We start from the raw sequence: 72,089 nt of genomic DNA, 5'->3' as shown, positions 1-72,089 counted from the left end.
GCTATATAGCACTTAAAGTGGTTCCCCTATGATTACAAGCCAATGAATCACTTTTAACGCTATTTAGCACCATTTTTGCTTAGAACCTATGGCTTAGAGGACACATGAAATAAGTTTAACGTTATTATATAAGGGTTTTTATAATTAAAAAAATTAAATAAAATCCTTCAACACTAGAGTCCCCCCATTTCCACCACTGGTTATACCCAACTCTGGTCATGACACCCATAAACAGACAGGTTTTTATTAATAGATTACATTATTAGGTTACTTTGACCGTCACCCACCATAGATCAACAATCTATAAAGGTGAGAATCAAGATACTGTATTTCATGATATAGTTAACGCGTTTGGGAATGTTTCGAATAAAAAGGAAAAAATAAATAAAACATAAGTGCTGTTGTGGCTGCTGTGTCACATGACGACCGAATTCCCCCCCAAGCGATTATTATTATTGTGTGTAACGTTAGGAGACTGAGATGCTGTATCAGATGCAGGTAATCACAGTCGCTCAGTCCACCTGAGGGTGCTGGATTTATCGATCGGAAATTTCTGCACCAAGTGTGTTTGAAACATCATATTAGCATAGGTACAGTGTTTGATCCACTAAACAGATGTGTCCTTTGTGGAAAGAAACACATAAACATTGTGCTAGATCCTGGTCGCCACAACAAACTGCATAATTTCTGCGGTCCTCGATGTGCGTGAACTGACAGAGACGCTTGAAATCATCAGCGAAGCCCCATTGTTTCACACTGAGGTAATGCTTTTTAATAAACTTCCTTTAGTTAACTTTAGTTAATGCATTAACTAACATTAGCAATACATTTGTTACCGTGTTTATTCATCTTTGTTAACCAGCTCAGGCAAATGTTAACAGATACAAGTTTTAATTTTAATAATGTCCTATTAGTAAATTTTGAAATGAACATTAACATAACAAATTACTAATGTTAATGCATGCTTTAGAAGTACTGTGTAATGAACCTTGGTGCTGTATTTTTTGTTGGAAATTTAACATGCAGTTTTCATATGCTACACACCTGGCCCACCCAGTTTTATGTAGGCCCACCCACTTAAACATTTCTGGCTACGCTAGTGGAGCGAGCTTAGAGCGTGTGCGTCTATTACAGTGACCAGTCGCGATCAAGCACTAAACAACGCTGTGAAACCCAGTAAGAAGCACTCGAGTTCAGTTTTGGTTATGTATAAAAGATGAGGCTGTTACAGTTTTCACAATGGTACTGTCAAATGTACATCTGCATCCCAACTCAAGCTCCTGCTACTCTGAACTCAAGCTCCTGTTCTAATGTGCATTTCTAAGAGACAAAACTTGTTATATTACATGTTCAGTGTTACCAAGTCAGGTGCTGGTGCCACTGCTCTCGAATGTTAGTCTGGAGCAGAGTCCTGCACGCGGGCGGGTACCCGTGGGTACCCGACGGGTGAACCGCAAAAATTGACGTAACGGGTGGAATAATATTGACGTGTTGGGTGCGGTGCGGGTGCGGGTCGGACTGGTGACAGGCACGGGCGGGTTGCGGGTACAATTATAACCAAGACTATTTCGACTTAATCCAGTACACGCTGATAAGCAGCTCCTTTCAAATTGTCCCGTGCTTGTGTTCGCACGCTCTGTCTGAAGATCGGGCTTCTACAGCGGGATTTGCAAACACTGAGCACTGTAGCCAATCGACAGCTGTATTGACATTGATTGACAGCTAGCCTTTTAGACCTGTTTAAAATAGATTGGTCACATACGCAATAGTTTTATATTGTTTTTACACGTTGGATGTTGTGCGAGCTCTCTCTCGATCCTCGACACTGCTGCCAGTCCAACATATTTTTATGCAGCCTATAATGTTGCTTTCTCTCTCTCTGTTAACTTGTTGGGCTGCGTGTGTTAAATGTTATTATTAATTTTTAAACGCATTAACGCATTAACTCAGAATGACTTGTTAATTGCTTGTTACATTAAAAATAAAATAAAGGCGTTTTTTCCGCCTTATGTAGATCTAATTCGGGTGCGGTTCGGGTCGCGGTTTTTATGTCAAACGGGTCGGGTCGGGTCCGGAACTAAATTAGTGTTGCTGTCGGATAACGGGTCGGGTATTCGGTTTACTACTGCGGGTGCGGGACGGGTGCGGGTTTATCAAAAAGGACCCGTGCAGGACTCTGGTCTGGAGCCCTGATAAAATAAATTGTACTGTAAAATGTTACTGTAATTTGAAATTTCATCTGTTTAATTGTAAATTAAATATATAGCTTTAGTAAACCATTTTTTCTTTTAGTTTTAATATAACATTATTATACCATGCATAATTTTACCTTTTTTTGTTTAAAGAAGAAATCAAACCAATGTATAGTTGACATTTGAGGCTCAATGCTATAGAAAAGCAATAAAAGTGTTTTCAGGCTTTTTTTTAAATATATTTTATATAAAAATATGGCATGTAGCTTCAAACAATGGCATAAATCTGTTCAAAATAATTGTTATTAATAATCGCAATTACAATCTCAAGGGAATAATCGACAATTATGATTCTTGTCATAATCGTGCAGCCCTAGTCGACAGCTTATAAAACCTTGTCACATTGCAGCTTTTAGGCATTGCTCTGTTTTTTGTTATAAGTCAGAAATGACAAGGAGGCAGCTTCCCGCTATACAAAATCAATGGAGAGCATTGGATTGTTCCCCGGTGGGGTGGTTTTCAGGTTACGACATGTCCCACTGTCTCTATTTTCATTTTCTCTATCACCGCCTTCCAACTAAAATGCATTTGGATTGGAGGTGAGCACTAATTAAGAGGATGAGTACATGTGTATATAGGGCGAGGATCCAAAGGATAAGAATCTACCTCTCTCTTATCGTTCTCGCGGTACTTTGATGTCGTACTCTGATCATTCTGTGCAGCATCGCTTCAAGTCGAACACACCTAGTGACTTGGAGCTGTCAAAAAGATAGGAGCCAAGACAGGCTGACGCCGCCCATGTTCCCGAGTCACTCTTAGCCACCCGGGTCAGTGTTCGCTCTGATCACAGTCACACATACACTCATTTCTACATATTTAAAAAGTGCTGCTTTATTTGATTATTTTCTTATTTGTTTTAAAGTGGAATTGTGGTGCTTGTGTTACCCGTCTCAGCCTGGAGAGACCTGAAAGGGTAAGTAGAACACACAGTGTCTGTAGAAAAGTAAGAGAAACACATGAATACGCTGCAAGCTCTGGTGATGTTTAATGAACTATGCATTCTTTCTCATTTCTTTCATTGTAAAATATTAACATGAATTGCACATTCACTTTCAAGGAAAAGAACAGGTTTTTTTAACATAACAATATTGTAAACAAACTCAATGTAAACTCCATGTATTTGAATGCCCATGTATACAAATAAAGTCCTTGTGTCTCTGTGATCCAATGGCATGAATACAATACATTATATCAGGTATTCTGTAGACTGTATAAATGTAAACAATGGCATTACATTCACACATTTCCCTTTGTTTTTTCTCACATATTCAGTTCGCATAATTGTAAACAAAACATGAAATCCACTGTTACCTTCTCCTTAAACAGGTCTGCCATTTTGTCTCACGTTGTGCTTCACATGGACGACGCAATATTGACTCAACTCAAACTAATTTTAACTCCGATAGACTTCTTTAGAATTTTAACTTCCTTATGTAATTACAATCCATTTGTAAATCTCTTCAAACACTTACGAACTCATTTTGTGTACATGCTTGCTTATCTTTCGCTGTTTCTTTGCATATTGATTCACAGATTACATACTGACGAAATAGCACAAAATAACCAGTTCATCAAAACAAATTGCATTTATCTGCACCCACATACATAACGAAACCATCATGACTCATTTAATGTTATTTTAAGTAGTTAACAACCCATATTTTTCTCACCTGTAGAAAAGTAAGAGAAACACAATACGCTGCCAGCTGATGTTTAATTAACTCTTCTTCTTCTTTTGCGTTTAATGGCGGTTGGCAAACCAGCTTGAGGTGCATTTCCGCCACCTACTGGGATGGAGTGTGAGGCCTTGACGAATGAAACTATTATATTCTAAACAAAAATAATAATAATAAATAAATAAATAGGGGAAAAAACAAAAACAAACAAACAAACTAACTAAATTCTTCTAATCAAATCAGTATCTCTCAAATATTTAAGAAGAAAATCATACACCCTTAACTGTTTCTGTGCATTCTGAAGTATATTCTTAACTGAAATGTCACTGATTTACATATCTCTTAGTTTTTCAACAAACTGCTTTCTTTGACGGTTATATGCCTCACAATGTAAAAGCACATGTTCAACTGTTTCTGTTATTCCACAGTAATTACAGCAATCTGACTCACTTTTTCCTATTATATGCAATGAATAATTAAGGTTAGAGTGTCCTATACGGATCCTGGTTATAACAGTATCTTCTCTTCGGTTTCCATATAACTTTCTTTCCATCCCCACTTTATGTTGAATACTAAATAGGTGTCTCCCTTTTAACTCTTTATTCCATACATTTTGCCACATACTTCCAACTGCTGTTTTAATAATACCTTTTACTTCTGTTTTACTTAAAGGAATTTCTATGTCAATCTCTTCTTTTCTCAATGCTGACTTAGCCAGTTTATCTACCTCCTCATTCCCTTCTACACCTACACGGGCAGGTATCCATAGAAACTCTACTCTTACTCCTGTTTGATTTACTCTATATACATTTTGTAAAATTTCATAGAGTATATCCTGTCTAGCTGCTGATTTACCACTACTTAAACTGCTTAATACTGAGTATGAGTCTGAACAAACTACTACACTTATAGGATTAATTTCTTCCACCCAATGCATAGCCATTAGAATTGCCATCATTTCTGTTGTGAAAACAGATACATCATTAGATAACCTCTTAGCAGTGCTATATTTAAAATAAGGTATAAATATGGCTGCTGCTGTATACCCAGAATCTGGATTTTTTGACCCATTAGTATATATTTGAATACTATTTAAATAGTTTTGTTTCAAATATTGATCCACTACTATTTCTTTAGGCATACACCTTTCCTTTTGTTTATTTCAAAATGCAACTGGAAATCTACCATTGGCATTTGGAACAGCCAAGGGGTATTATTGGTATTGCTACCGTTGGGCTTATTTTATATCATTAATTCCTATCTTCTTAGCATCTGCATCGGCATTCCATCCAAAACTACTATAATTTACATACTCATATTCCCAACATTTTTGTAATACATCTTTGACTGGATGGGTTTCTATGCCCCTAACAGAACACCAGTATGCCATCTTTAACTTAAGTCTCCGGAGGTCTAAAGGCAACTCCGCCATTTCCACCTGCATCGCTGAGACTGGCGATGTTCTAAACGCCCCACTTCCTATTCTTAGTGCTTGAGATTGAATACCACTTACTTTCTTTAACATAGATATTGATGCCGAACTATATACTATGCTGCCATAATCAATCATAGGTCTAATCATTACACAATATACTCTTTTCAATGCCTGTCGGGTTGCACCCCAATCTACCCCTGCCAAACATCTTAAAATATTTATTGCCTTTTTACATTTGTTTATTACTTTCTTAATATGTGTTGCGAAAATTTGACCGTAAATTTTGAGTTTAATATTTGGTGATTTCTTCTTTTTTGAGAAACATATCACTTTAGTTTTTTCTACTGACAGTCTAAAATTCCACTTATTCACCCATTTTTCCACTTCATTAACTGCTTTCTGCATACTACTTTCCACATATACTACATTTCTTCCCCTTTTCCATAAGGCACCATCATCCGCATATAGAGATTTACCAAATCCTTGTCCAATCATTGAAAATATGTCATTTATCATTATATTAAATAACACTGGGCTACACACACTTCCTTGTGGGGTCCCATTATCTGTTGAATAAGTCTTAGAATAACTTGTTCCAACCCTTACTTGTATGGTCCTATTAATCAAAAAATCCATAATCCAATTGTACATTTTTCCTTTTATTCCCATCTTGTCCAATTTAACTAAAAGTCCCTCTTTCCACAGCATATCATATGCCTTTTCCACATCAAAAAACACACCTACTAACACCTCTTTATTCACCATTGCCTTTCTAATTTCAGATTCTAGACATACTATTGAATCCATTGTATTACACCCTTTTCTAAATCCACTCTGATATGAGCATATTAGATTTTTCTTTTTTTATTACATAATTTAATTGGCTAATTATCATTCTCTCCATTACTTTGCATAAATTAGATGTTAAAGAAATTGGTCTGTAATTTGATGCTTTTGAATGATCCTTTCCGGGCTTTCCAATTGGAATTATCACTCCGTGTTTCCAAGATATAGGGAGTTTTCCCAACTCCCATATCTTATTAAAAAACTCCAAAATAATGTTCAAAGATACATCTGAAAGATGTTTTATCATTTCATAACATATTTCGTCTTTTCCTGGCGATGTATGTTTCACCCCGTGTAACACTTGCTTTAATTCATACATTGTAAAATCTGTATCCAGTGTGCATCTAGATGGCACTTTTTGAACCAGCACATTAGGATTCTCCTTCAAAATTTGTTCCCTTCGTACTTTCATACTTTCCGATATATTATTATTACTATGAATCTTAACGAAAGCTTCTACTAACTCCTCTGCCTTTTCTTCATTAGTCATTATATTTCTACCCTCTTTTGTTAGAACTGGAATACTTTTATACATTTGTTTCCCGCCCATCTTCCTAATCATATTCCACATATCATTAATATCTATATTTACACCAATTTCATCACAGAATTGTCTCCAGTAATTTATTTTAGTTATCCTTATTACTTTTCTTACCACTGCCTGAGTTCTCTTATAATTTATAAAATCATCAAAAGAATGTGATTTTTTAACTTTTCTTAAAGCTCTGTTTCTGGTTTTAATCACTTCACTACATTTTTCAGTCCACCATGGTACAGCCTTTTTCATTCTTACCCCTTTACCTTTCCCTATTATCTCTTGTGCTGAACTACACAGCATCATATTTATTTTATTATTAGTATCCTCTACATCTTCAAAATTAAAATTTGTACTTGTCATTTTACCTTCACATACATCCTTAAACTTATCCCAATCTGCAGCTTTAAACCTCCATCTAAGAATTTTCTCCTCTTGGCATACTTCATTTTCTATTCCTATACTACATTTTATAGGATAATGATCGCTTCCCATACTAGTATGATCTAAAACTTCCCATTCACATTGCCTAGCTAAATTATTAGACACAATAGTTAAATCTAAAACTGAATTACTTCCTCTCACTAAATCTAATCTTGTTATACTCCCATTATTTAGACACACTAGGTCACTACAATCTAAAATGTCTTCTATCACATTCCCATTTTGGTCATTATTTGCACTTCCCCACAAAGTACTATGAGCATTAAAATCACCACACCATACTATGTTAATATTATCCTCTCCTCCAATATTTTTCAGCAAATCTTTATTTAATCTTTTACACGGATTATAAAAATTAATAAATCTTATATTCTGATTATCATTTCTTACATCAATCACTACTGATTCATATTCCTCATTCACTTTAACCTCCCTATATGCTACTCTAATTTAATGAATGTTATTACTCCTCCTCCATTTCCTTCTATCCTATCTTTGCGTACTGCTTCATATCCTTGAACCACAAAATTTAAATTAGGCTTTAACCACGATTCTTGTACACACATTATTTGAGGTTTAACCTTAAAATCATCTATCCATTTTTTAATTCTTGTCCATTTGATATTAAACTTCTTGCATTCCACTGCAAGATTAAAAATACCATTATGAACCTCCACATACTATCTGGGGTTAGTAGCATGCATTTTCAGTTTTTCATTTATCTGTTCTACTATTATTCCTTCTACATTTAGATACTTTTCTGCCGCTCTTAAGATTATTCTTGTTCTTTCAGTTCTACTCCCAGTCTGTGCCGAGCAGTTAACTACTTCTACGATGAACGTGACAAATGCCAATTTATCAGTCATGAACTTACTTTCATTTTCTTTTCCTGATTCGGACGCTCATTTCTCCTTCTCGAATCTGCAACTGTTTCTACTGCTGCTTCCTTTTTCCTCTCATCTGAACTATCTTGATTGCCTCCGCTTATGTTACTCCTTCTGTTATCTTAACATTTTGAACCTTCACCGCATTTTTCCTGATCTGACAACCTCCATACCCGCACTATGTTCTCCCCCACAATTGCAGCATTTAGGTTTCACACCTTCCTCACATTTTCCGTATTCATGATCCCCCCCCACATTTAGCACAGCGTTGTTTCCCTCTGCAAACTATAGCCACATGTCCATATTTTTGGCACTTAAAACACCTTAGAGGGGGTGGAATGTAAGGTCGAACTACATAGCTCATAAATCCCAAAAATACTCTTTCCGGCAATTTTTCCTCATCAAAATGTAACATTACAGAAAGACTGTCCATCCTCTCTTTGTCTCGAGTATATTTCAGCCTCCTCGCATCTATTACTTTTGCTCCTGAAATGCTTGTCTTAATCGTATCTACCTATACATTCGTTGGTATTCCAGTGATAACTCCTCTCATCCATTTCTTTTCTCCCAAAACTTGACTAGATACCTTTTGCCCTAATATAGTCTTAATCCCTAGAGCAGCCTTTTGTTGTTTACTGTCTTTGCAGAAAATTATAATTTTTCCATCTCACAACATCTTAGCACTTTCAATATTCCCTACCATTTCCTTCAGTGACTTAGTCAATTTCAAAGGATTCAAATTACTTGCTTCTTCCGACATAAACTTCACCAGTACCTTGAACTCATCCTTTCTTGTTCTTAGCTGATGACATTCTCTCTCACTTTCTGTTCCTGATGTTTGGCTCCACTCTTTTCTTCTCTTCCGCTTATCTACCAAAGTCCACTTACTACTTCTGTTCCTTTCATTTCCCCCGCCATCTATATCCTCCAAATCCAGATCACTTCCGGACTCTACTCCACTTCTGTCCATCTTGGCCTCAGTCACAACCCAGTGTTGACCCTCCGCCTTTTCCCTTTAATGAACTCTGACCCGAGCTGTGCAGTTTAACATCTCAAAAGCGCTAAGCGCCCTCTACAGGAGCCACAAATAATAACAATTTCAGGGTTAGACAAAACTGAACAATATCATATAATCTTGTTTCTCTTTAAAATTTAGATTTTTGGAGGGGGTGTCTATTTTTCTTTCTGTATGCACACATTACACATTTATGATTTCAACCCTCTACACTTGAAGATCTAAAAAAAGTTATCTATATTGACGTTACCTCATTAAAAACAAAGAAAGTTGCATACAACTTTTCCTGTAGTGTTGCCTTTGTTCTGTCTTTATCTTGTTTGTATGTAGCGGATGGTTTTGTTTGTCTGTTGTGCTATCCGGGAAGAATGAAATTAATATAAAAATGTGGCAGGATATTTTTCTGGTGCCCAAACAACAATAACTGATTGTGGGGTTTTTTTAGGCTTTCGGTCTGAGAGTAGAGTAAAGTCTGAGTGTAATCATCATTAAGATCAAGTCGTGGTCTTGCAAAACACTACAGACTGTCCATGCATGACATCATTATTAGCATGACAGTCGTGTTCTCCAGCTCCCATAGTGGTGACAATGTTCAAAAACACTTCCAAAATCTTCAGAACAGGATGGAGAGAATAGGCATGTATAAATGAAGTTACTGTGGTGAAAATGCCATTGTGTCTGTTTTGTGACACAACCTAATATTCTAGTTGCCTTTCAAGTCAGTTATTTTAATCCAGTGATGGCACACTGAAATTGCCAAAGGCATAATGCTATGTATGATGCTAGTAGATAAAAAAAATAATAATAATACAGACTAAAATTATTAATTTGCAGATGAAAGTGGGACCCACACCATTTTACACTCATTTTGAAGAAATAATGGCAAATGCACCTGTATGTGAAAAGAGGGAGCCAAATGAGATATTTCCTACCTCAGGCATGATTCTGGTCTGGTCTTATGCTGGGTAAGTGGACTTTAATTGTTTGGAGTGAGGTTGTGTGAGTTGAAGGATGTCAAATACTTGACATTGTTTAAGCCAAAAGTTAAAGCCACAATCTATAATTTGTATGTAGCTGTCTGCAAATCAAATACATTCCCCTGACGAGAGCCAATCATGATTTTGGCCGAGGTATGTTGATGTTTTGATGTATGTAGCGTTTTGTCATTTATTTCAAAGTCATATGAGCTCGTTTGTATGTATATGTTAAATGTCCCTGTAAACGTGTACTTTATTTATTATATTTTTCTGTATAAGAGTTGTATTTATTGGTTTGTTGTTTCTTTGTGTAGTTTCACAGTGCTGTGCAAACTGACTTAATGGCACTCTTTACGAGTGAAATAAAGAAAGAAGCACCCGTCAGAATCTCTCTGTGTCCCGTTTATGGATGCCAACTGTTACGCGTGAGCTCGCAAAAAGTTTCTTGTGCACATGATTTTAAAGGACATTAAATTTGCAAAGGAATCATGGGCCAAAAAAGATGAACATACTGGTTCAGTCCACATTTTACTCTGTCCCACCATCAATACCAGCTCCTGAAAAGAACCAGCAAAAGAATTCAAAAAGGCATGGCATGACTGCAGTGGATCAATTAAGTGAAAAGAAATTTGAAGTCTCAAGCATTGAAAAGCAAGATATCTCAACAATTCTTAAAAAAGCAAAACAGGAACCTAATCTTGGAGAGGCTATATCTGCTCCCAAAAAGAAGCAGCCAAGGAAGCCAAAAAAGCATGACCATACAGCAAATGATAGTGAAACACAATTCAAAACGTCCGGCTTTGAGAAGGTAGACTTGTCCTCCTTGACCACCATAAGAGCTACTGGACTTGACACTTATATTCATAAAGGCGAGGATGTTGCAGCTACTTTGGAGACAACACCACTAAATGTACAAGATGAAGTATGTAAAATTGACAATAGAATATAATTACATTAGTTTGAGAATAGAAAGCAAGGGCTGTGAAGTGGTTGTTGCTGTCCAAAAAACTGCAGACAATCTGACTTGGATGTCTCGGAGACAGAATGACTTTCTGTACTTGAGTGATGAATGATTTTAAAATTAACAGAATTTCACTACTGGACTTAGAAAAATCAAACTGTTTAATATTTTCCAGAAAATGGAGTACTATATTCATGCCTCTATGAATAAAAGCGCAAGAACAAACTGAGACTTTACATACTAAACCACTACATCATAGGAGTGATCCTGTTCAGAGGAATACAGCAAATGACACAACAAAGCCTGAGAAAAGTAGGTAAAATTCCACAGCCTTAAACATGACCCATACAATTTCAGTTTCAACAGATTATATTGAGTAGATTAACAGATTATATTTAGTAGACACTCACAGTTCCAATACCTTGTTGTGCCTAATATTGGTATGATTGGCCACTAGGTACTGTGTGTACTACAACCTTTAAAAAGTGTTTGGTGTCAAGCACCAAAAGCAGCCCACATTAAATCTATAAGCTGTCTTTAATTGAAAGACACCATTTTCATGCATTCTCTGTGTGTGTGTGTGTGTGTGTATACACGGTCTAAATATTCACAAATAGATTAATGTTTTTGTTACAAACTTTTTTTTGTGGATAGAGTGCATGTATTGAAACATTTTTAAAGATTGAAATTGGTTGGGTTTAGTTACTGAACAGAATTTGAAAAATATCAATTACTAAAACTGTTGAAAATCATTTGTTTGATGAGGCTAATAAGTAAAATGATCTAACTTTTGGAGTCTTTAACAAGATGAGCATTTATGTAGTTTATTACTATTTTATTTACAGACCAGATTTATTTCCCTATAAATGAGTTTTACATTGGGTCTAGCATTAATGACTACTAACTTTATCTGAATGTTTTAAGCATTACACATAATCGACTAATGGAAACAATGAGGCAAGTCGATCCTGTGGGGACAATGTTGCGTGGCCTGGACCTACAGCCGTATTCTGTGCCAGGTCCTTTGTCTTTGTGGCACATTGATGGAAACCACAAACATTGTCATCATACACTGATTGGGTACATAACATTGGCCATTAATTTATGTAGATTTCTTGTGTCTGTATGCCTTTTAGGTGGAGAATTGTTGTCCATGGAGGCATTGATGGCTTCTGCAGGAAGATCATGTACCTGAGGGCAAATAGCAACAATAGGGCAGCAGCTGTTCTAGACTGCTTTCTTGGAGCAGTCCATGAACTTGGTCTACCTCACAGAGTGAGAAGAGATGAAGGTGGTGAGAATGTGGAGGTGGCCAGTTTATGTTGGAGCATCCAGAACGAAGACCTGGTAAGGTGACTTAAGTTGAACTGATTGCAATATGATATATTAATTGTAAAACTAATATATATTGTTAAAGAACAGTTCTTTTGTGTTTGCTTGATGTTACTTTCCTGTGCAAGATCAGAGCTGTGCTAAATGCATGTTGTCTATGGAAATATTACTGTGTTTTCATGTTTTAATTTACACACCTAACTTTTGTTTTCATAGAACGTAACAGCTTCATCACAGGAAAAAGTGTCCATAGTCAAAGAATTGAACGGCTGTGGCGTAATGTGTGGTGCTGTGTCCTTTGTGATTATTATTCTGCTTTTCTACATCTTGGAAGAACTTTCACAGTTGGATCATGACCAGGACCTTCATTTGATCTGCCTTCATTAAAAGATGCTACCAAGGCTGAACCATCATCTTCATTTATTTACGAGGACATGGGACAACCATTCCCTTTCCAATGAAGGGAACACCTCCCAGAATCAGCTGTGGTTAGCTGGCCAAGTTATGGGTCCCCAGCAAATGAACAACAAAGCAAGCAAAGATCTCTTTTATTTAAAAAGCTTTTATAATATCACCGCTTTTCACATGAATCGGCGCAGACTAGTGACCAAGTCTTTTTGGTGTGGTTAAGTTTCATTTGTGTTTTAAATGTTTCTCTAGAAGGATTCAAACACATTTGGAATAGACTGGGATGCGCCTGTTGCAGTTCCAGATGCTACTTGTTCCTGCTCTACTGAAACTCACTTGAGCCAAACCATTGACCCATTTATGAGCAGTGATGTGTTTGGCATTGACATTTGCATTCAGTGCCTATTTGGCAGAAAACTTGTATAATTTATTTTTAGGCAAAGATTTCACAATGTGACTTTGAACATACAATAGCAGATTTATATTTTTCTCATTTGTGTAAGACAAAAATAAATGGTGTAATTGTGTTTGGTACACTCAATATTTGTTGTTTTGTCTATAGCCTAATGTGCCAGCCTAATATAAAAAATCTGAAACAAATTAAGACTTTAATGTTTATGTATATGCCACTTTGTGTTTATTTTTTACTATTTTATTTGAGATTTTATGCAGGTTGTGTTGATGCATCTCAAGAGATGCAGACTCACTTCACAAATCTCAAAATACTTTTGGATGGATCTCGCAGATTAAGAAACTTTAATGTTGTCAGGTATGACAAATCTGCTTCAAAATTAAATGAATTGCCAATGAATAGTCTGTACAGATTCTAGAAATGGTGAAAAATAATTTAGAATTGATATGGCCAGGAACTAAACTCTCATTCCGGCGTAATAATCAAGGAACTTTGCTGCCGTACCATGAGTGCAGCAGGCGCAATGATATTATGGCGCGCCTGAAAATAGTCCCCAGCTATATCGTAACTAGTTACCTAGCTGGGGACTATTTTCCGCCGGTCTTAGTACACGATGTAACTACAGAAGAGTAAAGTTTTAAATAGGAAAAATATCAAAACTCTTTGGTCATTTTTGAGCGAGATGCTAATGGTCTAATCAGATTCAATGATCTATGCTAAGCTACGCTAAAAGTGCTACCACCAGACCCGGAGATCAGCTGAATGGATTCGAAAACGGTAAAATGCAACTGTTTAACTCTTGGGGAGTTGGAAAATGCGCCTATTTTCAAAAATAGTGGAGTGTTCCTTTAGTTATTTTAAAAAGAGGTTAAAATATAAAACTTGCTTTTCTTGCTTTAATTTCAGCAGTAATGAGGGGCAATTATTTGCCTTTATAAGGCATTTTCTAACCTTTATAAATTCCTTATCTTTTGTCAAATTTGTGTAGATTAGTACAGCTGCTTGTCAAATAAAAAGAAATTAGTAAAGTTTTCAATCTTTGTATAATTAGTGTATTTTTAGCTTAATCTTTAAATATTTACATTTATGGATATGATTTCTCTGGTGTTCTAAGAAGTGTTGCTTTTACAGTTTTTACACTGTGGGCGATTTAAAAGAGCGCGCTCACAAGGTAAACCCTGTCCTAAACCTATATTAAGAGTTCCTTAGTAAAACTTGCTGTTTAGATTTTTGTGAATTGACAATATATGTTCACATATGGCAACATAAACAACATATGCCAAGACTTTCTGGGGCCCAGCGATACCAGGAAAATACATTTGGTACTTTTGTTTAGTGTCTATCCCATCATGTAAGTGCTTTAAGTTACAGCTAATTGGTACTTTTGTTCAGTGTTTGTTCTGTCTTGTAAGTTTGCTTGAAATTACAGCTACTACATAAAGAGCAGCGATTATAACCTAATTTGATTTGTCACAAAATCATTTTATTTCTTTTATATGGGGACACTTTTTCACAATTATTTTTCACAATATCATCACGTTTAAAGTTAAGGTCAAATTTCATTGTATTTTGGTGGCTTGATTGTAAACAACTACAAAAAACATTGCAAAAATGGTTTTGAAGAAGAATATTTTGGTCAAATTTGTCAATTAGTCTTGAGAAGAAGGATAATGGTCTCCATGCTACTTCAAAAAATTGCTCTTCAAAAAATTGCTCGTTAGATTAAATTTACACATGTACAGAATTATTGGAGCATTTTACATGTAAAAATAGTCAAATATATTATATATTTCTTTACATTTTAAACATAATGATTACAACTGTGAATCTTTGGGTAGTGTCACACCCCATTGGACTTTTGTTGTGTTTTCATCCCTCATGTGTTCATTGACCCTGTTTCTGTCTCTCTTTCATTACTTAGTACTTGTGCCCTTATTTGGTCATGTTTCTGTTCTCGCCATCATTAGTTAACCTCCCTTCACCTGTGTCTAGTTTATCACCCTCATTACCCAGTGTATATTAGTTGGCCTCTTGTTGTTCTCCTTTGTCCGGTATTATAGATGCTACCCTGTGTGTTAGACCCTCTTCATCGTGTGGATTACAATTAAAGTGCCCCTATTATGGATCATTGAAAATTACATTTCATGCAGTGTGTAACACAGCTCTAAGTGAATGAAAACATCCTGCAAAGTTTTAAGTCTGAAAGTGCATCGTGTATAAAGTTATTGTCTCTCAAAAGAAAGAGTCGACTCTGAATCATTGAAATGAGTCGTTTTTAAAACAAATCCCAAGCCATTTCATGAAACGTTAGCATATTACCCACCCACTTCTTGGTCTTTTCGCGTTGGTGCAAATTCTCGGTGCAAAAATACAAATTCATTCTTTGCCACTAGGTGTTGCTTTTGGAGCAGTAAAATAGCAGTTTCCCCGGTAATGGCTGTACACAAAGCAGCACTGTGCTCACAAACACTGATTTATCAGGCATTACAGGCATGATGAAATGGAAATTAGTGATGCAAAGTCCGATTAATTTCCACGAACCAGTTCTTTTCGGACAGTTTGGCTCATTGAACCGGTTTAAAAAGCCGATTCATCGGCTTCTGATGTTATCAAACAATTATGTCACTACACATTTATTTTTTTAAACAACTCTGTGCCATGTTGGTTGAACCGGCTCATTCGGTTCTTTTTGAGTTGGACATGCTACTTCGGCTGTGCGTCTTGGGTCATCCACCCGGAACTAAAGTTCGATTCAGTTCGATTTGTGAACCGGCTCGACCGGTTACTACCTACGAACCGGCTCAAAAGAACGATTTATTCAAGAACCTAACATCACTAATGGAAATGAGACCAATCGTACCTATCACCGCAGATTAGCGTCACGCAAAGGAGGGGTTTGTAAAAATGAATCGTTAAACGAATTGTTTGGGAGTTGTTGCATGTATGTAAACCTGTTGTTGGGGACTCCCAAAACCAAAATATGAACCTTTCATTCAGAACGATTCAATTTGAGACGATTTACAATTAAATTCAATTAACGATTCGATTCTGTATTTTTAAAGTGCATTCACAGGATTATTTAAATGCTTCCCCTAAATTCTTTAAATGCTTTGTCAGGGGGCAAATTACACAGCAGCCTTTATGGAGTCAAAAATAAATAAATAAATAAATAAAACTAACTACATGTACTGTGCTGGACTAACTGAGACTTGTCATGGCACTTGTATACTGCTGCACTCTCGATGATCTGATTGCTTCTATTGTTCTCATTTGTACGTCGCTTTGGATAAAAGTGTCTGTTAAGTGATTAAATGTAAAATGTAATGTAAGAGGGGGAAAAAAACACTCTTGTCCATTGATAAATGTTAGTTTAATGATGCTATGGCATGACATGGCATATGTAGACATTTATGTAAGCCAAGATTTAAAAAAGAGCTTTAAAAGTATTATGTATAGGCATTTTGTCACACCAGGGCATAGCCATCATTTCAGAAGTGACCGAAATGTCAAATACAATAATTTTATGTATGTTGTTGTTTTTACAAGAAATTATTTTCTTGTCTCTTAATTTGATTTGGCTATGATAAATCAAATACACTGCTGGATAATAGTCAATCATTTGCAATCTATAATTTTTGCCTAATGGCAATTTTATGATTGGTTTAGAATAAGGTGGAAAAATATATACTTTTATAGTTTCTGTACTGTAATAAATGATGTCAATTAGCACTGCATCATTTATAAAATGTATTTATTTATTGTGTTTATTGTCTTAATGTTTCATCAGTTCACTCTGCTTTTTATTCAGCTTAGCTGCAGTGATAGATGCCTTTTGTCCATATTAGGCATTTCCTGGCACGTCTTAAGTTCTATGAGCGCCAGATCACTTCTCTTTCAGTGCGAAAACTTCTTTATTTTTCCTGTCCATCCCATCGACGAATGATGATTCTGAAAGAAAACGCGCCTTTTGTCCGTTTGCTATAGCAACGAACGCTAAGTATGCATCTGATTAACCTCATGCTCTTATTTCAAGATTGTTTTTAATGCTGTGGTTATTCTAACAGTTTCCTTCGTACATTCGGTTCAACGACATTGTTAAAACACATTTATCATTCAATGGAACTGTGCATATGCTTTAGACATTTACATTTTTGCTCCAGGTCGGCCAAGATGCCATTCCCCTATGGGATGCCAGACGTCCTATAAAATTTAAGCGTATTGAGACGTTGCCACAGTTTTTCTGGATTTAGTCTGTCTCAGTTATTTTCTATTTCTCCATGCCATTCCAGACAAACTGGATGATGATGATGATGATGATGATGATCAGATCTCTGTGTGGAGCACTAGCTGTTGTCAGACTCCTTGTGCAAATAAAATGTGTGTGTGTGTATACATACAGTCAAGCCAAAATTTTATTCAGACACCTTCAACATTTCTCAAATTATCACAGTTTATTTGATATAGTGTAGAACGGTAAAGATGGTAAAATATGACAAATCAGAGTTAAATTGTCAGAACAAATTCATCTTGATTACAGTCAAACCAAAATTTATTCAGACACCTTCAAACTTTCTCACATTATCACAGTTTATTTGCTATAGTTTAGAAATTGGTTATAAAATATGACAAGAACTCAGAGTTAAACTGTGTCAGAGCAAATTCATCTTGTAACAAAACATGGTCAGTTCAAAGTGTCAAATGAAATTACTGGTCCAAATTTTTTTTTATCAGTTTCACTGATAGTTCACTGTATGAAGAGTTTTTGGGTATATGTCACAGTTTACTTTATTTTTCTATCCTCACTTACATAAATGAACTACAGTGTCCTTGCACCCACTAGTAAAAAATGTTTTTTCAAAAATGACATCTGGTGTCTGAAATTGTTTTTGTTTGACTGTATATACAAACCTGTACTCACACATGCATGTTGTTTTTAAGAGACTAATTTCAATCATTGACTCACCATGTACTCCTCTTCTTCACCAAGGTAGAGGCAAAGAACTTAATGATGGCTTCTATTTTCAGGTGGATATCACTTGTCTGTAAATATTAATTATTTGAATATTACTTTAATTGGAAGCATACAATGTTGCCATGAATAAGAAATAAGTTCAATAAATATTTACTGCCTTAATTGCACACCATTTTGCTGACAAATGTTGGCTCAGACAGTACACACATCCTTACTTGTAAAATCTTGAAATATTTTGCCTTTTCTGGCCAGAAACACCTCTTTTCTTCTGGTGGACAGAAGCTGTGGAAGATATCCAGTGCCGTGAAGGTGGATTCCAGCAGGATGGTAGTTATGCACCTAAATTCAGCACCAATCTATTATACACAGATGTACAGATTGGTGCTGAAAGCCCATTTCTGAGAAGTACATAAAAAGTAGACTAAAAGTATACTTTCCTATTTTAAGTTTAAAAGAACTATACTAATAGCACACTTGAATAAACTTCTTTTTCGTAAGGGTACCGGGAATTTTATCGTCATGATTAAATTATATATTGGGTAATAATATTGCCATTATTGCATATATGTTGGGGTGTGATTTTTCAATGTAAACAGTCACAACAGTTTTATTTATATTACATTATTTACACATTTATCAGCACTTAACCCTGCCCATAAACCTACCATTTGTCAATAAAACAGGCAGATACAACTACCGTCATAATTTATTCAAAAAGTATTCATATTCCAAGTCTTCCGAGGCAAAATTATTGATTTGTGAGAGGAATAGATGCGATAGCCGTCTCTGTCCGCCGTAATGCTCATCCTGTGTGCTGCAGTCTCTGAGCGCAAATTCAAAAAATGCCACCAGAAGAAGTCTTCCGTCAGCCTTGGTTGTGAAATGCTATTGGCTCTTGTGTCTCGTGACCGATTGCGTCATGCTACGGGACAATTGTATGCTTTTGAATGAGATTAACATTAACAAGAGTATGCTTTTGAATGAGAGCGCGTTAACAGAGGGGGATCATTTTCAGCGATTAAAACCTTATGTTTTACTCTCTTCTTCTCATAAAGACTTCGTATGGCTTCAGAAGACTTGGAATGCAACACGACTGGTTTGTAATGCTTTTATACTGCTTGTTTATGGTCAGTTTTTGCAATAAATTCCTGTGACTGCACTTATATTTGCCTGTTACGTGTTTTATATTGTTCAGAAGTGGGTAGGTTTAGGGTAGGGGTGGGGTTAGGTGCTCCAATGAAAGTATAAATTTATATTAAATTATTTCTTTTTTTTTTTTTTTTTACAAATACATGCAAACCATTAAACTAAGACAAACAACCGAAAACAACGGAGGACCCTGCAAGTCGAAAAATGACGCTAAAGGGGTACCTTGAGAGTCAAAAAGCGAAGCCAAGTGGTCCTGACCAAGCTTCAATATGTGACGAGTTGGGAGTGAGAACATGTTGTTTACATTGGTTCTCTTGGTAGCTTGTAAAACAAAATGGTTGTTCAGGTTTTGAATAAACTGCATATGGAAAGCGAGAAAAGAGTGCTCCCTTTATATTCACTGGAGCTGTCAATCTGATTGAGTTGCACCAAATGTGTTCTGGAATCTCACATAAACTATAGCCAATGAAGAAATTTACTCTGCACATTTTAGTCTTTTATTTGCATCATATCTGCATTGGCTATTTCAATCATGCACTCAACAGATATGTCTGGGATTGGTTATAATGTTCAACGCTGCAAAAAACGCAAAAAAAGAAATCATAAATGCACAGGAAGAAGGTCTAAATATAATGCTGTAAATATAACACTTTTCATTCATTTTTACATTTAACTCTAATGGCAGCAGTCATTATAATTTTAGAGTAATTGTGCAAGGGCACGTATTAATTTCTTCCAGGGGGCTTCCAGGGGTCAGATGAAAATGATCGGTGGGCCGCCAGTTGACTACCTCTGCTCTAAATGTACAAAAACTATAAAGATGGATTCAAAAGATCACACGCACCTGCAGCGCTTGTGAACGGAGAAAACAGAGTAAACCTATAGGCTTATATAAAAAGGAATAGCCTATATTGGCCTACACACAATGTATTTGACTTAAAGGTGCCATAGAATGGAAAACTGTATTTACCTTGGCATAGTTGAATAATAACATTTCTGTACATGGAAATGACATACCGTGAGTCTCAAACACTATTGTTTCCTCCTTCTTATGTAAATCTCTTGCAAATGCAAAAGACCACTGAAAAATAGGCTGTGATGTAACAGTCGGGATTACTAATAGTTACGCCCCCAACATTTGCATATGCCCACCCATGTTCTAGGCCAGCAGGACCTGCCTAGGCGAATCATCAGAAGTTCTGCAGGTATTGTAAAGAAACAAGCGAGGACAACAGCGAAAATGGCAGATCATGGGAATAAATGTTATGTTCCAGGCTGTGCAGGGGATGTGAAGTGCAGGGATGGGTTGGAGTCTGTAATCAGAAAGGCGTTCTAATAAAATAACGTGAGCCACCAAACGGACATGGTTAGTTTCTTGCTAGCGGTAGCCTGTTACATTGCAGTACATAAGATTTCACTTACCACATAAACAGAGTAAGGAGAGATGACCGAGGATGATGGCGAATGATTTACAGATCCTGAGCACCACTGACAAGCATCTGATCTTGTAAAATGTGTGGTAAGTACTGCCGCTCCATAGTATAAACCGAGTAGGTGCGATCACGAATCTCGAAAGTGAAAGTAAAAAGCGATCGTGCATTCGAAAGCAGTTTCAATGCCCCGCATATTAATAGCAGCTCCCTGATGCCCGCATTATATTTACAGTCTAATTACCCAATGATATTGTGATGAAGGGTCAGAAACGTCTGGATCCATTTGCGATAAAACTTTAATGGTGCAAGATGGGCAAGGTCAATACAACAGCGTAGAATCACAAAACACAATCCAAAATCAGTAACAGATACCAGGCTATGGTTGGGGCAGGCAGCAGAGAATCAAAGACGGAGAAGCAAGCTCAAAGGTCCAAAGGCAACAGGCAGGCAATCAGAGAAAAGTAAACAGTCCTAGGTCAATATACGGGGAATCAAAGAGTCAGAAGAAACGCTCAGAAATTGTGGCCGGGGCTAACAATACTTTGCGATGGTTGATGAGAAGAGCACAGCTAAAATAGGGAATGGAAATGACAAACACCTAGGGTAGGTAATCAGGCCAAGGCACGGGGCATGTGGGTAATGTGGTCCTTAATGGTATTAGTACTCTGGTGAGGGTGCCCTCCGGTGGCGATCGGAGAGAGCCACAGAGGTGCGGTTTGTGACAGATATAACTGCACACGAAAGTATTGAAATATATATTTTCCCTGTGTTTCCTTCCTGCTGTTTGAGCTACTGAAATGAGCAGCACTGTGAAACAGCCAATCAGAGCAGAGCTCAACATTATTATTCATGACCCTTCCAAATAAGGTAATAACAGACCATTTCATTCTAGGGAGAAATCCTAGGGTTGTAAATGCACATGTAAAACCGTTTCTGGAGAATTTTTGCCCTTACCTAAGCCACATACCTTCTATGTAGATATCAGAGAAAAATTTTAAATATTGTATCAATGCATTCTACGGCACCTTTAACTAACAAAAATTAGTTAGCTGAACAAAAAAGAGACATGTGACTTTACTCAGTGACTTGGGTTGAGTGAACAACTTGGTCCAAAGTTGAGTAAACTCAAAAAAGCTGTGCAGCAAGTTGCCTTGAAATTTTAAGTTAAGTCAACTTTTCATTTTTTACAGTGTATAGTAGAGACCTTCCATTCCTTATTGTAAAGCATTGCTAGACCACCACCTCAACCCGAGACTCGGGGTTAACAAAAAGAAGCAAAACCTGGAGGACTGGACTGATTCAGCTGAGAAAAGTCATTGTGTTGCTGCCATGTCTCAGTCAAACAGAAAAAAAATCAAACTTACAGTCCTTCAGTAGATCCCAAACCAACAGCGCTTTGTTGTTGATTGAACGAATGTTAAGTAATCCAAACGTAAAAACATTCGTAGTAGATTCAGCGATTGTTGACTTGCCTAAATGGGCTTGCACAGAGTAATCCACAGTTTGTTCCAATTTCCAAAGATAACCAGAAGGACTTTATGGAGTTTGAGTCATAGTAATTATAAATCTGTCTTGATCCGTGATGAATATATTTGCAACGAGGCTTAAAAATGTCAGTGTGATGACTCCAAGACCCGGAGGAGACACGTAGCGATTGAAACGAAACTGATGAAGTTCTTAGGCACTGTATTGAAGTACCGACACAACAGGCTGAAATATTGTAAATAAGATCATCCAGTTCAAGATGCTCCATGGAACCATCACGTAGAGCCTCATTTTTCCGATCTTAAACAGCCGGAAATAACACAGAGAGCAACAACACACTCCGTGTAACTGCAGAGTTCACCAAATAGAGTCGGATTTTTCAGAATATAGTGCTTATAATTTTGAAAACATAAGCCCAGTCCGTTGCAGCATCGAAAACAACTCAATAAAGATTAAAACAATTAAAACAGTAAGCACCCAGGAACAGCGGCAGCTAAAACGCGCCAGCGTTCGCCCCCGGAGATGAAAATGATAATTTAAACACATTTTAAGATCTTCAGTAAACCATAGCCTATTATTCGAATACATTTGAATTGTTGTAGTCTTAACACAATTGCTTTCACAAAAACTTATGTAAGATGTAATGGTGTCAGTGATCTCATGTACATCTTCACATGCATCAAAGAACAGTTGCAACTCTGTGTCCTCAAAGCATGTCCTCAAAGCTTTAAATGGCTATACAATGATTAGAGCTGACAGAGACAATGCTGCATCTCGCAAGTCTTTGGGAGGAGGTTTGTGCCTTTTTGTGCACAACAAATGGGCAACACATTTTCAAATTAATGAACAAGTATGTACTACAGACTATGAACTCCTATCAGTGTCTTTTAGACCTTTTTATTTACCCAGGGAATTTGGACAGGTTACTGTCATTTTAACATATGTTACGGGCCCTAATAACGAGGAAGCTGCAAACAAAATAACACTTATAATGACGCTTTGACTGGCTCATCAGATCGATCAATTTTATTTCTTGGAGATATGAACTTATGTGAATTATCAAGCTATTTGCCTACCCTCCATCAGTATGTGGACTGCCCACTCGATCAACACGCATATTGGATAAATGTTTTGGCAACATAGTAGATGGCTATAAGGCTGTGTGTCGCCCTCCTTTGGGGAGGTCAGATCATAATATTATACATCTGCTACCCAAATATCGAGCTAAGTTTAAACAAGAGAAACCAGTGATTAAAGAGATACAACTGTGGACAGATCAGAGCAAAGAAGAATTTAGAGACTGCTTTGAGGACACAGTGGCAACTGTTCTTTGATGCATGTGAAGATGTACATGAGATCACGGTCACTGTATATATATTTAAAAATGTTAAAAATTGGCTTTTAACTTAGTCATACTGTAGGAAGGCCCAACAGTTGAAGGGGGAAAAGGAAATGACGTGCTATACAAGAATGCGCTATACCCAGCGCATTCCCTAGGTATTGTGTCTCAGTCCTAGCTAGGGTACATTTGTCTGGGCGTATTCTTGATTTTTATTTGCACGTCCTTCAGATGATCCAGATGGTCTTGCCAAGTTTGGCTCTAGATGATGATGTCATCTAAGTATGCAGCAGCAAACTTCTCAGTCCCACAGAGGATCCTGTCCATCGTCCTTTGGAAGGTAGCTGGAGCTCCATGAAGCCCAAAAGGAAGGACAGAGAACTGAAAAATATCCAGGTGGTGTTTTAAATGCAGTCAACTCCACCAGGCAGGTTTTGTTCATCCATTTCCTCCTCTCCCTCCAGAAATCTCATGGATAAGGCTGTTCCTTTACCCAGTACTCCCTCAGATGTAGGTTCTGGTTGCATGGAACGAGCATAGCACTTCTTCAACATGTTGACAAGTTTTGCAAGGGCTGTGTCCTGGATGGGATCTCTATCTCATATGCCACAGTACCCAGTTTCCGCTTTAACTGATAGGGGCCCTGCAATTTAGCCAACAGTTAATGCTCACTTGTGGGCAGTGTTGAGAAGCTTACTTTGGAAATGTAATAGGTTACAGATTACAAGTTACCCTGTTTAAAATGTAATAAATAGTGTAACTATTTCAAATATTTTGAGATTGTTCTGTCGATCCAAAGACAATAGCTACATTTACATGGACACTTTTTGTTTCGATTGGAATTAAGATTGGAATCAGATTGATGAATCCAAATATAGAGTTTACATGAACGCTGAATAAAGTAATCTGGTTTATTTGTGCGTTATTTGATACAAGCTTTGAATCGGATTTTACCTTTTGACATGCTCACAGTACACGAATAGTAATTTCCCGCCCTTCCAAGATGTATGGTGGCCGAGAGAGCTCAATGCGCTGCAACTTCAGAAAACACATGCAAATAGAAAAAGCACCAGCAAATCAAGAAAACATCTTCATCAGTTTGACAGCAGGTGCTGCAAATGCTCATAACGCAACCAAATTAAGAAACACGCTGCAAATCAACACAACACAACACAAAGAATTTTATTTGCAGCTCGTTTCTGCAGCTTCCTTTTGTTTGGTTGTGTTGTGAGTATTTGTAGCGCATGCATTGCCAATTCGATGAAGTTGTTTTCTTAATTTGCAGGTGGGTTTTTTTCTATTCGCAGTGCTTCCTTTTGTTTGGTTGTGTTGTGAGTATTTGTAGCGCATGCATTGTCAAATCAATGAAGTTGTTTTCTTAATTTGCAGGTGTTTTTTTCTATTTGCAGCACGTTGAGCTCTCTCGGCCACCGTAACGATGCACATATGGTTCAACGATCAGAGGGTACAACAAGGGAAACAAATGAAAAATTCTAATAGTATGCTTAAGTGTGTAAATATGAAGCAATTTGGTGAGGTATAAGGGTGCAAGATTGTGAAGAGCTTTAAAAGTGAGAAGCTGAACCTTGTACTCTACACTAGGTATGGCACTAGTAAAGCACTTACAATGGAAGTGAATGGAGTGATCTATAAATGTTAAAATACTCACTGTTTCAATAGTATAGCCACAAGACATAAACATAATCTAACTTTATACAAGATCAAAATACATATCAAAGTTAAACATTAAAAAAGAGAGAGAGATTTGTTTACCTGCTTACCCTGTGACCATTAACCAACATCAGAGAACTATGAACATGCAACAGTGATGTTAATGAAATATTAACTTCAAATCTTCAAGAAAATATTTTAAAGGAGTTCAACTGGAAAAACAGTTTGGCATTACATGAACAACTATTAATAAGCATGACAACAGGTTATATTTTCCCCAAAGATGCCGATGAAGGTATAGGCCCTCCATCAGGCACAGGCCAAAGTATGTTTGCGTTATGGGAAAGTTTCTATATTTATCATAAAACATACTGTATTCATACATACATACATACTATAATCTATTTCTTTAGTGCCAAACCTCACGCAATTGCTGCTGGCAAGCCATGAGTACAGTTATGCCATGCTGCTTAGACACGACTATTAGGTTAAGTGACTTGTAAGTGAAACAAAAGTGTATCTAAACTCACACAATGTATGCCTGGCCTACTGTGTGTTTAAAGTCCGCATGAAATGGAAGTTGCGATAGCCTTTTTTTCTATTGTGACATATCCAAATGAAACAGTTTTTGGAATGAGGAAAAGTATATGGGCCTGAATTTCGTCCTTGGGAATTGATTGTATCTCGGGAAGCTGGTCACTGATAAATAAATGAAGACCGATCAAAATCTACAGTCAGCTGTGGCTGACATTTAGTCATAAAGAGAGCACATGTTGTTATGTCTCTGTGTGTCTGTCAGTCATCTCTCTTTGGGACATGAGGATTAAAAACATGGTACAATGACTGACCACATCAACACAGCATTATTCTCCCTGTGGATTTCCTCTGGTTTCTGTCGGATCCTGCATTTTCTGCCCACCATCCCAGAATGTTTTGACCCTCTGGAGTCAGAGCAATTGTGCCTCACTTTTCTCTTTATCTGGAATTACATTTAATGTTGCTTCTCCATCCTGCAGTGTCTTCTGTGATTGGATTTTACCCTAGAAACAAAAGTGAAAGAACAAGAAAAAGAAGTGATTCTACTCTGAGGCTTTAAACCTGTTAACACTGGATATTTAAACACATATTCACATATTATCTGGTAAGTTCAGAACTTATTCTTCATGTATCAATGTAGTCATAAAAATGAGCCACTGTTTGATTTATTTTTTATTTTTTATTTTCATTACATGGGATTTTAAACCTGGATCATTTTATTTAGACAGTTAACAGCTCTGACCAAAATGACAAAAACATAATCAACAAGAGTTCATTGTTCCTCAGATCTTTGTTATAAATAACATTATAAAACAAATAATTATGAAAAATGTCATGTAATTGTTCCATATACAACTATTTCTAGATCCTGTGATGTCAAGATTAACTGTGTTGAGTTTTAACTTGTATTGGACTTATTTTTAGCTTAAAGGAACACTCCTTAAAGGAAATAGGCTCATTCTCCAACTCCCCCAGAGTTAATAATTAGAGTTTTACCGTTTTGGAATCTATTTAGCCGATCTCCGGGTCTGGCGATAGCACTTTAAGCATAGCTTAGCATAGATCATTTAATCCGATTAGACCAGTAAGGTTTCTTAAAGTTAAGAAAAATAGTCCTACTCTGGTACCTGATTACAGATCTTTGGCTTGTAATAATTGCAGAACTACTGGTGCTAAATGGAACCCTTTTTATAAGGTTACATACAGAACAATGTTTTGAAATGTCTGTACAGAACTTTTAATTATGCTATAAAAACATTTTTAATATGGGATTTTATTATTATTATTATTATTATTATTAAATACCTCTGTATACCTGGGGCCTGTACCATGAAGCCGGATTAGCTGGCTAGCCAGGTAAGTTTCAGTTTAGTTTGCACCAATCCTTGGTTTTAGGTACCATGTAAGTGGCTTGGTTTTTAGTGGCGTTCATTGCCATAGTAACTTACACACAATCTGCTACGGGGCAGGTTATGTTCTGGGTTAGAGATCTCAAACTGAAGTTGGACAAATCAGATGAGAGCAAAATGACACATGTCTGACACAAAAAGTAACTCCCCAGGTCACTAGTACTAAAAAAAAAAAAAAATGTCTGGCTTTAATGATAATTACTTACATAAAGAGTTATTTTATATGATTTATATAATTATTATACGATTCATATTATTATTAATCCATTACACACAAGCAATTTTAGTTTAATAGTTTTTATAAATCATTTACCGTATTGACCCGAATATAAGACAATGTTTTTCTCTTGGAAATAAATCTGAAAAAACGCAGTCGTCTTATATTCGGGGTCTAGACTTTGACATGTCAGTAATACACCCACAACAATAGGTGGCGCCAAAACGCATAAAATGAGTGTGCTATGAAATATGTAATGTAATGTGCGTTGTAAAGATCGCGAATGAAAACAAAAGAAAAGCTTACAGGGACATGAGTCGTCACTGTCATGTTAGCCTGATGGGACCAAACTTCCTCTGTAAGTGATTTTAAAACACAGTACCCAGATTTGAAGACTACAATAAGATTTCACTTCTACTGTTAATAAAATTTTGGTAGGCTACTAAGAGATGGATAGCCTAAATGTTATATAATACAGATGGGCTACCGGTTATTTCAATGGTATATCAAAAAGTGTATATTTTTCAATGTCATTGTTGGTACATTTTACCAGTATCTACCATACTTTCAAAACAAAAATTAAAATAGGAAAAATATGCAATTTGAAAATAATTTAAGAAAAAATGTGTTTTACAGAGAAAAACAAAAAAACAAAGATTTGGTTTTCAAAAAGCCTTTTTCCAAAAGGTACATCTGGAAAAAGGGGGGTCGTCTTATAATCAGGGTCATCTTATATTCGGGACAATACGGTATTTTAAATAAATATTAATATACAGATCATATGTAATATAAACAAGCTGTAGTATCAATAGATAACACTATTTTAAAAATGATTATGTAACCTTACATGTTCGAGTCTCTATCGCTATATATTTTCAAATGTATAAACTAACTTAAGTTTCACTTGTGACTGCACTGATAAGAGCAAGATAATTTATTTTATTTGTCCTCTGTCATGTTTCATATGACGTTTAAATTTGTCATATTCTTCAATCTCTTAACCTTTAGCAAAACCTTTAACATTTAGTTTTGAATCTTGCTGGGTCTCCCGCAAGAAGTAAATCAAACTTGCTTTGTGTTGCAAGGCTCGTGATTGGCTGTTCACCAGTGATGTCACACATTCATGTGCACGCGCTCCACAAACTCAGGATCAAAGCCTGAGTTGACAAAGAAAGTTGATGATCAGCATCATGGTGGTTTGGTTTTGTCAACTCGAAACTAATCCTGTAACTCTGAATTTGTTCAGCTACCATCAGGCCCCTGGTTTTATGTTAATAATATTTAGCCTCTATTAGGGTTTTACATAAAGAACTGACAGAAAACTGACATAATGATTATGAATATTGAAAATGAATAAAAATGCAAAACAGATGTAAAATCAGATAACGAAGTCCAAGTTCCAAAGAAGTATCAGCATAATCCTCTGTGATATTTTCATCATTATTGTGTTTTGCTGTTACTGAGTGTCAGTTCCTCTTTTCAGATTATGTGGTTTTGGCATGTGACTGTCTGAGCAGAAATGCACAACTGAGGTCAAAATTACAAAGGCCATAAAACAAGTAGGCAGGAATGAATAACCCTGATCCCCAAAAGAACCATTTCAGTATAATTGTGTTCTGCAGGAGGAAATGGTTCTAAATAAACTTTTAAACAAGCATCTTGTTTTATATTATACAACAATGAACTGTTTTTACTTTATCATGTTATATAAGGTCATTCGATTGAGATTCAAAATGAGTCTTTACGTCAAGAGAGAAGATGAGGATACTGCCTCTAAAATGGGTGTCTCTCCATCTTCTGGATCAAGCTGTGTGTCTATGAAGAGTAATCAATCCACAAGGAATAATATCTTTGGAATCAATGATGAAACAGTGATCTCTGACCCCAGGTAAGACACTATTTTTTCATTTAGCATACGCTTTTGTCCAAAAGTGACTTACCAGAAGCCTGCGGTCAGTGAGAGAGCGGCGCCTCATGTTATCATCACAGAGAAACACAAATTTCTTTCCTAAACTTTCAATGTCTCTGTTCCTCACTAGTAAAATTATCTCTCCAACCTTCCCAAAAAGAGTCCCTTGTAATTTCCAAGAAGTTATTTGATACTTATATTTTGACATTCTTTTTATTTTCTCAAAAAGGAAACGCACCACACTGCAGAGAAAAATGAAAGTTTACTTCATTCAGTTAATCATTATTTACTCACCATGGTGTTGTTTTAATGCCTTATGAATTTCTTTTTTGGAAGCAAAATATCCACACATTCAGTTTTGGAAGGCTGAACTGCAGGACTTTTTATGTTACTGCCTCATTAGGATGAATCTCTGTTGTATTACAAATGTGCAAGTGTCTATTTTGGATAAAAGTGTCAAAGATGTATAAATATAAATTTAAGGTGCATTCACAGTATAGCTAGTGCTCTAAAATGCAGTTTTGTTGGTCTTTTTTCAGTATCACCAGGAAACAACGATTAGAGTCTCCAGAACCCAGTGTTGGGTCGATGAAGACTCACAGATCCATTGATGATCCCTATAATTTCAGTGAAGGAGCAGTGATCGCTGACCCTTTGTTAGTATAAACAAGTAGTTGCTAATTTACTGTAGTGCATTCAGTACATGAAATAACATTAAATAAGTATGCAAAATCATATCCAGTAACTGATATATTTCTGAAGGTCTCCAACTGTCATTGTAATTTTTGTTGCTCTTCCTATTTAATTTTAGCAGGGGAAAGACACAGGAGCTGCTCAGATCTGTCTCGTCTTCTACACCCCACTATCAGATGCACATCAGGCAGGACAACACAGTCCTGCAGACACACATACTGGAGACTGGAGACCTACAAAGAGTCAAAGACCAGCTCAAAACCAGCATGAAGAACAAGTTTGAGAGATTATTTGAGGGAATCAAACTCCAGGAGAATGAAACCCTCCTGAACAGGATCTACACACAGCTCTACATCATAGAGGGAGAGAGTGAAGGAGTGAATGAAGAACATGAGGTTTTACAGATGGAGAAAACAGCCAGAACACAACACTCACAAGACACTCCAATCGACTGCAATGACATCTTTAAAGCCTCACCTGAACCAGGATGTGAGGAGAAAGACCAGATCAAGACTGTTCTTACTAAAGGCATCGCTGGAATCGGAAAAACCGTCTCTGTGCAGAAGTTCATTCTGGACTGGGCCGAGGGAAAAGCCAATCAGGATGTAGATTTCATGTTTGTGCTTCCATTTCGAGAGCTGAACTTGATCCGAGATCATCAGTACAGTCTTCACAGACTTCTGCTGGACTTTCATCCTGAACTTCAAGATCTGGACTCAAAGATTTATGAGGAGTGTAAAGTTGTGTTCATCTTTGATGGTCTGGATGAAAGCAGAATCACACTGATGTTTTCAGATGATCAGAAAGTTTGTAATGTGACTGAGAATTCATCAGTAGGTGTGTTGATGTCAAACCTCATGAAAGGAGAGCTGCTTCCCTCTGCTCTCATCTGGATCACCTCCAGACCAGCAGCAGCCAAACAGGTCCCCTCCAAATACATCAACCGTCTGACAGAAATTCAGGGGTTCAGTGAGCCTCAAAAGGAGGAATATTTCAGGAAGAGAATCAGTGACCAGCATCAAGCCAGCAGAATCATCTCACATATCAGAAGAGCAAGAAGCCTCCACATCATGTGCCACATCCCCGTCTTCTGCTGGATCTCATCCACTGTGCTTCAGAAGCTCCTGGAAGAAGATCTGAGTGCAAAAATCCCTCAAACTCTTACTGGAATGTACATCCACTTCTTGCTCACTCAGATCAACATGAGGAACCAGAAGTATGAAGAGAGAGATCCAGATAAACTCCTGCAGTCCAACAGAGAAGTGATTGTGAAACTTGCTGAAGTGGCTTTCAAACAGCTGATGAAGGGCAATGTGATGTTCTATGAGGAGGACCTGATTGAGAGCGGCATAGACATCAATGATGCCTCAGTGTATTCTGGGATTTGCACTGAAATCTTTAAGGAGGAGTCTGTGAATCATCAGACGAAAGTCTACAGCTTCATTCATCTCAGCATTCAAGAGTTTCTTGCTGCTTTCTATGTGTTTTACTACCATGTGAATACAACTATGGTGGGACTGAGGAAGTTTGCTAGAGTACAAAATTTGCTAAAAGGAGCAGTAGATAATGCCATTGACAGTGAGAATGGACAGCTGGATCTGTTCCTGCGGTTCCTGCTGGGCGTCTCACTGGAGTCCAATCAGAGACTCTTACAGGATCTACTGACACACACAGAGAACAGCTCAGAGAGCATCAGGAGAACCACACAGTACATTAAAGAGAAGATCAAATATGGACACAGACTCTCCACTGAAAGATCCATCAATCTGTTCCTCTGTCTGCTGGAAGCGAAAGATCAGACTCTGTCCAGAGAGATTCAGGAGTTTGTGAAATCAGACAAACACTCAGAAAAGAAATTCTCTCCTGCTCACTGCTCAACAATCGCCTACATGCTTCAGATGTCAGAGGAGCCGCTGGATGAACTGAACCCCGTGAAATACAACACATCAGATGAGGGAAGAAGAAGACTGATACCAGCCATTATCAACTGCAGAAAAGCCATGTGATAGTTTAATCATGTTTTTGGTTTCCTTTTAAATGGAATTACAATTTCTTTATTTGTGCCAAGAAATACATCTTGATTGTCTTGTGCACATTTTTATTATGTCTGATTTATTTTTACAGAATAAAGTTGATATTCTTGAAATACCTATTTTAGAATAAGGACAAATATTTGATTCGTGTTTTATTCTCTTTCAGACTTTCTGGCAATAACCTTACTGCTCAGTCCTGTAAAATTGTGTCATCAGCTCTACAATGCTCATACTCTGTTCTGAGAGAGCTGGATTTGAGTAACAATGACCTGCAGGATTCAGGAGTGAAGCTGCTCTCTGATGCACTGAAGAGTCCAAACTCTCAACTGACGATACTGAGGTGTTTAACAGCATATAAGGCATAATCAGTGCCAATCCTAGACTTCTGGGGGTCCTACGCAAAACTGTGTCAGCCGGGGGTGGGGGTTTGGGATGAACGAATGGATGAAACGCATTTGTCCATGTTTCACTCAGTCTCGAATCGCGCTTACAGAAAGGAAAGCGTTCAAGAAACATCTCTTCCGCAGCTCGGTACGGTTTCAACAATTTTTTTTAGTCTCGAGCAAGAGACATTTGCGGTACATGATTTGACTGATTTTTACGTAGAAAGGGTGACAGCGCACCGCATTAAGAAATTATCATTCATGTTTTCATAACTGCTGGCAAAATTAAAAACCAAAACTAAAATTAAATCATCTCTGAGAGCAAAGGGGCCCCCTGGTGTTTCGGGGGCCCTACGCAGCTTGCATATTCTGCGTATAGGGAGGATCAGCTCTGGGCATAATGTACAGTTATTCTGTCATAATGGTGATGTGTGTTTGTAGATGATCTGACTGTGTCTGTCTGTAGGTTGTCTGGCTGTATGGTGACAGAGGAAGGCTGTGGTTATTTGTCTTCAGCTCTGAGTTCAAACCCCTCACACCTGAGAGAGCTGGATCTGAGTTACAATCACCCAGGACAATCAGGAGTCCAGCTGCTCAAACAGAAACTGGAGGATCCAAACTGCTCACTGCAGATACTCAAGTATGTTGAGCAGTAGGAGTATTATTTGGTTTTACACTTGATTGCTAATGCTGTTAATCCCAGTTGATTAACTTGTTACCCTGAAAAAGGACGTCAAGGTCCTGAAGCGTCCATTTGTTTACTTTAATTCAAATTTACTCTTAGTTTTCTATAAAACGTTTTTACTATAAAAAATCTCTTAGTGACGGTAATTTCTTAATTTGTTCCAAGAGTTATGAAAATCAAAAACAGAGTCTGTACATTTAATATGAAATATAAGCCTCAGATGCATCCATTGTAAAAAAAAAACAAATAAAAAAAACTCCTGTACGGTCATCATGACAGTGTTTCTCTAAACAATGTCCCTCAGGCCTTTTAGACCAAAAGTGTGCACATTTTTAGAAATATTGATGGATGTTTACTTCAAATTTATATAGAAAGAAGTTAATGTATTGTTTCATTCATACTAGGCACCCTCGCACAGAAAGTCCATAAGTGAAACTTATAGGAGTCATTAATCTTATGACATTCCAGGAAATCCCATGTGTGGACAAAGGTCTCCAGCTATCTGTAGCTGGATAAAATGCACATAGAAATGTTTTTAATGATAAAACATGAAGGAAATAAGCTGACAGTATATACAGGTGCATCTCAATAAATTAGAATGTCGTGGAAAAGTTAGCTCAAATTGTGAAACTCGTGTATTAAATAAATTCAATGCACACAGACTGAAGTAGTTTAAGTCTTTGGTTCTTTTAATTGTGATGATTTTGGCTCACATTTATCAAAAACCCACCAATTCACTATCTCAACAAATTAGAATACTTCATAAGACCAATAAAAAAAAAAACATTTTTAGTGAATTTTTGGCCTTCTGGAAGGTATGTTCATTTACTGTATATGTACTCAATACTTGGTAGGGGCTCCTTTTGCTTTAATTACTTCCGCAATTCAACGTGGCATGGCGGTGATCAGTTTGTGGCACTGCTGAGGTGGTATGGAAGCCCAGGTTTCTTTGACAGTGGCCTTAAGCTCATCTGCATTTTTTATTCTCTTGTTTCCCATTTTCCTCTTGGCAATACCCCATAGATTCTCTATGGGGTTCAGGTCTGGTGAGTTTGCTGGCCAGTCAAGCACACCAACACCATTGTCATTTAACCAACTTTTGGTGCTTTTGGCAGTGTGGGCAGGTGCCAAATCCTGCTGGAAAATAAAATCAGCATCTTCAAAAAGCTGGTCAGCAGAAGGAAGCATGAAGTGCTCCCAAAATTTCTTGGTAAACGGGTGCAGTGACTTTGGTTTTCAAAAAACACAATGGACCAACACCAGCAGATGAAATTGCACCCCAAATCATCACAGACTGTGGAAACTTAACACTGGACTTCAAGCAACTTGGGCTATGAGCTTCTCCACCCTTCCTCCAGACTCTAGGACCTTGGTTTCCAAATGAAATACAAAACTTGCTCTCATCTGAAAAGAGGACTTTGGACCACTGGGCAACAGTCCAGTTCTTCTTCTCCTTAGCCCAGGTAAGACGCCTCTGACGTTGTCTGTGGTTCAGGAGTGGCTTAACAAGAGGAATACGACAACTGTAGCCAAATTCCTTGACACGTCTGTGTGTGATGGCTCTTGATGCCTTGACCCCAGCCTCAGTCCATTCCTTGTGAAGTTCACCCAAATTCTTGAATCGATTTTGCTTGACAATTCTCATAAGGCTGCGGTTCTCTCGGTTGGTTGTGCATCTTTTTCTTCCACACTTTTTCCTTCCACTCAACTTTCTATTAACAAGCTTGGATACAGCACTCTCTGAACAGCCAGCTTCTTTGGCAATGAATGTTTGTGGCTTACCCTCCTTGTGAAGGGTGTCAGTGATTGTCTTCTGGACAACTGTCAGATCAGCAGTCTTCCCCATGATTGTGTAGCGTAGTGAGCCAAATTGAGAGACCATTTTGAAGGCTCAGGAAACCTTTGCAGGTGTTTTGAGTTGATTAGCTTTATTGGCATATCACCATATTCTAATTTGTTGAGATTGAATTGGTGGGTTTTTGTTAAATGTAAAATCATCACAATTAAAAGAACCAAAGACTTAAACTACTTCAGTCTGTGTGCATTGAATTTATTTAATACACGAGTTTCACAATTTGAGTTGAATTACTGAAATAAATTAACTTTTCCATGACATTCTAATTTATTGAGATGCACCTGTATTTCATCTGTTTTCTTCTAGCCATCTCAGGTATTTTCATAAGAAAAAAAGTGTATTTATAATACAATGCTAATAAAAACAGTAAAATGCTAATAAATGCAGTAAAATGCTAATAATGGCAGTAAATACCAATACATTTTTTTATTGAACATTGAGAGAGCAACAGATTTTGTGTGAAAATTAATCATGAAGGTGGATTGTTTTGTTTAAAAATCTTATAAACACATGAGATGGCAAGGTGGGCCTTTTACTCCACACACGGAGTAAAAGATTCACCATAGAGCAAAAGGCACCAAGTATTTATAAATAAACTTTAGCTAAAGTTATGTTTTGAATAATTTGAATAATAATTTATAACTTCTTCAAAAATATTTAGCAAATTTTGTTATTTTCTGTTTATTTTGATAAACAAAATTTTTTGTTCAATAAATATACTGCCACTAAAATGTTAAATATTTATTAAATTAAATATTTATTTTATATTATATTATATGATTAATATCATTTTTTTTTAGATATGATGGTTTCATTATAGAATAGTATGGATGTGCCCGAAGCCGAATACCTTATTGGGAAAGGCACGGATAATGGCTTCAAAACGAATAACGAATTTATCCGAATAACAGAAAAAATATTCGGCAGACACAATCACTGTCACGGTGCACACAGCAGGGAGGAACGAGGAACACGCCGACGAGGAGATACTTCAAAATAAAATGCCGACATCAGGGCAAGACAAGGCAAGGTTGACACAGACAGGAACACCAGGGAGTAACGAGTAGACCAGACAAGCACTAACTGAACAGGCAGGAACTTATATACACAAGATAATTACTGATAGTGACACACAGCTGAACAGAATAACAGACAATCACACCAAACAAGGACAGGAAGCAAACCAAATAAGGAAACAAGAGGCGGGAACACATGACACACACGACAGAGAACTGACAATCACATGTTTGCTGGAACATTGGTGAGGTCTGCGGTTGTTAAGATTTGTGCAATAATAATGGCTAGTACTGCTTTGATAGCGTTTGACACAGTTTCGTATAGATAATACCATGGTGATCATTGTGCTTGTCGAACGAATGTGGTCTCCTCAGTCAGCAATAAACTATCTGCACGCTCCTTTTTTGATTGCTGCCTGTCAGTTCTGGCGAAGCAGTGTTGCCAGATATTGCAACAAAAACAAACACAACCAATCCCCTGAAAAATGCACCAAAATAAGTTTAAATCTTGTATTTTGCAAATAGGATACATAATCTCAACCTTCATCTTCCCACATTATTAATGCCATAATTACTTTATTAACGCTGTTACATTAAAGGTCCCATGACATGCTGCTTTTTGGATGCTTTTATATATAGGCCTAAGTGGTCCCTAGTACTGTATCTAAAGTCTCTTTCCCGAAATTCAGCATTGGTGCAGAATTTCAGCCACTACGAGCCAGTCCCACAATGAGCTTTCCTTAGAACGTGCCATTTCTGTGTCTGTAGCTTTAAATGCTAATGAGGAGGAAAGGGCAGGGCAAGGTGGAGGGTGGGTGTGTGGTCTTAACCAGCTTGCGCTACAATGCGCTAATGTTGACAGTGGATGTATCGCAATGGCTTCTAGACACACAGTCGTTCAAGCTTTTCAGTTTGACCCAGAATCTGATCCGGATGGAGAAGCACCGGATGAAGAAGTTGCAACTCAGCGGCTACAGCAGTACGTCTCCGAATGGTTAGTTTAAAATATTGTGTCTGGATACAGTACTTTAGTTGGTTTGTTTATGTATGCTGTTACAGTTATTATCATGTAGCTAATGCTAGCCATAGGCTCGGCTGAAGGAACTAAAAAAATACTTCGGTGTTCATTTGTACATCCAAACAATGAGCAACTGCCATCCTTTGCTCGTTTGCAAGCCATGATGTCTCTCGAGGAAAAAAAAATATTGTGCTCGCCTCGCATGGTAGTAGCTCATTTTCTCATGGGCGGGCAAAGCAGAGAAAGGGGAGGTAACCTTTCCCCGTATGACCACATAAAGGGAAGATTCCAGATTGAGAAAATGAAAGCTCAGATGGCCCAAAGGCGAAACAGGATACCCAGAGCTCGGTTTATACCTATCGCCATTTCTAGCCACTGGGGGACCATAGGCAGGATAGGGGAACTCATATTAATGTTAAAAACCTCATAAAGTGAAATTTTCATGCCATGGGACCTTTAAGTATTAAAACAAGTCCAGCAACGCTTATAATAACTAGATCTGGCAACATGGCGGAGCGGAGTGGAGGCTGCACTTGCGCCAAGCTTGTTCACTCAGCCTGCGTTTCGCAGCTGCTGCAAGTTCACCACATGAATTTATTCAGCGACATGATTTTAAATAATTTTTCATATGTTTTCAAATTTTATTTTTGAACATGAAACATTTACGGAGGTCTGGACCTCATAGCTGGCTATGGGCCTGTATGTGTAAAGTGAATGAGTGTGAACTATGAATGAAATGAGCGCAAATCAATAGATTGGGGTCAATGCCCTCTCAGAAATCAGAGCTTTGTCTGGAGTTATATCAACTAACTCGACAAAAATATCATGTAAAAGATTTTTCTTGAATGGCATTACATTTAATTATACAAGACGAAGAAATGCGATGTTTGATCAAGGCTTTTGGAGGGTCCAAATGATTTGTTGCTCTCTGTTGATAAAATACTCGTAAATGATCACAGACTCCCGCAATGATCTCTAAGTTACTTCAAGTTCAAGCGAGCTTTATTGTCATTCTGCTATGAGTACTTAACACTACTCTCCATTTCTATTTTTTTCAGCTTCATTTTTACTACTAGTGCTCTTTTTTAAGATTGTGGATACTTGTCTCTTGACAAATTTGTACACAAAGTTTCACTGGAAAACAAGAAGAATAAAGTTATTTTTCTTTTTTGATCAACATGTTCTGTAGTTTTAAATAGAAGATATTTACAAAGTTATAATTATAATAAATAAGAATACTTTCTTTAGTTATACAAGGCATATTTGTTAAATGAAAACTACGAATTGAACAGATTTGCATTTAAAATGGTATTTTCATGTAATTTGACGAACTTCCTGTTTAAGACACGCCCACTTCCGGATCCATCTGAATACAGATACAAATAATTTGGAGATTGTCACAGATACAGATACAAATAATGACATCCAACTTAATATATGATATTTACCACCTAAATCTAACCATGTCAACAAATGGAAAAGTCACTCAGTTTATTATCATGTTAATTGTTGTGCTGTTAGCACCAGCATCAGGGGTGTTTTCATCCCAGATTCCATACTTTAAATATTCTTCTCTTGCTGTCTCGAAAATTGTTGCTATAATTACCATGACTACAAAACTGAAAACCATTAACAAGACCTTTGTCCAATAGGCAATAATTGCTTCAATTGTCATGTGTTACATAAAGCTACAACGTTAAAAATATTATTAGTTCAAATTAGTGCAGAATCAGCTGTTATCTGTTGTATTTGAATTTTATATATATATATATATATATATATATATATATATATATATATATATATATACACACAAATTATATATACTTATATTATACTTATACAAAATAACTGGTGGAAATCTAAAACTGATTTTGACTATTGCACTGAGCAGTACTACATACAGTATACTCTGGAGTGTCAGTTAATGTGTGTGTGTGTGTGTGTGTGTGTGTGTGTGTGTGTGTGTGTGTGTGTGTGTGTGTGTGTGTGTGTGCGTGCATCCATTGTGTGTTTCTGTATGTGGAATGCAGGTGAACTAAGAGAGAGCTTTTGAAAAAATTGCTTTATAGATGCTTTTGTTTGTGCCGTCATTATTTTCACTGGCTTTATATGACTCACAGTAGAATCCACAAAACTCACTTATGAAAAAGATAACACTGAGCAACATTTCTCTGTGATATAAAATTATGATTCTTAATTTAATTTTCAAGCTTGTTCAAGAAAAAAAAACATTACAAAAAAAAACTACAGTTGCAAGTAAACATTAAGTGAACAATTTTTTAGGTCATGATGGGTCAAATGGTCATGAAATGTAATGTGATCTGATCTTGACCAAAGTCACAAATATCAACAAACACAATATTTCTAAACTGATAATACACAAACAGTCATGATCTTTCATGTCTTTATTGAACACACCCATTAAACAGACAAAGTGATGGAGGAAAAAGTAAGTGAAACAGTGCTTTAATAACTGGCTGATCCACCTTTGGCACCAATAACCTCAAGCAAGTGATTTTGTGGTGAAGTAAATACTACAAAAAAACAAATGTAATTTCTACATTAAATAATTTAGTTCAGGCAAAAATTTTAAAAATTAAAGTAAATTCTATATTAGTACTAAATTTAAGCTTGTAGAAATTAAAGTTTGAACTTATAAGTATATTTTACTTGGAATTGTTTATGTTTACAAGGATTCTTTAAGTAAATATCAGTTATGATCCCGTTTTTTCCATCATGCACTGGGGCATGAATAATTAAAAAGGTTAAAATTTTCACTGTTGTGTTTACACTGTTTTATGGTTGCTTTTGTTGTTAGGTTTAGTAACTTACTGTTTTGTGACATCTGGAGTTCATTTTCTACTCAAAATGACCCATTCATACTTGAACACTATTCATTGATTTTTACAGTCATTGTGTATGGTCGCAGGGGCGGCATTTCCATATGGCAGAGTATGGCAGTTGCCATACCCTAGCTCAGTCAGGTGTGCCGTGGAAAATTATCCAAATTTCATATCTCTATAATATTTTGTTACTATCATTTTAAATCAGTGCTATTGGTCTTCCTTATATCTGTTTGAGGGTATTACAAACATTTAACCAATAAAAAGCAATTAAAAGAGCTTGTGAGTAAAACTTCGTAACACCATTGGATCCTCAAACTATCAGCGAAACCTCGTAACTTCACCCCGCCTCCATTCAGAATGAAGCGCTGCGCACAGCCTGAGGAGACAGATCTCCGCTTGTTCGTAATGCAAGGGTAAATAAATAACTTATGTTTGAATAAGAACAGCATTTTCATGACTTAAACACTATGTCTGGCTAATTAAAGGCTAATTTTTGTTTGTTTGAAGAGTGGAGAAGAGTTACATTTGCCATCTAGTTGTAGCCAATATAGGCTACATTTGTACATTTTAAATATAGCACTTCATCATTTATGAGATTTTGGCCAAGTGTATTAAACAACAAGAAAAACTAAGAACCCATATGGTTATAACCTGTAAGTTGATGAAAGCGTAATGCAATGCACTTGCTGCCTCAGATACAGCCGTTCTAATGACAGACACAACACAGATCTCCGTCATTCGCTGGTCAAAAACCTTGTTAACTCCATTTGAGCTTGATTTTCATATAATGTTAAGTGCAAGTGTCTGATAAAACCACAATACCAACTCTGACGACGCAGTGTTTAATTAGCTCATACCCTATGGTTTTGGGAAACGCCGCCACTGGTATGGTGTACCAAGTATCGAGGTCTCTGTGTTCATTTGGGTAATAATTATATTGAGTGGACATATTCCCCGGTTTCACAGACAAGGCTTAAAGGGGTCATATAATGCCATTTTTGTACAAGCTAATATGATTCTTTAGGGTCTAAATTGAAAGTTTGTAATATACTTTAATTCAAAATTCTCATTAGTATTGTAAGAAAACACTCATTTTACCTGCTCAAAACAGCTCTGTTTTCAGCACACGGTTTTAGTGCGTGTGTTTTAAATGCTAGTGAGCTTTGCTCGCCCGCCTCTGTTCTGTGGGGCGTTTTGACACTAACACACGTGGAGTGTTGCCTTGACAACAGTTGAGGGTATATTTTGAAGAATGGCAGCGGAGTCTCTGAGGATACTGTGCAACCGTAACGTTTTGTTCATTATAAACGTGGGATTATTAATTATATTGAGAACGTCAGAATAGAAAACATGCATGTACCCTGAATGTAAACATTAGCCACATACATCGTGAAGCGTGCTAGCGATTTGCAAAGATTAATATAAAGATTAATATAAAGGTTAATTAAACGTTACACTCACTTCTTCTGGAGGTTCAGCAGGAACACGAATAGTTGGTACCGATTCTTTTTCAGGAGCAGCTTCTTAGCAAAACCAGCTTTATACTGACCTTCATTTATAAAGCAGTCTGGTGAAAAATGATTCGGCGCAAACATGAAAACATTGACGCGTTGCTCGTGGGGAATATTCCTTCAAAAGCAAAACTCAGCCACTGCGTCTTCAGCGGTTCGGATTTAGGAACATCAAAATGACTGCTGTGTTCATTATTGCACCGAGAACAGAACACCACAATCGCTTAGACGCCATTCTGCTCATAGACAGCTCCAGCGTATATCAACAATGACGCGGACTATGATTGACAGCTCGCTCACGAGCAAGGGCGGGTCTGTGTTGAAACACTGCTGTCAATCAACCATCGTGGGAGGCGTCCGACCGTGTGACGTCACACGGTCGAACGGCTTGATTTGAGACAGGGTAAAACAAATAAGGAGATTAAAAAAAAAACACTGGATGGATTTTTATCATTTTATGATGGTTGTGTACAGGCACTGCTAACACACATTTCAGTACAATCAACTTGTAAAAGTGCATGTACCATTATATGACCCCTTTAAGCCTAGTCCTAGACTAAAATGTAAGTCTTAGCTTTTTTCAACTGAAATGAACTTGCACTGACTAATCTTAAAATGTATCAGTGCCTTTGTTTTGTCTCAAGATGCACACCAGTAATGTTTTTTTCTAAGCATGTTTATTAAAATTACTTAAATGTCGTAATTGAACTATGGCCTAATCCTGGTTTAGCCTAAGCCCTGTCTGTGAAACCGGGCCATTATCTTAAAAGGATAACAAGCTGTCTACTTGCTTACTTACAGATTTTACTTAATTCAATACTTACATTTTATTTAAAATATATGTGTGAAAACTTGCAAAAGAAAAATTAGGGGGGGATCACGTGACCCTTCGACGGCGATGCAAGCTTAGTCTTTCGCTCTGCTCACTTTGCCACATATTGTAAGATCCTGTCAGTAAAATTTGAACCACTCTGCATTGGACCCATCATGAGTGCTAAGGCAGACAAAGGGGATCGGAAAAGAGAGATTGAGCAATCGCCAATGAAGAAAAAATTCAGAGATTCCGCCATCTCCAGAGAAGACCTCGACGATGCTATCGCTAGCCGTATTGAACTAGCATTTAAACAACAGCAAAACACTTTGAATTCGGTTGTGAATTCGGCAGTAAGAGATGCGATGGACTCTGTACTGATTCCAGCATTGCGCGAACTGCGTGAGGACATACAAGCGACCAACAAGTCTGTTAAAGAGCTAAGAGAGGAGTTTGAGGCCATAACTACCGCGGCGAAGCAGACACGTGACGCGTTGATTCTGTGCAAGCAGATGCACGTGAGGATAGGAGGGCAGTCACGGACGTAAGAAATCAGCTGGGCGACTCACCGAGAAGATGACGGATATGGAGGACAGGTGCAGGAGGAACAACGTACGACTGGTGGGGCTGCCAGAGGGGCTGAGGGATCCGACGCGGCTGGTTTCCTCAGAGTTCATCTTCCCAAGTGGATTCCTTTCTTGAGGGGCCGTGACATTGAGATTGACCGGGCGCACGCGTGTATGACGGAGGGAGAGGCTCGATCGGCCGCGCACTCTTATCTTCCGTGTACTGAGATGGCATGACAGATCAGATATCCTGAAGGGTGCTCGGCAGGCCTATCCGGTGAAATGCGCACAGAACAATGTTACACTACTATTTTTTCCTGACTTTAGTCCAGCTACAGCGATCAGGAGAAAGGCATTTGGTCCGGTTTTGAAGAAGATGACAGCGCTTGGCCTCCAGCCCTTCCTCATCTATCCGGCGGTGGTTAAACTACGGCACAAAGGGGAACAGAAAAGCGATTCCCTCAGAAAGCGGAGGATTTTATCAGCTCCCTGTCTCAGCAGAAGACATATGCCGCGGCTCTGCGGGGCGGCGACGGGGGAACAGCGGCCGCTGTCTCTCCGGTCCAGCGGGAGGAACTTGATGGCCGGGATGGACATGGTTCTAGCTGCCCAGTAGGGGATGATGGTAGGATGGACATGGACGCTTGCTAAGTCTATTTTTTGCTTTTTCTTCTCTCCTCTCTACTACCGAGATATTGTCCCTATATATCCGGTACAACGATCTCGTTGCTGGTAAGACTGACACTCCTTTTTTTTTTTTTCTCTCTCTCTCTCTTTTTTGGAGGGGACTAATTGAGAGTAGGTTTAATTAAAAATATTTTTTGGCTGTGTGGGCCTTTCGGGAGACATGTCTTGCGTTGGAGTGGATCGGTCACGAACCATCACTATTTTTGTTGCTCAGTCAGACCTATGTTCTCGGTAATGTGCGGTCTGAGTTGTTCCTCGTTTATAGTTGTTGGTTGTTCAGGTTTTTATGTTGTTTGTATTTTTTACAACAGACATTTATACTGTTATTTATTTTACCTTATTTCTAAAGGGATTTTTCATCTAGGAGGTTTGGTATCTAAAATGCACGTCAGCGTTTACATGCTATTTACAGAATGGAAGTGCTTTTGTTTTTTTCACTTATTGAATACAATTTAGGGATTGTGAATATTCAATGCATACTCTAAATATTTTATCACTGAATGTGAATAATGACTTAAATTCCGCTGTTAAACGAACCCGTGTGTTAGAATATTTACACCGTAAGTCTATTTCCTGTGCCCTAATTCAAGAGACGATTTAAAACAAGCTGATGTGGCACGTTTTCAGAATAAATATTATAAATTAGTGGCTTTTTCCTGCGCTCAAAATAAAACTAAGGGGGTGCTTATCCTTGTTAATCGAAAGTTAAATTTAACAATTGAACACCTTGGTAGTGATGAGAAGGGTAGATTTGTGTTTATCCGATGCAAAATATATAATAATAGGTTAGCATTGGTCTCTGTTTACGGTCCGAATGAGACAGACAGTGCGTTCCTTACACAGATTTCAAAACATTACTTGAGCAGACTGACTGCCCATTAGTTGTGGGTGGGGATTTTAATGCTGTCATAAATCCTGCTTTAGATAAATCTCAATTTGATACAACAGCCAATCCATCTTCTAAATTACTGAATAAATTTATCACGGAGCTCAACTTAATCGATCTTTGGAGAATTCAGAATACTAAAGCTAAGGACTTCACTTTTTTCTAATAGACATAAGACTTTCTCTAGGATAGACTACATATTTCTCAGCCCATCTTTAATTTCGTCGAATTCGTCCATCTCTATATTACCAATTTTATTATCTGATCATTCTGCTGTGTTGTGCAGTGTTCCTCTTTCCGATGTTAAAGCCAAAGCCCCTAGATGGCGCTTTAACATATCATTATTAAGTAATCAGACTTTCATTACTTCATTAAAAGAATATATTAAGGAATTTCTTGAAATCAATATGCCCTCTGATGTGGATCCTCAAATAATGTGGGAATCGACTAAATGTGCCATACGAGGATTCTGTATATCTTTTTCTTCTACTCTTGCCAAAGCGAAAACTTACCAATTTACACAATTAGAAAATAAAATACAATCATTGCAAAACCTACAAAAACAACATTTTACTGAGCAACAGGCTACACAGTTGTCCTCTTTAAAAGAAGAATATGATTTACTTTCACACTCAAAGGCGGAATTTATTTTACATAGGACTAGGCAAAAATATTATTTTGAATCAGAGACCTAGTCATTTATTGGCCCTTAGGTTGAAAGAATGCGAGTCTAAGGCATATATTAGCGCAATAAAATCATCGGATGATCATGTCACCATGAATCCTGTGGCAATTAATGACATATTTAAAGGTTTTTACATGAATCTGTATAAAGCCGAAACAGATTTTGATGAACCAATTTGTAAGCAGTATTTAGATAAATTGGAACTGCCTCGGATCTCACAGATGGATAAAGAATCTTTGGAGGCCCCATTAAGTTTGGAGGAGCTTCACGTCTCTCTAAAAAGCCTTCAAAAGGGCAAATCGCCAGGTCTAGATGGTCTCCCCCCGGAATTATATTTAGAAATTTGGGATTTGGTAGGGACACTTTGCTTAATTCATTTAATTTTGCGATTGAACATGGGGTTTTCATAGAGATCAAAAACATCACTGATTTCATTACTTCTTAAAAAGGAAAGACCCATTAGATTGTTCCAGCTACAGACCGATTTCTCTTATCCCATGTGATCTTAAAATCTATGCTAAAGTTTTTGCTTTTCGTATGGAGAAGGTAATTCATAGTCTGATCAAGGAGGACCAAACTGGTTTCATCAAGGCGCAATGCATCTGACAATATCGTCGACTCCTTCATATTCTGGACTTTGCAGACTCCCACCCGACCCTTGTGCGGTCTTTTCACTTGATGCAGAAAAAGCCTTTGACAGGCTAGAGTGGAATTATATGTGGGCAGTTCTGCAATGTTTGACTTCGGCGAACACTTCATTTCTATGATTAAGACATTATACCACTCACCTGCAGCATCAGTCATAACTGGTAATATTATTTCCCCCCCGTTCCCTTTGCAGCGGGGAACAAGGCAGGGATGTCCGCTTTCACCCTTATTGTTTTGTCTATCTCTTGAACCCTTAGCACAAGCCATCAGGAAATCTGAAGTATCGATTAAGATTCATGATCATAATCATAGTATTTCGTTATACGCTGATGATATTATTCTATATTTAGACCACTTTGATGTTTCAGTCTCTAGTGTAATTAAGGAATTTGATAATTTTAGTAGCTTATCAGGATATAAAATAAATTGGAGCAAATCTGCTTTAATGCCAATTAACAATGTTAAAGTCAATTCTTCTATTCCTCATTTATCCCTATTAAGGAATCTTTCATCTATTTGGGCATTACCATATATAAAAACATTCATAAGATTGCCAGAGACAATTTTAATAATATCTTAGTTAAAGTCAAAATGACATTCAAAGATGGAAGAATCTTAAAGTATCTCTTCAAGGAAAAATCTCCACTGTTAAGATGAATTTGTTACCTCGATTTAATTTTTTTTCTCTATGCTACCACTTTCTCCCCTCCAGGTTACTTTAAGGAGATTAACTCCATAATTTCTAAATTTATCTGGAATGATAAATGCCCCAGAATTAAACTTACCACATTACAACATCCTAATAGCAGGAGGACTGGCTGTACCAAATTTTGAACTGTATTATTGGTCGTTCCAGCTTAAGGCTCTTCATAATTGGGTTGATCCTCAATCTACAGTTTCTTGGAGAGTGATTGAAGCTGACAAGGTTAAACCAAATAGACTCCAAGATATGTTATTTACTGGCACAGGAAAAAAGGGGATAAATATAAATTTGGTCCGGTTGTGGCCAACTCTATTAAAATCTGGAAAACGGTGGAACGTCGGATAGGAGGAACCTTCAAATTTTGTAATAGTACACCTTTATGGCACAATTTTAATTTTGTATGCGGAAATCGTCCATTTGTCCAACCCTCTTGGTCCTCTTTAGGTGTAAACACATGCGGTGATATATATGATAACCAGGGCCTATGTTCATTTCAGACATTAAGAACCAAATTTTGTCTACCAGCATCCGCATATTTTGTCTTTCTTCAGTTACGTTCTGCTCTCAAAGCGTATGGAGTTCCTTGGGCATCTCCATCTCCTCTCATCCTATGCAAGATTGGATTGCACCATCTGTTGGTCGGCCGTCTGTTTCTTTAATATATAATAAGATTATTGATTGCGTTACAAAACCTCTTTCTATTCAAACTATTTGGAATAGGGAATTATCTGACCTTAATTTATCTGTCGACTGGGAGAGTGTGGTCTAATCTCAGTTTAACATCTAAAAATCTGGCTCATCGTCTTATTCACTTCAAAGTCATTCATAGAGCATACATAACTCCTTACAAAAGATTTAAAATGAAACTACAACCGAATCTCAACTGCCATATATGTAATACTACATCATCAGGTACTTTTCTGCATATGTTTTGGGAATGTCCTGTCGTCATCAGTCTATGGACACATGTAAACCTGGTTTTATCATCCTTATTGCAAATGGATTGGTCTGTTAATCCAAGTTTGTGTCTTCTTAATGATGATTCTGATCTCTGTATAACCTCAATGCAAAAGAGAATGATGTTTGCTGGTTTTACAGCTGCGAAGAAGACAATAATACAAAACTGGTTTACACCGCACATGTGTGGAAAACATATTGGATCCGTAGTCTCCTGCACATAGTGGCTTGTGAATGTACAACAGCACGAATCAATGGGGCCAAGCCTTCTACCATCGATGCTTGGCAGTGCTTTCTTTTTGATATACGTGACTGTATAAAGGAGTGACTTTTGTGTTTCTCTTGCCTTTCCCTCTTTCCCTCCCTTTGATTGGACTTTGAGATATTGAGTATGTGTCTGTTGTTGTTTTTTATTTTTATTTATTTATTTTTTATTTTATTTTATTTTTTTTGGATGTTATGTATAAAAAATAAATAAAAATGTTGATAACAAAAAAAAAAAAGAAAAATTAGGTAAATCATATTTTTTTTCAGTGCAGTAAATTACTGTTATTTAACAGCGCAATATTTTATGGTGATAAGCATTACTTAAGTAAAATTTACAAACAAATAGTCAATGAAATTTACTGGGAATTCCCAAGTAAATTTATATTTAAAGCTACTAATAATTATGTTTAGGCTTTTACTTGTCAAATGTTTGTAAATTAACTAGCCTTTTCTGAGTTACATTTTTTTCCAAGCTTTTTTCAAGTAAATCCTACTCCACCAGGAGTCATTTTGGACCATTCTTCCTCACAGAACTGCTTCAACTCACCCATATTCTTAGGATGTCTGGTGTGAATGGCTCTCGAGGTCATTCCACAGCATCTCTATTTTGTTGAGGTCTGGGCTTCACTGGGCCACTCCAAAAGGTGGATTTTATGTCTCGAAGCCATTCTGAAGTAGATTTACTTCAATGTTTAAGGTCATTATCCTGCTGCATCACCCAGCTTCTTCTGAGCTTCAGCTTGTGGACAGTCACCTTGAGATTATCTTGTAGGATATCCTGATGAACTTGGGAATTCATTTTCCCCTCCACAATGGAAAGCGGTTCAGGTCCAGAGGCAACAAAGCGGTGCCAAATCATGATGCTCCCTCCACCATAATGCAACGTTGGGATGATGTTTTCATGTTGGTACACCGTTTTATTTTTACGCCATTCATAGCGCTGCATGTTCTTCCCAAACAATTCTATTTCTCCACAAGACATGTTCCCAGTAGTGTTGTGGAGTGTCAACTTGGTCTTTGGCAAACTTTAGGCGTGCTGCAATGTTTCGTTTGGAGAGCAGTGGCTACCTTATAGTGGTGTCCTTCCATGGATACCTTGCATATTTAGTGTTTTACATATGGTTGACTCATGAACGGAGCTGTTAACCAGCTTCAATGAATCCTTCAAGTCTTGGCCTTATGGTTAGAGAGTTAGACTTGTAACACAAAGGTCATGGGTTTGAGTCTCGGTACCAGCAGGGATTGTAGGTGGGGGGAGTAAATGTTCAGCACTCTCTTACACCTTCAATACCATGACTGAGATTGAGACCCTTGAGCAAGGCACCAAACCCCCAACTGCTCCCCGGGCACCGCAGCAGTGTGTGTACACTTGGATGGATGAAATGCAGAGCACAAATTCAGAGTATGGGACACCATACTTGGCCACACATCCTTTCCTTTCCATTAGCTGTTACTCTGTGGTTCTTTTTCACCTCATTGAGCATTCTGCGTTGTGTCTTTGGAGAGGTCTTGGCTGGGCGCCCACTTCTATGCACAGTACCATATCGTCTCCATAGTTAGACAATTTGTCTAACTGTGGACTGATGAATATCTAAAGTCTTTGAGATTACTTTGTAACCCTTTCCAGCTACATGCTTATCAACAACTCTTGATCATAGGTCTTCTGAGATCTTTTTTTTTTGTGAGGCATGGCCCACATCAGCTAATGCTGCTTGTGAATAGATCAGTGAATAACACTGTTTGGGTATTTATAAAAGTCAATTTAGCTCTAAACCACTCCTTTATTCTCATTTCATTGATTGGACTCCTGGTTTGCTAACATCTGACTCCAATTGGCATTTAGTGACACCAAAAGCCTAGTATTTCCCTTACTTTTTCCAACAACACTTTGTATGATTAATGTATGATTGTTTGTGTTTATCAGCTTAGGAATATTGCGTTTGTTGATATTCATGACTTTGGTGAAAATCAAATCAAATTTCATGATCAATTTATGCAGAAAACCAGAAAATAGTTCACTTACTTTTTCTTGCAACAGTATAAATGTATAACCAGTCTTCACTTAACCAAATGGAAAGCATATTTACATAGTTTGAATTAAATCCATATTCATAGTGCATTATGTGCCATTCACTATATAGAAAATAGTGAGCAAACAAATGATCAATTTCAGACAAAATCTAGTGAGAAGCTGACGAAAAGTGCAAAATAATGTTTTTAAACCATATTGGTGGTAGAGAGAGATTGTAAATTGTGCATTCAATATTTACAGTCTCTATCTACCACCAATATGGATCAAAAACATCATTCTGCATCTTCTAAATGCAAATTTTGCCATTACTTAAGAGCATACTAGCTTATATATATAACTATAGCATTTGGACCAATCAGACACATATTTGTTCATTAGATTTAACAAATCAATTATTCATTAGATTAACAAACAATCACAGACCCCTCACCCAACACCAGACTCGGTACCTATATGTTTGCAGGGGCGGATCTACCGGGGTGGCTTGGGGTGGCAACTGCCACCCTAAGAAAAAGCTGTGCCACCCCACCTGCCACCCCAGAATTATCACAGAATAAAATATAAATGTAAGCAGTGTTTCATGTGCTACTTTTCAGCCGCGGCGATGACAGCACGATGGTTGCACACACACGCAGCGCCCAGTGGAGTCGGCTTCATTAACAAATTACTCTTATGAACCGGTTCTTTTTGAGTCAAAAACACAAAGCGCAGCCCATTCACTAACGAATTGTTTTTACATTTGTTTGTGAATCAGATACTGCTTCTCGGTTTATTCAGAAGTCCTCTGAGAAATCTAATCCCCTCCGGATATGTCTGAGATTCATCCCGTAATTGTCGCTCGCTCCACTTTCATCATGGATATAGAGGCCTTTCTGCTGAAACAATAACATGAAATCAATAAGAAGATCCAGATCACGAAAACTAATAGCAGAGTTAGGTAAGAATCTTGTATTGCAGTTATTTGTATTGTTAACATAATATAACTGATTTTCCCATTTTCCTAAAACATTAATTCAGTTCTCAAAACAAAGACACATTTCTCAAAAAGTTTAACAATGAGTAAGTTAAATATTAGGTAGCAAAACTGATGACACCAATCAGAATCTCTGCATCCTAACAACAGAGAGAAGAGAGAGCTGAACGAATAATATACATGGGTTTTATACTTACACATTCGGTATAATTACAGTACAGTACCAGTACATTAGATGATAGGAATTTCACTCGTCTATATGTACAGTAAACTGTAGCACATGTTGTACACCTTCAAACGTGTGACTGTCAAATTTTATTTGTAACCATTTTTTTTATGTACTGCATGTTTGCAGAACTGAGAATGACTGCCTAGAGATAGTCTTGTGTCAGGAGACCAGGAAACTGCTATAGTACTGTACACTGTAATGAAATTTGACCAAATGTGCAGAGGATGCTGAATTTACTTTTTATTTTATTTTATTTTGTACTGTACTGTATTGTGGTGCATACCAAGTTCATATACAATTATTTGGTATTTGAACTTTTCTAGTGTTTTTCATATACTGCAAGATTACTTTACAGTAGTGAAATGAAAATGATCTATTCCCAAAAGTTAATTGCTGAATTATTATTATTATCTGTAATTTAATTTATGTTGTATACTGTAATAGACATTGAGTTGCAAAAATAATTCCTGAATCCTAATAAGAGTTGTTTGTTAAGTGTTATTGATCTCATGAGTGTTCACTGGGCAGGAAAGTCATCTGTGTATTTGAATTGTAAGTATTTAAGAATACCTGTAATAACTAGATTGAAAAGTTTGAAAGACAAATTTATGCTGGCTTGTCTTAAAATCTTGTTTAAGAAACATAAATAGTTTGGTTAGTTAGATGTTCTATATGTTTGCTAAAGTGTTGCTAGTTGGTTGCTAGGATATTCTGGGTGGTTGCTAGGCTTTTGCTATGCAGTGTCTGGGGTGTTGCTAGACTAGTGTTATGGGTGATTGCGGACATTCCCACCTCTGGTAATAACAGAATGTCTTCTTTAATCATACAAGCTCAGAAAGATTTATAACCTGTTGAAGTTTTTTTTTATATTGTGTATTGACTTGGTGCCATGATGGATATTGAAATTTTGTTATTTATTTTTCACTTTAAACAGTATAGATGATTACTTAATGGCAATGCAATATTTGTGAACACAACTGTGCACGTCAGACAATAAATCCCCAAAAACTATGCATGGGGGCTTGCTTTGGTGTTGCCACCCCTCTTAGACCCCATGCCACCCCTTTGCCACCCTAAAAATTATTTTCTAGATCCGCCCCTGTATGTCTGTGAATGATCTCCTGGCCAGGACACCTCAGCCAGATCAGATAAACTTTACGACCTAAAAGTATGTAGAGAGCATCTTCCTCCCTACTCAATGCTCTCTAAAACCGACACATACTGTTATAGGAAATGACTTCTTTCGTCAATTCATAGACAAATTTTTCTATGACTTTCCTATCATGCATATCTCCATGTCTTTGTGTATGATTACTACTTCCTTGGTTTTGTGTATTGTATACTGTTTTATGCATGCTTATGACAGATCACTAGTTAATATAACCCCACCGATACCATGTTTGGTCTCTATCAATTTGTCTTCGGATGATCTAAATGACAGTGTATATTACATGTTGATACCTATGCAACATATTAGTGTTCTAAAAATCTTTTGTAGTTTTGCACCAACACAGCCAATTCAGTTACATATGCAAAATACCATGCTCTCAGACAAAGCGTCATAAAACCTCCAAGTATTTCCAACCTCCCGCTTGTGAAATTCAGCCTTTCTCATTGGGCAAGCCCATCCTGAAAGGCGTGACTCTTCTCAGACCTTAAAGGGCTCACGCACAGTTCCGCTTTTTCTCTTCTGCTAAATCTCCGGATTACTACCCGTGTGGAGAGCCTGAGCTGGTGCGGGCATGCCCGGTAGGCTCCAACATATGCCAGTCTGCGGTTCTTTTAGATCCTAAGAGGATGAGGAGGTTGTGAGCTCTTCAGCAACCCTTAGGTTTTGGCGCCAGGCCTTGTGGCCTTGACTTTCCATTCAACCAAAGATCCTCGGATCTCAGCAGATCTCTTTCTTAGCTCTTTTTCACTGTCTACCTGGGAAGAAACTCCCAATCACCACCGAGCCAGAATAACATCTTTTGGAGTTCATCTCCCTTCAAACCCAGAAGAACTTGAAGAACTCCAACACCACCAAACCTTCAAACCATCAGAACTTTCATCTGAGACTGCATCCGGACACTCGGTCAACGACCAAGGCAATGCAAGTATCGTACATTTAACTAAACGAAACAGAGGTTTAGTATAAGTTATAGACCCCGTTATAAATGGCGCTGATGGTTTTACTCAGGTGGTTAACTGACTCTTTCCATAACTGTATTCTCTGGTTTCTCTAAGGGCTTCATTCATCCACTTTAGCTCCCCTTTGTATGTACGTGTGAGTGTATGTTTATTCGTTTGTTTGTTTAGATTAGTTATGTGTGTTAGCGTTTAGTTAATAAAAGTTGTGTGCACAAATTACATGAGTTTCTTGTTCTGCCTTGCAAATTAATGTCTCTACGATTTTGACCCTCGCTACATGCTCTAATGCATTAATAGGAAAGTATTTTCTGTGGCCACAGAAATATTCTTTCTTAGAGTTGATATGAACTTACACTGAATGTTCGCTGGACGAACAGATCAGTTGATGGCAATTTAATTCTGCTACAGTTATTACTGTCAGTGTAATTATTGTAATTATTTATATACATTTCCCTTTTGAGCTAAATATGCTACATGACCTTAAGACTAACATATTTATACTAAAAGGCAAATAAATAAATAATGTTGATTTCATTTGATTTTCATAGTAAAACCATTTAATTGGGCATTTATTTGTGTTCTTGTTTTTGCCTCTGTTCAGTTTGGACCATGGAGGACATTTCAGATTCACACCAGGACTGAGAAAATGTAAGTTCTCACACACAGACAAGTACACACTTGTGCATAATTAATGATGTTGTAGATGTTCTCATCTAACTTTCTTGTGTTCAGATGCCTGTGATCTCACACTGGATCCAAACACAGCACACACTCAACTCATCCTGTCTGAGAATAGTGACAACATAACTGTGAAACATGTCAAAGACAAGCAGCCGTATCCTGATCATCCAGAGAGATTTGAACACCAGGAGCAGGTTCTGTCTGGAGAGAGTCTGACTGGACGCTGTTACTGGGAGGTTAAATGGAGTGGCTCAGGACATGTAGCAGTGACATATAAAGAAATCAGCAGGAAAGAAGGGAGTGACTGTCGGTTTGGACGCAATGACAAGTCCTGGAGTCTTTTCTGTTGTGATAAGATGTACACTTTTTGGCACAATAATAAGAGCACTGACATTCCTGCCCCTTCACCTCCCTCTACCAGAGTAGGAGTGTATGTGGACGTGTCAGCCGGCTCTCTATCCTTCTACGGCGTCTCCGACAAACACACACTCACACACTTACACACATTCAACACCATGTTCACTGAAGACCTCTATGCTGGGATTGTGGTTTATCCCGATTCCTCAGCCTTCCTGAGAAAAAATGAAAAAAGTAATTGAGACTCTATACTTTCTATACTTTATTTCTCACAATTGCAACTTCTTAAAAACTAAATAAAAAATAACAATTATAACAAAATGTTGTAATTGCAAAGAATGCAGTTGCAATTAGGCTGTAGTCGCATTGTAATATATAAAGTTGTATAGTGGGATAAAGTCAGACAGTAATATAAACTTACACCGTGAGACACAAAGATACTGTTATGAGAAAAACGCTTTGTAAGATATAAAATCACAATTCCCAGAAATAAAACCAAAATGATGAGATATGAAGAATTGCCGGAAATAAAGTCAGAATTTCAATATATAGACTTGCAACTGTAGTAAACACACACACACCAGCATCCATCGCGAGCAGTACACTCACGCTCTATTTTCCACTTCTGCTTTATTGTAAATCTTTTCTCATGAACACTATATGAGAGATAAAACCAATATTACCTTAAAATATAATTGAAGATAAAAATCCATTTTCCAGTTCTTTTGCTAGAAAATTCTTGACGTTTTCAATTTATGTTCATTTTTAATTGCATAACCCCTTCTTTGCTCAGCTGTGATGCTGTAAAATTCTGAATGCCAACTCCCACAGTGTAAATAAGAGATGTGATTGGTCAGATTTTCTGCTACCTTGACATTTTGTTACAATTTATATTTTTCTGTTTATATATATATATATATATATATATATATATATATATATATATATATATATATATATATATATATATATATATATATATATGGGTGATTCTTAGACTATGGGCACTTTTATGTTCTTTGGTCATATTTTTAAAAATACATATAATTCCTCTTTCTTTGTCAAACTAACAATAAAACAACCTTTAAAACTTTTACTACCTTTCTATTATGACTTTTCATACTTTTCAACCTCCTTATAGGTGTCAAAATCACTGTCGCACACCCAGACTTTTAAACTTCAACAATGAAAATACAGTTTAAAAATATGACTTATCTGGTAACTATTAATGTACCTGAATTAAGCACTAGTAAAATAATTAAAATACATCATAGTATTTAATGTGAGACCACTATCAATATTACTTTTTATACAAAATATAGCTGTCGCACAGTATTGGTTTCATTTCCACCACAACACTGTAATGTCCCTTTAAACAGTTTGTGTGAAAGATTGTTTAGGTAGTTTCTATGGAAATGTTCAGTGACATCAGAGCACATGTTGGACATGGAGGAAATTTAAAGTTTCATCAACAACAAATGGAAGAAAAATCAAGGTAAATATTGCTTGATCAGTTAATATATTTATTCTACGTCATTTCCAAGCATACTGTACCTTCAAGGGTGTTTTTAAAAAGCTAAATATTTTAAGTTAAATAAGAGTATTTTGCATACATGAAATGCTAAGTATTAATTCAAAGCTAATCAGTGAAGCTATCTTAAATTTTTTTACAAAAAACTACAGAAATGTCATTTCCACCACAGTCATTTCCACCACACTGCCTCTGTGGTGGAAATGACATTTATGGTTACAAAGTACAATTCATATGTTTAATGACTTTGTGAATCGAGTTTAATGAGTGTGATGAGTTTAAGACTTTTACTAATAAATATCTCTGCTGTTTCTCTACATTCACGTTAATTCATTGTCATTTCCACCACCACCCTGTCATTTCCATCACCACACATTTTTTAAAAATATTGAAAAAGTTCTCATCACACATTAAAAATGTATCCACAATTTATGAGATCATGCTCTACTTAATATAAAAATTCAAGTTATTTATTTTCTAATAAGCTCTTACCCAAACCAATATTAAATTTCAGAGTGTGACAGGTGTACAGTTCAGCATTTGGTCCTTAGGGCAGCTCATTTATCTCATTGACAAATGTATAATTATTGTACATTATGGAAAAACTGGTAAAACTAGTTAGAAAAATGATCTTAGACAATTCTTGAGTGGCATAAGTTATTCTATTTTTAAATAACAGCTGTACATTGGGATGTGGTGGAAATTACATTTGTTCATTGCAGGTCGGAAAAATTTAAAATATTAACAATTTCTCTTGTAATCGAAGTTTGTCCTCTTACAGACCTTAAAACTAGACAAATTATTTAAACTTATGAGACTGTGTTATATGACTTTTGAACAAGTTTTTTTTATTCAACTTCACAAGTCTAAAAGTGCCCCTAGTTGAAGAAACGCCCATATATATATATATATATATATATACAGGTGCATCTCAATAAATTAGAATGTCGTGGAAAAGTTCATTTATTTCAAAATTCTAATTCTACTCAAATTGTGAAACTTGTGTATTAAATAAATTCAATGAATTTAAAAATGAAATAAATCTTTTATCTCACAACTGTAATTACGGCTTTTATCGAGCATGAGGCGAATGGTGCTTCTCAAACGGAAGGCTGCATCCTTAAATTATGATGATGCAGTACCGACTCGTTTTCTTTCAGTTTATTTTCGTGAATTTAAATGTGTGCAGCCTTCGTAGGATGCAGCCTTCCGTTTGAGAGGCTCCCATAGATAAGCTTTGTTGAACTGAAAAAAGCTCTGAATGAGGAGTCGATTCCTCTTGATGGGATTGATTCCAACCTTTGGAATCGACTCTCGATTCCCAACGCAATTCGGCGTGGCATGGAGGTGATCAGTTTGTGGCACTGCTGAGGTGGTATGGAAGCCCAGGTTTATTTGACAGTGTCCTTCAGCTCATCTGCATTGTTGGGTCTGGTGTCTCTCATCTTCCTCTTGACAATACCCCATAGATTTTCTATGGAGTTCAGGTCAGGCGTGTTTGCTGGCCAGTCAAGCACAGTAACACCATGGTCATTGAACCAGCTTTTGGTACCTTTGGCAGTGTGGGCAGGTGCCACGTCCTGCTGGAAAATGAAATCAGCATCTCCATAAAGCTTGTCAGCAGAAGGAATCATGAAGCGCGCTAAAATTTCCTGGTAGATGGCTGCGTTGACTGTGGACTTCACAAAACACAGTGGACCAACACCAGCAGATGACAAGGCAGCCCAAATCATCACTGACTGTGGAAACTTCACACTGGACTTCAAACAACATGGATTCTGTGCCTCTCCACTCTTCCTCCAGACTCTGGGACCTTGATTTCCAAATGAAATGCAAAATTTACTTTCATCTGAAAAGAGGACTTTGGACCACTGAGCAACAGTCCAGTTCTTTTTCTCCACAGCCCAGGTAAGATGCTTCTGACGTTGTCTCTGGTTCAGAAGTGGCTTGGTAGCCCTTTTCCTGAAGACGTCTGAGCGTGGTGACTCTTGATGCACTGACTCCAGCTTCAGTTCACTCCTTGTGAAGCTCTCACAAGTGTTTGAATCAGCTTTGCTTGACTGTATTCTCAAGCTTGCAGTCATCCCTGTTGCTTGTGCACCTTTTCCTACCCAAATTCTTCCTTCCAGTCAACTTTGCATTTAATATGCTTTGATACAGCACTCTGTAAACAGCCACACCTTTCAGTAATGACCTTCTGTGACTTACCCTCTTTGTGGAGGGTGTCAGTGTTCGTCTTCTGGATCATTGCCAAGTCAGCAGTCTTCCTCATTATTGTGGTTTCAAAGAACAAGAGATACCTAGAATTTATACTGTATGGATGGTCATTTATTCAAACTCAAATGTAAATATTCTAATATTTTGAGATACTGATTTTTGACTTTCATGAGCTGTAAGCTCTAATCATCAAAATTAAAACAAACAAAAAAAACTTTTGAAATGTTTTACTTTACATGTAATGAATCTAAAATATATGAAAGTTTCACTTTTGAAATAGGTTACAAGAAAAAATGAACTTTTTCACAACATTCTAATTTATTGAGCTGCACCTGTGTATGTGTGTATATATATATATATAATTTTATTTTTATTTTTTTTCTGTTGTAGATGTTTTGTCGAAACATTTGGTCATGTTACAAAATGTACATCATGCTATCTATTTTAAATCTCAATACACTCAATTAGGGCTGGACAATAATTTAATATCAATATGTATAGTGATATAATTTTTTTCAATAATGGTGATATGATTTTTAAACACATTTCAGATATTTCAATATACATTACCAGTGTTTCCCACACATTGATTTATTTGTGGCATTTGACTCCATACGAATAAACAGGCTAAATAAATTTAGGCTAAATAAATTATCTTAATTCCAATAACCCATTGACAAAACCTTTACAAAGCTATCAAAACCTCCCATCTACACATAAACGTGATTAAAAGTCAAAACCTTGATAAATAAGAGCTCAATATACAGAGTTAGCATACCTAGTTTGAAAACAGTTGAGATGCTAACAGACACTAAACCATTTTTATGAAGTCAATATTCAATATGCAGCGTTTTAATGAGATTCAGGGCGCGTGTCCATCAAAACACGTCACAGTCACGCAGCATTTAAATAAACATATATAGAACATAAACAACTAAAAAAAATAAGTAATTTATTAAATTTAGAATTTTAATCGTTTTGAAGTTCTATGACCCATTCATACATGGGTGTAAACTGCAACCCGCATGTGATAGTGGGACAAGTAGCACTTTTATTTTATTTCTCTTTTATTGTTATTTTTTATAAGATTTTATATTGTTGTTTTTACGATCATTCAATTTATTTATTTCATCTAAAAACATGCTTGCAATATTTTTATACTAATCTTTTGTTAATAATTATAACTCTCACTATTTTTATTCAGTGCTTCAGATTCCTTTTAACTGTAGAAATGTAAATATATATATATATATATATATATATATAAAAACAAAGATGTCATGAAAGAGCTCAGTAGAAACAAAGACGGATCCTCCGCTTGCCACTGGTGTACCGACAGAGGTCCAGCCGCGGCAAACCGCTGGTATTAAGCCGCTGTATTTGTGCCGCCCAAAAAACACTGGTGGACCGCCGGGACAGTAAAAGCCTGTAAAGTGATAATAATGTAATTTACTGTGAAATATTACAGTTGCATGCTGTGAAATCCCAGAAGTTTTTTACAGTGCAGGTTCACTTTTTACAGTGCAGAGGGCCCCCCTCCCCGTTTTTTTAGGTGGACTATACCTTTTTTTTCTCCTCCAGGACCCCAGTGTTCGTTTAATTCATACTGTGTGTTCATTCAGTTAAAGCAGCTTAAATCGCTACCAATCTGAGAATGTAATGCTGCTGTGCGCCGCTAGAGGGAATGTGATTGTTTTTCATGCGTTTAAACAAGACTCACCTGAATACGAAAGTAAATGAAGAGAAAAGAAGAGGGGGCGGTAATGCACCTATAAGCTGCATGCCACCCGCCATTAAATTAAAAAGAAGAAGAAGAAGAAAAAGAAGTTACGCAATTTCGAGGCTGTATAACGATCTGTATTTTGTGGTAAGTTCAAAACTGTTCTACATTTAACCATGTCATATACAAATGAGCTGTCATTTGTTAGATTGGGGTTCAATCCCGAATCATTGCATCAATACAGCTTAACAATTTTGAACCCAATGTCAGAAACGTCGACAAGTAATGTGCTCTGTTATTGCGGTTATATTATATAACACTGTTACATTATAAAACATTGATAAATGATAATTGACTGAAATCTGTCGTGTGTAATAGACTTAGATCCTAATATGTGTAGATACTGATGATAACGAAACGAAAGTTTGACGGAAAAAAGATTAAGCTGTGTCTCTACCAAGACAAGTTTTAATGTGCATGGATGGCGTTGTTTGTACGTGCACAGTAACCAGAAATAATATCAATAAACAAATGATTGTTGGTTGAACAAACACGAGAAAAGGAGAAGCACAAGTGTGTGATACGTTCAGCACAGTATAAAACAGTGCTGAACACTGCATTTCTAGTTAATCCAGATTACCACACTATACTACTAAAAGTACAAAAAATTACAAATAGCCTATTAAATAAGTCACATGATAGAATATCCAACTTATCCTGCATAATGTTTTAAGAGTAATGCTATTTCAATCTATATCACATTCAGAATTTTGAAATTTCTACATTTGAGATATCTATACGTTCATGATTTATATGAAATGAATGTAAGTATACTGTTTAAGGGATCTAAATTATGAAATGTAAGTGATGAAAATACTCTATCATGATAAAAGTGTATTACTCTTCTGATGCTTCATTTTATTTACACAAAACACCATCAAAACTTTGAAAGGGACTGATAGGTTCATGATGCATGTCAGATGCTATAAATATATCAATAAAAAGGACTCATTACAGAAAACATTGTCCTGAACAAAAAAAATAAATAAATACATGAAAAAAAAAAATATTAGGCCTATCAATTTTTACTTTTTATATTTGTGTAATTACGATCATTACACAACCAAACAGTTTTCCAAGCTGAGTAACATGTATGAAATTATTTATTGTTGTTTCACGCATCTGCAAGTCCAAAGAAGAATGGAAGCAGTTCATCCAAAACGGGAACCCCTGTTTTCATGCCCATTGCCTCCAGTGCTTTTATTGGACATGAATAAACGTGGAACAGTTTTTTTTTTTTTTTTTTTTTGTCAGTCCATTTGTATGAGTATTTCTGGATGATTTCATTAAGACTATTAAGTGTCAAGAATCCCTTAGAAATTAACATATTTAGGCAATGTGCCAACTCAACTGGTAATATGCCTTCAAATAAGTCATGTGCACATCAGGTGGGTATCCAGTACTGACATTGAAATGGGCTCTTTTGACACCACAACAAGGCTTTTCAGTATCCTCTACTGATCTGACATACATTTCATGCATCTCTTTGCTTCAGAGAGTAAAAACATCCAAACCCACTTCCTTCTCCTGAATTTCAGATTTTCGTGCCGTACAAAACCGGCACACGTATTCACTGGAAAAACTCTCTACAAATCCAGCAATTCCATGTGCTCCCAAATTGTCTGCCATGACATTCTACACTGTGCCTTTAAAGGTTTACTCCACCCCAAAATGAAAATTTTGTCATTAATCACTTACCCCCATAAACCCATAAAAGCTTTGTTCGTCTTCGGAACACTATTTTTTCTGGGCCTTGACAGTGTTATTTACTTGGTAGTCAATGGGACAGTCACAAGCCTCCTGGTTTTCATCCAAAATATCTTAAATTGTGTTCTGAACGTTGACAAACGAAGCTTTTACAGGTTTGGAACAACATGGGGTTAAGTGATTAATGACAAAATTTTCATTTTGCAGCAAGGGTTCAAGGACTTTTCATATCCATATGTCCGAACATCGTCTGATCTGCATAGTACAGCCAAATATATGGAAGACAGTGAAAAATTATAACCTGGTGGTAAATTGGCAAGATTCCAATATATAGCACAATTATTATTATTATTTTTTTTGGATGTGCCAAGCAGGTTGCAGATCTCAAAATCATCCACACACAAATTCAGCAATATTTGCAACTCGCTACATGACATAATTTTTTCACTTGAAATGAATACCATCCCGATAAGATATGTAGCCCTGTCTTTCTTGTCCTAATTCCAATACTGATCGAGTATCTAAAGCTGTGTCAAGAATGTAACTGTAACTTAAAAGCAGTTGCAAAAACTTCAAGATTGCAACATACTGCATTGTTCTGTTATGTCTGTCATCCAAAATGTATTTTATTGGTTCAACAATTTTGAAATGATGTTTGTAGTAAGTCTTGTGCTTAAATGATGTTCCAAGCAGAAATCCTTTACCAATTGCATTAGAAACTGGATTAGACATACACACAGCAGTTGCAAGTTCTTCAGTGACTGACCAGTCAAGCTGCAAGTCATGTCTATTGAGTATTTCATGCATCACATTTTTTGCATTGCAAACAGAAGGTGTGCTCAACAAATAATGGAGCTCCTCCATCAATTCAGTTTTAGTAACACTGCAGCCAATTTCTGCAGTATTACATCATCTGGATTATCCACATCTGCATCACTGTGACTGTTATCTGCATATGTAGTGACATAAGAACATTCAGATTCGATTATAAGGCTCAGATTAGATTATTAGGCTCAGATTCTACACTGGTCAGTTCAGCATCAGGGTCAATAGATTCAGCAACACTCTTGAACTACACCGTCTTTAAAATCCATCAATTCTTAAATGGATTCTTAAAGTTACTGTATACATTGCATTTATAGTCTCAGCCTTTGAACATACAGGTGACCGTCTCATTGTTTTTGAGGTCATGACTTATGTGTAGAAAATAATCACGTTCTGTCCCAATTTTACAGAAAGAACATAAGTGATGGGAAAGTGAAACCACGGGCTCAGGGTGCTTAGAGGTATCTGCGTGATACCTGGACAAATGTGTCATAAGTGCATTCCAAGTTTTAAAATGACAAGGGCAGCCAGGATGAATACATTTGAACCAAAATGGCCATGAAACAACTCAATTTCTTCTAATTGGCTTTAAATAATTGACATAGGTTTGTTCAAAACACAAAGAAAATATATCAAAACCACTTTTTTTTAGTAAAATGAAAAACTAAATAAAAAACTTACTTTTTTTTTTTTTGTGTGCTTTATCTTTCAACATATGTTTCTTTGCAAACTCTCGAACAGTACCCAGGATGCCATTAAAATAAACAATCCACTTATTCCTGACGTTAGGATCCTTCTAAAATCTTTTCAGAGACGTGAATGAACTGTTTAAACCAAATGTCAGAAATTGAATGTGCAACTGTACACTGTATCCAGTGTAGGCAAGATAGTGGCAGTTATGTATGGCGTTCCAATGGGTTCTTTAATATGACTTTGCATCATGCACTCGTCTCACTGAACACCTCGACGTCTTACAATTTTTTTTTGTTCTACTATGCTTTGCATGTGTGACACTGTACTACTTCATTCATAGGTCGGCAAAAAAGATGTTCCACCCAATGTGCTGCAGCAACCTAGAAATGCAAAGACAAAGGTGACGACTTTTCAGAGGAAGGCTTTATCAAAGCGGAAATGACCAAATGCTTAGGGATAAAATATCACACCTACGGCCTATTATATAATTTTGTCTTTTAACAAACAATTCAATTAAAATGTCAAACAAACAAAATAAACAAAATAAAAGTACTTTGATTTTTTCAACCCTTGTGTTTTGTATTATTTTTTTGCACCAATTTGTTCTCAACTTGATAGGAAAACTTAGATGTGATATCTGTCCTTGTCTCTGAGGCAATGCCTCTGTTAGGCCCCACTAAGACAGAACACGCTGATTCGGTGGTTGCCTAAAACAACAACAAAAATAAATAAAAATAAATAAAATACAAATAAAAAACCCAGTGCACTGCTCTTTTCTAAATGAAAAAAAGTCAATCAATAAAAGGCAGTGCAGCACGCCTCATTTTCAAACCTGAAAAATTCATTGTCTAATCGAGCCTTTCTTTTTCTGTTTGAAATAAGATTATTTTGCTTGTTCTAAGCAAAAACTCACTTAATTTTGACTTGTTTTTTTCTTGTCTTTAGATATTTTGGCTGAAAACAAGACAAAAAATCTAAGTAAAAAAAGCATTTTTTGCAGTGCGCAGGTTGTTTTTTATGTCCGTGGGTGGAAGCGACTCCAATAACATGATATTTAGCCCCAAAAAAAACCCCAGTGTATTTTAATCCCCGGAACGTGATTTTTAAAAGCAGGGTATTGCGATACCATTTCTAGTACCGGTATATCATTTTGCACAAGTTGATGATTCTTTAGGGTTTTAATTAAAAGTCTATAACATACTTTGGTTAAAATTTCTCAATGGTAGTGTAAAAAACACCTTTTTTACCCTGTCAAAATCAGCTCTGTTTTCAGCAAGCCATTTTAGTCCATGTTGCTTTAAATGCTAATGAGCTCTGCTGACCCCGCCCCTCTATTCCGTGGGGTGAGGAGCAGTACTGTTCACTTTAGTTTTCATAAAAAAATCCTTAGACTCACTTCTTCTGTAGGTGAGGCTGGATCACGAGTGATTTGCGTGAACATAGATGCATTTAGGCAGATCGGCGCATTCACTTCAAAGTGAAAGTAAAGTTAATCCTCTGCGTCTTCAGCGGCTCAGATGTTGGGAGTAAATGACGACTGCTATATTCATTATTACATCCAACAACAAAGCACCTCAATTGCTTAATCTGAGACATCTTGTCTTCCCCTGCACCGGAGTCAAGACGATGGCAGACGGATGACAGTTCACTCGGGGCGGGTCTAAGGTAATATGGCCTTGTCAATCAACTATCGTGGGAGCGGTCTGTGCAAAACTACGTCATTCTGTCAGGAATCTCAGAACAGCCTGATTTGTGAAAGGGGATTAAAAATAGGGATTTAAAAAAAACACTGGGTGGATTTTTATCATTATAGGATGGATGTGAACACATTTATGTTCAAACAACTTGAAAAGTGAATCTTGCATCCAATGACCCCTTTAACTGACAGCAGCTAGCTTTTAAATCTGGGTGGAGAGCGAAGCATTTGAGTAATGCGAAGAACACAAAACTGACGGGAACAGCTCCGGTGGAGACTGGATCTAAAACTTTCAGATGACACACAGCTCATTACTCTGTCACTGTAAGTGAAAATATTCAATGTACTCCGCTGTTTGATGAGTCTCACTGTTACAGTCAGACACTACGGGAGGAATCTCGTGTGGAGTACTCCATATCTCAGGCTCCTTGTGAATCTTTGGCAATAAATAGAATCTTCTCATTCTAGGAGTGCCGTTACCACTTAAGTATTCCCTCTGTTTTGAGTTAATGTTCTAGGATTTTTCTAACCTGTATCATGGTTTCAGGATAAACTGGTTTTTCTAAGGGTTTATAGTGGTCACTAATGTTTAATTGTCTCTCTCCCTCCCAGACATACTGCTCTCTGTCCATGATGACAATGGCATTTCCTTTGTCAGCAGGTTTAATCACAATTTCCTTGAGATTTTTAGTGTATTTAAGGCCTTCAATTCCTCTCTCTGTTGGTTGGGTCTTGGTTTCAATCTCCAGTTCAAGTTCTTAAATGCATCCTCATCAGCTTTGATCAGCTGGCCTACCTGCTTAGGAAGAATGCTCAGAGCTGGAGTCCAATCAGAATTGTGTGTGAAGGGTAATTTTTGTTTCTTTATTTTTTTTTACCTTCAAAGAAAACCTCCAATTTTATTTGTCTATGATATTTTTGTAAGTCCAGTCTGAGTTGATGCTCAGATAAATGTTAATGTTAGACCTTTCGTGAGCAGGGATGACTGTGAGGGAGAGACACTAAAATGTTTAGAAAGATTCAAAACGAGCCTGTTCTCACCCTTTCTTGGGTGTTCACTTACTATAAGTTTAAATATTGTGTCCAGTGCTTCAGTATATTACTGGCTGTTTTTGCAGTCCAATGTAGGCCATCATAAAGAAATAATTTTTTGTTCAATTCATCTAAAAAGATTTTTTCTGCCTCTGGGAGAGACTGAGGAATATTAATCAGTGGGATCCACATCTGGGCATCCGGTAGCTTCTCTTGTGTCATCTGGATCAGTCTAACGCACTCTCTCATAGCTCAAATGCGTAGTCTTTGTGTACGGTTATTCAGGCCAATGGCCAAGACTATCTTTTCCACCTTTGTCTCTACGGTAGCTCTTTCTATCAGATTGGCAGCATGCTGTAGTTTAGCCCCTGGAAAGCTATCAATCTGCAGGCTTGGGAAGTCAAAGATGGGGATTCTGCTCAAATTAGAGCCCCCGATAATCATGTTTTTCATTGAGTGTTAATTTCCACTCATTTAACTTTTTGTTAGTTCTTAAGTGCATGTATGGCCTATGTGGTGACCTTTGACCCTGACTATTAGCTACCGTGGTTTTGTCTGTTTTACTGATTTTTTCTGCTTTACTACCTTCTTCTGTTTCTGTTAATATTTTTTTGGAAGTTTCACCTATCAGTGCCTCCTGAGGAAACCCTGGTTCAAGAGTCGTCACTGAATATACTGAAAAGTCATAATCAGAAAGATTCGGGGACACTGAGGGATTTTGGAGGTTTTGGGCCACCTCAGTTGTGTCCTTAAGTGGATTTATTATGTGTACCGCACTGGGTATAATAGGAGACAGCGAGGGCAGGTCAGTGGACCGGTGGACTTTTTGGTTTCTGTTCTGCTTGATATTTTTTCTTTAGTCCTTAGGAGACTGTACAGGAGGGCTCAGAGGCGGAAAATCAGTCCCCAGGAGCCAGTCGTTCCTCATAGGAGACCAGCCTGACATTAAAGTGGGAGATGTTTGTATCTGGATATGTGTGACCCCTGTCTTGGGTCTGACAACGCTTGTGTAGATCTTTTCCGCCCCCTGCTGGACTGAGGCTGCAGTTACACCACCTGTGCAAATGTTCTGTTATCATTTATGCTGGAGTTCGGTGGTCCATTTGAACCAGGTGGAGTCCCAGAACACAATTCTGTCAGGACGCAAAAGTTTCGGCCTGCCGAATAGCCCTCTGGGAGATCCTTTTACCGAAATTCTGCATTGCCCGTTTGACAGCAATCTCAAAAGCGTGTAACCAGTCCGTTCTCTGTGTGTCTCTTCGTAAGGTCCCTAACGTATGCTGTATGATCTCTTCGTAGTGTTGCTGTAACACTAAATGTGTCGTGTATGCCCAATTCTTTGCATTGCCCTCCAGCATTTCTTTTGTGGACATTGTGGGGGCAAAGGGTTTAATCACACTTTTCAGTAATTCAGTTAATCTTTTCAAAGTGACAGGTTGATTATTCTCGACACGTGTGTCAATATTACTGAGGTGATGGACCGATCGAATCAGATGATTCATGTTCTTGATGGTATTTCGAAATGTGTGAGAAGCAGGAGAGTATTTTGATTTTTTTCTGCACATTAGAATGAGTTTTTTGTCCCATTCCTTTTTCTGGGGAAAGTGATTTTATACTATCTGGACCTTCTTTTGTGTCAAAGACTCCTGTCTCCTGTTATTCCCCCCGTTCCGAGGAAAATATGGTGCGTTTCTGTGTCTTCTTCCGTGGGGTAAATGATCCTATTCTCCTCAAAAGACACTCTCCCTCGTGTGGGTTTAAATCTCCCCTGATTTAAAGGACGTTGATCCTGTGACTGTCGAAAGGAAGGATTTGCCCTATTTTCTGACCGAGTTATCTTGTACCCACCTTTACTGTAAACTGGGAATGATTCTTCGTGTCCATTAACCTCATATGGGAATTCACGAGATCGCTCAACAAAATAATCGTCTCTCGTAAAACGTCCCCCTTGTCGGGGGAAATCCCTTCCTTTTTTGTGAAGGACTAAACGCACTCGAGGGGTCGTGAAACAACCCTTGTTTTGGAAAACAATAATTAATTATGGACGATCAAATCAGCAATTGTGTATTGTTTTTTTGGCTTTTTTCAGATTTGTTTATATTTTTTGGGGGTCTTTTTTTTTCCTTTTTTTTTTTTGAGGTAACGAAATGAACTGACACTTATTTTATACTTATACAAGCTAATCAAAAGAAAATAAATAAAAATAAAATAATAAAAAAACCCAAAATGAATAATATTCAGGAAAGCAAATTATTCTGTGTTCAAGCCTATATCCCGACGTTTTGATACATGATGTATCTTCTTCAGGCAAGGCTTGAACTATTTCTATTTTTTGTTTCTCTTAAAGGTCACAATAATTGTGTTATTGAATCACCAACCGAGATGTTACTGTAAGCAGTCAAACAATCTTTCTGATTTAAAAACCGTTTTTTCGTTATATAGACCTTTTTCCTGAATAACCGATGAGCAGCGCCATGATGGATTCTAACTTCAGTTTGGGTCTCTCGTGTTCCAGTCTCCATAGAAATCCATTAAAACGGGGGGAAAAGATAGACTGAATTGAAACTTTTTCAATATAACTACATATAAAAAAGATTAAATATTGTTCGTTCACATATATTACCATCATAGTAACAATACAAAGTGGGTTGAAAATCACTCGATGTATGCTTTAGCCACAGCCATATCACCCTACAGCCCAAGACCGGTTGCCCATGGAAGCTAAGCAGGGCTGAGCCTGGTCAGTACCTGGATGGGAGGCCTCCTGGGAAAACTAGGTAGCTGTTGGTAGAGGTGTTAGTGAGACCAGCAGGGGGTGCTCACCCTGTAGTCTGTGTGGGTCCTAATGCCCCAGTATAGTGACGGGGACACTATACTGTCAAAAGAGCACTGTCTTTCGGATGAGACGTTAAACCGAGGTCATGACTCTCTGTGGTCATTAAAAATCCCATGACACTCATCGTAAAGAGTAGGGGTGTAACCCCAGTGTCCTGGCCAAATTCCCTCCATTGGCCCTTGTCAATCATGGCCTCCTAATAATCCCCATCCACTTGATTGGCTCTATGACTCTCTCTCCTCTCCACCTGTAGCTGGTGTGTGGTGAGCGCACTGGCGCTGTTGTCCTGTGGCTGCCGTCGCATCATCCAAGTGGATGCTGCACACCGGTGGTGGTTGAGGAGAGACCCCCCCCCCCCCCCACATGATTGTAAAGCGCTTTGGGTGTATAGCAATACACAATAAAAGCGCTATATAAATGCTTCATTCATTTAAGGCAATGATTACAATACATAACATTTGTCAGGTTGGTATGTTCATCTGTAGTTGCCATCATCTGGGGTCTTCATCTGAAGTAACCACAAGTGAGGCTGGATCCAAGCTGTAGTAACACTGGGATGGGAAACCTGAGAGATAGAAACAGGAAAACAAAAGAAGAAGAATTAGCATAGATGCTGTTCATATTATTTCAGGCAAAAGATGATCATGCGCATTTATTACTAGAGTACAAGTTTATGAGTTGTTATGTGAATGCTTGGCTAAAATATGTATTTTTAATCTAGATTAAAACAGAGAGAGAGAGAGTGTGTCTGAGCCCCAAACATTATCAGAAAGCTATTCAAGAGTTTAAGAGTAAAATGTGAAAAATCTCTGCCTCCTTTACTGGACTTTGATATTCTGGGTACTACCAATAGTCCAGAGTTTTGTGACATTATTTAGCTTACTTTGCTATAATTTGGTTAAATCGCAATCTGATTTTATTGTATATCCCTTAGTAAGCATATAATTTGTCCTCAGTATTCAGGGAACAGACACAGTCTCACTCTAAAAAGTAGTTTTATAGTCCATTCAAATAAAATGTTTTAATTGGTCAAACATTTAGAAGACTGCAGCAAGTCATGTCAATTAAAATTTAACACTTTACTCCATGTGTTTTATGTGTTACCTCAACTAAGATTTATTATTTGGGCATCATAAGAAATTGCGAGGAACTAAAACATATATTTTATAGTTTAACAAAATTATTAAAATGATTAACTGGTGTTTATCAATCACTAAAACACACAATTTACAACACATAATAGCCATTATTTAATAACAATCTCCATTTATAACATTTGTCATACAGACTAAACATACAGGCTTAAAGAAAAAATCACTACATCTCGGATGGCCTAAGGGTCAGTAAATTAACAGCAAATTTTCATTTTTGGGTGAACTATCCCTTTAAAGCTCCAGCTGACAAACATTACATCTGTAATACAACTGCAAAATTCAGTTTAAACTTTAATGAACTAAGAAAAACCTAAACAGGCTAAACAAAATGTTAGCAAACAAACATTTACAAATATTACTACTGTTCACAATTATATCTTTAAAATGAGGCAGAAGTCACACACAAAAAAAAAAAAAATTAACCATGTGTTACAGTATATAAAATCAAGTCAAGTCACCTTTATTTATAATGCACTTTATACAATACTGATCGTGTCAAAGCAGCTTTACGAGGGGCAGTTCTCCTCTGGCCAGACGAAACCAGCATGGCATGGTTTAATTCCAGCACAGGTCAGATTGAGCAGGTGTAACGGTTGTTGTCCACAATGTGGCCTTAACGTATCCCACACATCTGTCACAAACTTTAAATGGACGATGCACACAAAACTCTGGTTGTCTGTTCTTTCTTTTATTCTCCGCAGCAATGATAATTGTGTCTGAGGAATACATCAAAATGTATTATTAGACAAGGTGAAAATACTGCAGACATAAACCACTGAAATAAGAAAAACATAAAATAAACAAACTCTCTCGTTAAGGGTAACTCTGTGTATTCCATTTAGCCATCTGATGCTACATCAACAGCAGCAAGTTATTTTCACCGCACGTGATAGGAGGCACTACGATATAAGTTTCCATTAAACATATAAACCCATCCAACTCACTGTACATTTGTTGATATAATCACTACAAAGGTTTACATTTGAAAAGCTCATATTATACACACTTTTAATCACTTTTTGTAAACACCATAAACAGGAGCGAAGAGAAACACGCTTACCCGCAGCAGTGTCAGCCATTTTCCGCTGAACTAAGGTAAGCGTGCAAGGACAAAATAATGAATGTCTGCAATGCATTAACCACTAGGGGGCACTAAAACACCATTTGATTTAATTTACCCTCTAATTTCATGTAATTCAACACCATGAATATCATTAGAATTAATGTTCTTTTTTTAACTCCGTTACATTCACCCCCACAGAATTACATGAAACTTAGGCATCACCAAAGGTACACCAAAAAAAAATAAATAAATAAATAAAACGTCACATATAATAAACATTCCATATCAAAGAAGAACCTCCCATAAAAGGACTGTCAATATGCAAATTATCCCATAAGGACGAAGTGATAAGAGAGTAGCGCCAAGCTCCCCTATCAACAACCGACAGCAGAATGTCCACATACATCCCACAATATTCTTACACAATCTTGTATTTTCAGAAAACACCAATAAAGGAAATGAAACAACAAAATGCATGATAATTGGGTAAATAAAGAGGCCCCCTCAACAGTCAACTATAAGGATCCTTTCCCTCCTCAGGTATATCATTTGAACATGAACCAATGACCTTAAACCAATCCAAACAAACTAAAGGAGAATTCTTTAATGTTCCCTAAAAGGATGTTCACTTTCTCAATTAACGAAGGCACGAAACATGGACTTGCAAGCAGCCTCGACATTACGCTTTGCATCCTGAATTACAGCCTGGCCTGACATTGTTTGTTTTAACCTGTCAACAGGCTTAATAACACGGCCAAAACGCGATCTGACCTGTCCGATGGAGCCAGAGTCTAGTGGCACGTGTGTTTTTGGAGTCACACCAGAATGTGAAGTGGACTGTAAGTGTGCTCGTGCCAGCGTAACAGTGCTTGCAGACTCTATGCTTGCTGAATCGGAATGGCATTCGTCATTAGTGCCAGTCACATCTGCTGTAATGTCTACTGGCTCCTCAGATACACCATCGAACGAAATTGTTGGAGCAGTTTGGGGTGTTGGGTTAGATGTAACGCCATCCGAGACAACAAGTGAAGCAGGTTCTTGACTGACATCAGGTAAGTGTGAAACCCAACTTAATGTCCTATCAGTATCGTCATTCACACGACTGGTCAGAGGAACATTCTCACAGGCAATGTCATCAGCCAGGTGTGTAGGCGAGACTCCAGTTATCACTGAACTGTACTCCAGACTCGATGATCTTGATGGCATGTTACTACAGGGGCCACTCACAATGGAAACTGGACAAGCTACGGAAATCTCCTCAGGCACGGGCAGAAAGTCAACCAGCAACAGGAGATTGCGATGAACCACCTTCTCTTGACCAGTGGCAGGGTTCCGAATTCTGTAAGTGTGAGTTTGAGGCTTGCGGTCCACCACAGTGTAGACTGTGGACTCCCACCGGTCAGCAATTTTTCTTTTTCCCCTCTCGGCCTTATTTGCCAACAACACGTGGTCACCCACGTCGATGGCGAGCCCCTTCACACGACGGTTATATAGAGCTGCTTGTCTCTTCTGTTCTTTGGTGGCATGCTCCTGTGCAATCACCATGGCCTCTTTCAGATCTTTAACAAGCGTGTCCACAAACTTGTTGTAGCTCACCACATT

The 72,089-nt window shown here is 37.3% G+C and overlaps 1 protein-coding gene across 2 annotated transcripts; it reads left to right on the top strand.

Moving 5' to 3' along the window:
- The first annotated feature begins 26,301 nt into the window (after nucleotides 1–26,301).
- LOC131535872 (NACHT, LRR and PYD domains-containing protein 12-like) lies at nucleotides 26,302–54,790 on the top strand. 2 transcript variants are annotated; one of them, XM_058768383.1, is made up of 8 exons: nucleotides 26,302–26,367; nucleotides 29,102–29,277; nucleotides 29,838–29,954; nucleotides 30,110–31,993; nucleotides 32,191–32,364; nucleotides 32,874–33,047; nucleotides 53,517–53,563; nucleotides 53,648–54,790. In XM_058768383.1, the coding sequence occupies exons 2-8, from the start codon at nucleotides 29,123–29,125 to the stop codon at nucleotides 54,193–54,195; spliced, it is 3,099 nt and encodes a 1,032-aa protein (XP_058624366.1). In that variant the 5' UTR covers nucleotides 26,302–26,367; nucleotides 29,102–29,122; the 3' UTR covers nucleotides 54,196–54,790. The 2 variants fall into 2 exon arrangements, with proteins under 2 accessions (XP_058624366.1, XP_058624367.1); XM_058768384.1 differs by lacking the exon at nucleotides 26,302–26,367 and having other exon boundaries at nucleotides 29,091–29,277.
- Nucleotides 54,791–72,089: the final 17,299 nt, after the last annotated feature.

This window comes from Onychostoma macrolepis, chromosome 03 (assembly GCF_012432095.1).
Source record: "Onychostoma macrolepis isolate SWU-2019 chromosome 03, ASM1243209v1, whole genome shotgun sequence".
NCBI lineage: Eukaryota > Metazoa > Chordata > Actinopteri > Cypriniformes > Cyprinidae > Onychostoma > Onychostoma macrolepis.
The sequence above is the reverse complement of the archived record's forward strand: the minus strand, read 5'-3'. Positions and strand labels throughout refer to the sequence as shown.

Coding starts and splice junctions, on each gene's coding strand:
- LOC131535872 (XM_058768383.1), top strand. CDS start 29,123: ATGAGTCTTTACGTCAAGAGAGAAGATGAGGATACTGCCTCTAAAATG. Junction 29,955..30,109: donor GCAGTGATCGCTGACCCTTT/GTTAGTATAAAC, acceptor ATTTAATTTTAG/CAGGGGAAAGACACAGGAGC. Junction 53,564..53,647: donor CACACCAGGACTGAGAAAAT/GTAAGTTCTCAC, acceptor TCTTGTGTTCAG/ATGCCTGTGATCTCACACTG.